The sequence below is a fragment of the Arachis stenosperma genome, chromosome 5 (assembly GCF_014773155.1).
Source record: "Arachis stenosperma cultivar V10309 chromosome 5, arast.V10309.gnm1.PFL2, whole genome shotgun sequence".
Lineage (NCBI taxonomy): Eukaryota > Viridiplantae > Streptophyta > Magnoliopsida > Fabales > Fabaceae > Arachis > Arachis stenosperma.
Genome location: NC_080381.1, coordinates 41,635,855 through 41,707,943, shown reverse-complemented (window position 1 = coordinate 41,707,943; position 72,089 = coordinate 41,635,855). Strand labels below are relative to the sequence as shown.

At 36.9% G+C, this 72,089-nt stretch overlaps 3 protein-coding genes and 1 non-coding gene across 5 annotated transcripts; all 4 read right to left on the bottom strand.

Moving 5' to 3' along the window:
- Positions 1-12,864: 12,864 nt before the first annotated feature.
- LOC130983630 (small nucleolar RNA R71) lies at positions 12,865-12,972 on the bottom strand. Its single transcript, XR_009087612.1, has one exon. It is a non-coding gene; the product is annotated as a small nucleolar RNA R71 (small nucleolar RNA).
- A 21,057-nt stretch (positions 12,973-34,029) lies between these two features.
- On the bottom strand, positions 34,030-36,612 carry LOC130980736 (uncharacterized). Its single transcript, XM_057904386.1, has 2 exons — positions 36,319-36,612; positions 34,030-34,425 (listed from the first exon to the last, which is right to left on the bottom strand). Exons 1-2 carry the CDS (start codon positions 36,610-36,612, stop codon positions 34,030-34,032), a joined length of 690 nt encoding a protein of 229 aa, XP_057760369.1.
- A 5,196-nt stretch (positions 36,613-41,808) lies between these two features.
- LOC130982207 (cysteine synthase-like) lies at positions 41,809-47,753 on the bottom strand. 2 transcript variants are annotated; one of them, XM_057906102.1, is made up of 12 exons: positions 47,519-47,753; positions 47,332-47,434; positions 47,013-47,070; positions 46,098-46,207; positions 45,777-45,834; positions 45,314-45,577; positions 44,510-44,647; positions 44,129-44,180; positions 43,798-43,877; positions 43,395-43,454; positions 43,202-43,282; positions 41,809-42,270 (listed from the first exon to the last, which is right to left on the bottom strand). In XM_057906102.1, exons 2-12 carry the CDS (start codon positions 47,430-47,432, stop codon positions 42,181-42,183), a joined length of 1,092 nt encoding a protein of 363 aa, XP_057762085.1. In that variant the 5' UTR covers positions 47,433-47,434; positions 47,519-47,753; the 3' UTR covers positions 41,809-42,180. The 2 variants fall into 2 exon arrangements, with proteins under 2 accessions (XP_057762085.1, XP_057762086.1); XM_057906103.1 differs by lacking the exons at positions 47,332-47,434; positions 47,519-47,753 and having other exon boundaries at positions 45,777-45,829.
- Positions 47,754-49,976: 2,223 nt separating this feature from the next.
- Positions 49,977-53,756, bottom strand: LOC130982208 (proteasome subunit beta type-4-like). The gene is made up of 6 exons (XM_057906104.1): positions 53,596-53,756; positions 53,364-53,440; positions 52,678-52,807; positions 52,239-52,398; positions 51,977-52,162; positions 49,977-50,372 (listed from the first exon to the last, which is right to left on the bottom strand). The coding sequence occupies exons 1-6, from the start codon at positions 53,637-53,639 to the stop codon at positions 50,259-50,261; spliced, it is 711 nt and encodes a 236-aa protein (XP_057762087.1). The 5' UTR covers positions 53,640-53,756; the 3' UTR covers positions 49,977-50,258.
- Positions 53,757-72,089: the final 18,333 nt, after the last annotated feature.

Sequence of the window (72,089 nt, the reverse complement as noted above, 5' to 3'; positions counted from 1 at the left end):
CGTCGTTTTGCCTTCATCCCTAATTCTTAAATTGATTGCGTTTCTTTCATAGAGGCCAGTGGTGAGGAGCTCAACCTGCATCAACCATGGCTATCAATGTAGCATCAGCAACCTCTAGAAGAAGCCGCAGGGGAGTAAGAGAAGAAAATTCTGCTTCAAGCTCAGACCCTTGTGTTGTGCGCGACGGAGACCTGAAGGACGATGTCGCCCCGAGATGCTTCTGTAGAGTTTATGCGATAATGTATATGTCGAGAACGATTAGCAACCCAAACAGAGTCTTCTTGGGTTGCCCATTCTATAAGGTAAGATAAGAAATCTGGGGATTTTGTTCTATTTGAATGGTTTTACATAACTTCATTATTTTGGGGATTTTGACAGGGAAACCAGCAGCATTGCAAGTTTTTTCTTTGGGTCGATGAGCATCTTGCTAGAATTGGAAGCAGTGATTGCATCATTGATAAAAGATCTCTGGTTGAGAAAGAGACGGAAGTTGTTGAAGAGGAAGAGGAATTTCATAATAGGATGGCTATTCTGGAGGAGAAGGTTACTATGCTAGAGAAGAAAAAAAACTCATTAGCTTGTTGTGTTGTTATAGTTGTATGTGCTGTTGTGGAGGAGTTGTCCACCATAATAAGTCTTCAGAAAATAGCCATCCAGATGTATCAATGGCCTACACCCACTCTTGAACCCCTGTTTGCATGCTTCTAAGCATATATAAAGCTTATCAAAAACAGGGGAAATTGAGGTATAGGAGTGACACACAACTCTGCTCTAGACCCTGGATTGCTTCTTAGTATCTCAAACAAATAATCTCTAACATTACTATACTGTTCCTTCTCATTACCCATGATTCTCTCTCTTGCCTCTCTATCTTCTCTGTAAACTATTTTTGGATGTGCAGTGAGTGAGAATTCTTCCTGAGAAAGTCAATAGCCTCACTTGTCCTCATATGAGGCTGTGTACTCATTCTCTTCTCAACCTTCAAGCTAATCCAATGTTGATCAGCCGCATTACTTCCCATGTCCCTTGCACATGTATCGTCATTTTTGTAAGTCTTCACTTGGTAGCACTACAGAGATTTGTTGTATGATAAATGAACCAGTCACGGACACTCATCATCCATGCATCCCACCCTTACTCTCTCTTTATCATTCTTAATCCACCTAAGCTCCCTACCTTCAGCAATGAATGAGTCTTTTATAACTTCCTTAAATCTCTCTATGGTGGCAAACCTAGTCCCTAACTCAAACCTCTCTTCTCCATGCTCATAATCATCATCAAACTCAGGGAATTTATGCTTGCTAGCTTCATCATCTGATGAAATAGGTGTATGTAAATTCTCAGATTCATAATCATATACCGGGTCATCAGCATCATCTTGGATCATGCTCACATAGAACCTAACATCTTGGTCCCTATTGGGTTGTGGGCTTCTGTTGGGCTACACATTAGGATCAGACCCAAGATTCTTTCTGGTCTGCTGCTCATTGGGTCTACTACTTTGTCCCATCTTCTTCCACGTCTTCTTTCTTTTAGCACCTGTCTTCTTTGTAGTTGTCTTCTTTTGAGATACAACTTTTTTCTTTCCCTTCATTACTCTCTGCCTTTTGCTACCCTTATCATCAGCACTAGTATCATCATCATCAGTGTTACTTTCATACCCGAGAGGTGGAGGTTTGTAGGGCTCATCCTCCGTACACTCGTACCCATCATCAGATGACAAACTCTGATCATCCACCAAAACCTCTCTCTCATCAGGATTGTTACTTTGCTTTCCAGCATCTTCCACAATCTCAGGTTCATCAACAGGGTGGTCAAAGTATAGGTAAAACTCGTATGTCTCTGTATTCTTCATTTTATTCTCTCGCATTTCGTTAATCCCTGCATCCCCTGTCAAAATATGCAGCGCAGATTCAATATCAGGACTCCTGGGATCATACCAATAAACTGTCTTGTATGATTGGTAAAGGAGGAATCCGCCCGAGGAGGGGCTCGCGTCTGATTAGCAAGTTGGTGAGGCAATAGCTTACCAAGGCGATGATCAGTAGCTAGTTCGAGAGGATGATCAGCCACACTGGGACTGAGACACGGCCCAGACTCCTACGGGAGGCAGCAGTGGGGAATTTTCCGCAATGGGCGAAAGCCTGACGGAGCAATGCCGTGTGGAGGTAGAAGGCCTACGGGTCGTGATACGGAGCTGGAGCTTCTAACTATGATGAATGTGCTAACTATGGTGGATACCTAGGCACCCAGAGACGAGGAAGGGCATAGTAAGCGACGAAATGCTTCGGGGAGTTGAAAATAAGCGTAGATCCAGAGATTCCTGAATAGTTCAACCTTTCGAACTGCTGCTAAATCCACGGGCAGGCAAGAGACAACCTGGCCAACTGAAACATCTTAGTAGCCAGAGGAGAAGCCTCTTGAACAATGTGATCAAGTCTCCGAAATTAACGAAGTCCAGGTCTATTTCTGGAAACTTCTCCACCTTCCCATTTTTGTAAACCAGAGAGCCATTACTTTCTCTCACAAAATTACCTCCGTGGTGGAACACAGGCACTACAAACACATCAACCATCTGAAAAAAGAAAAACAAAAAACTGTAAACATTGATCAAAAAACAAGAATCACCCCAGAAGCTTTCTTTGCCCCAACAGTAACTCAATTTCAATCGAAAACCCCCAATACTTTTTTAACAAATTCTTTCAACATGCACGATCTGTCCTTTCACAACACAGTTCATACTTGCATACGTATTTAACGTCACAATCCACTAACTAAGCTACAATACAAACTTCTTACCTTCGGTGACGAAGACCACAACTCAGAGAACAATGGAAGCCTCTTCGACAGCCATTGCACATGGCAAACGTCTCAGCCTGGGTAGTGATCTTTTTGGAGGGAGAAACAGAGTATGATGATCGTTTGTATCCTTAGGGTTGAATGTAATTCAGAAAGAGTGGTATGGGTGTAATGGGTATTATAAGGAATTTTGTAAGGGATGAAGGCAAAACGACGTAGTTTAGGGTTCAGGAACTTAATTGTCCAATTTTTGAATGAACCTTTCCACTAAGCAGTCCAGGTGTCAATCAGTTGGGCCACGTCATCCTCTGGAGAGCCACATCGGACTTCTCCGACGGGTCTGGCGGAGGTAATTCGACGGAGAGACTCAACCGTCCAAAATTTGTGAAGGTCGAAAATTTAAAAGTATTTTCAAATGCTCAGGGACGAAAATGTCTGCGGGACAAAAGGTTAAGGACCTATTTATCTTTTTCTCTAAATTAAATAAATAAATAAACATTTAAACTTCTAGTAACTAATAAGATTGAAAGATAATAATTAAAAAAAACAGAGAATAAAAAAGAGAGATAAAGAGGATGCATTATTTTTCTTAGAGAGAAGATAAAACAGATTAGAGACATAACACTATTTTATATGTCTTTTTTTATTAATTTAAATTTTAAAAAATAGTTTTATGATTGTGATTTGTGAGAGACTTACATGAGAATATGACTTTTCTGTTTTAATTAACATTTTTTAAACAGTATTTATGTTAAAATTAACTTATTTTTTTTTTTATCAAAAAGAATTTTGCAGAAGTAAGTTGATATAAACTACTTTTTTATTTTTAGCCAGAATTAATATTAAAAAAATTATTACAGACATAAATTATTTATCTCCAAAAATAGTTCTAATTAATAAATTTTAACAAAATTAACTTCACCAAAAAATTTTATTTTTTCAAAACCAGAACTAAACACACGCTAAATTAAATAAGTGGAAGTCATGCAATATTTCACATAGTACACTGATATATCCAATTATATATATGACATCTAAACTTATCACAAACATTTTTTTCTTTCAGATCACGGGATTGATTACACTTGGTAGACTTTTAATTAATTAACAATCCATACATTGAATTCACAAGTCTTCACCTCATGTAAAAATTAAATTTATTTTAGTCCTCCGATCCATTATTAAGGGTTGGAAAGCTTGGGTTACTTTAAACTATATTGTTTCTCTTAAAAAAAGTAATAGTCCATATAATTCCGCTCTTAACAAAGTCAAGTAAATTTCAAGTCAATCGATTTTATTTTCCCTTGTTGGATGACTATATATTATTTAACAATTAGATTGATTAAGGGTATAAATATTATAACAATGTATGAGATGGTATTAGGGCGGCTCCTAATAAAGCGCAATGCAAGGACCCGGGGCGCTTCCCAAATACTTATTCTAAAAATATTAAAAAATTATTAAAATTTATTATTTTTTATTATTATTTAATTATTAATATTTAAAAATATAAATTAAAATAAATTATTAAATTAAAAAATTAAATTTATAATTAAAATTAATAATAAAAAAATTAAATTTTAATATTTTTTATATTAATATTTTATTATTTTTTATCTTTTATAATTTTAATATTTAAAAATATTATATATATTAAAATTAATCACCAAATAACACAAAAAGATAAATAATTTTACGGCAGTCATTTGGAATTGAAAATTAGACATTTTTTTTATGTTTTCGAGACTTGCACTAAGGATCTAAATGTTGGCCTCAAACAGCACATGACACATTATCAACACTTTAAATGTACTCATGGGTTGGCATAGCAATTGATAAATTTTAAACAATTAATTTTTAAATTTGAAAATACGTTACCAATGACTTAAACGACGGCAATAGAATTTGACATTTTTTGTTTATTAAAATAAAATAAACTGCCGATCATTATACCAAATGTTAATTAATAAAAAATCATTTTTAATTAATATATATTATTAATGTGTGTAGCGGGACAAAAAAATTACCGATGGCGATAAAACTTGATAATTAGATTTAATAATAAAATTTTTTTAAGTTTTTAATATATTTAATTCATTGAAAATACAAAAATGTATTCTTTTAATAACTTTTAGTCACTTATTTTTTTATAGTATTATTAAAATACATTTTTAAAACATATATTAGCAAGACTCTAAAGTTATTATTAATAAAAAATTTTAAATTTAATAATAAATGTAGATTTTTTAACTTTAGCTAAAAGAATCTCGTTTGATCCTCGTTGTAAGCAGCAATAATTGCTTAACACATTGATTAGAGAAATTTAATAATTATTCATCAGTAGTTGTTCTTAATTAATCAGCTATTGTGAATGTCAACGTTGAGAAAACGAAGTTTCAATTAGGGTTGTGCACGAGCAGGGCGTATTCGGGTCTTGTTGCCTTTGATCATTCTTAAAGGAAACAAAAACACTTGGTAGTTAGCACTAACCGCTAAGTAATGGATACAAAATTAGCCAAACATGTAAAATAAACTAAGGTTAACAAGAAGTGTTGATCGAAATATATATATATATATATATATATATATATATATATATATATATATATATATATATATATATATATATATATATATATTCGATGAGAGCAAGTCGATTCGGAATGAGTTAGAGGCAATTTTTCGAGATGATGCACGCGTAAGCAGGGATTGAAAATAATGAGTGCCAATTGGATTTCGAATGATTTGTTATTCGATTAGACTTTTTCAAGAGGGGAAATCGAATTGAGCATTCGAATGGTAGATCGAACAGTCACGGTAGTAGAACGGTTAAAGACTTTTATCACGTGAGAAAATCATGGGAAACCTCTCCAATCAAATGGCGGGAGCAGTTATCAAAGAGAAAGTATTTGGAAAGTTCAAATTTGTAATTAATTGTAATTAATTATAATTAATTGCTAGTTACTAAAGGTAGACTATAAATACTAGAAAGCCTTAGGAAATCAAGGTTGAAACTTTTACTCAGAAAAAACACTCAAACACACTCACATCCCAGCGAATTCTTGAGTCTGTAATCGAGTTATTTTTCTGTAGGATTCCTTCCATCTTCTTTATTCTTTCAATTTATTTTTCTGTAAATTTTACATTTCAAGTAATTTTATTCTCTAAATATTTTCTATCTTCATTGCCCAATTTATCTTCCTGTATTTAAATTTCTATGTTGAATCCCTTTAATCCAATCGAAGGTATTTTATTGTTCTCTTTTTAAAATTCAATGCAAGTTCTTTTAATCTTCTGCACATTTAATCTTTGAAAACTTTAATCTTTATGTTCCGTTTATCAATTCACAAATTCTCTTTATTTTATTTTCAACACTTGTCTAATCGAAGAACACTTTGATGCACTTTTAGAAAACTGGTACTCGCATAGAGGAGTAGGTTTCACTCCCAGACCATTAGATATCGAACCACCATTGATTTGCTAAAAATCGACAAAACAAATTGGCACGCCCGGTGGGACAGTTTTAAATCGAAGTGTGTCAAATACTTTTTTCCAATATTGCTTGGTGTATGCGATTACGGAGTGAAAAAATCATTCACATGGCTGATGAGATATCGATTATGAATGGTGGTTCATCCACTAATGAGAGCATACCAGTATCTGTGTAACAGGCCGACGTGTCTTCACGTTCGGAGGCTGCAATTGAAACTGAGAGTATAGTCGTTACGATTATTCAAACTGGAAATGTTGGACGTAATATTCGTCCACGTGGCCCTGTGCCACCATATCAACCTCCATTGACTGCTGGTTGGCCCCCTTATGGTCTTCCTCTTGGTTATACTCCACCGGTGGGTGGTTTTGTTCTGCCTGTCCGTTTTGGGAATGCAAATGGAGTGAATAATGTTCAAAACCCACAACAACATTCTGAGTATTCTCATGATTATAATGTGGGCTCCACTTCGAATGCTGCGAATTCAATGGCAATATATCGACAACAAGTGGAGGAAAGTCACCCATGACTTAGTCAATTTGTTGACTCAGGAAATGACTACAATTCTGAATCCCATGATGGTTGATCATGAATCAAGATTCGAGTGCCTTGCTAGACAAGTCGAAAGGATTGCTCGAATCATTGATTATGACGAAGGTGAGAGGCATAATTCCAGGGGAAATAATGAAGTATTAGGAAGTGTTTTTCAAAATGAAAACAATAATTTGAATCGAGAAATCCCTTATGTTGTTCCACGAGGTCAAAATGCTGATGACTTTTTAGCCAGGCTGCGTGGTGGCGAACGTTATCAAGTCACTAGGATTGTGGAAGAAGTGTTAAATCAGGTTGGACTGAATATTGGCTTCATGAATCAACCGCATTTTGTGTCTACCTTTCCCCAAGCGGTTCAGATGGCTGAAGTGCCGAGAGGGGTAAAAAATCCAAAGATAACCACAAAATTTTCTGGTGAAGTTGGAGAATCAACTACTGAACATGTTACTCGCTATTTGGTCGAGATTGGGAATTTAGCTAATGATGAAAATTTGAAAATGAAGTTTTTTCCTTCTTCGCTATCGCTAACGAAGAATGCATTTACTAGGTTTTCGAATCTTAGACCAAATTCGATCACAACATGGAATTAGTTAGAAACTGCTTTCCATGCTCAGTTTTATCGAGGAGAGATGAATGTAATAGTTACTGATCTAGTAGCTTTGAAATGTGAAGATGGTAAAACCATCGATGATTTTTTAATACGTTTCAAAAATGCTAGAAGTAGATGCTATGTGACATTACCCGAGAGTGAGATAGTGAAAATAGCAACCATGGGGTTAGGATTCTATATGCGTAGAAAACTGCTTAATGTGCATATTCCTAATTTGGCCCATTTGGCTGAAAAAGTTTGACAAACCGAACTTATGAAAAAAGAGAAGGAAAAGTATAGAAGTGAGCAGAGGTCAAAGGGTAAACCTTTTTCTCGAAAAGAAAAGATTACTTATGTAAACATGGAGTCTTCAGAGGAGGAACTCGATTTCGAAACTGAAGTTGATTTGGCCGAACTCAAGAAAGGTCCTCCATATGTTTGCTCTTTACTGAAAAAGCTTCCTAGTAATGAAAAGTCGAATGATTCAAAATTAAAAAGTGGAAAAAAATATAGTTTTAATATTTTAAAATCTGATAAGATTTTTGATGTGTTGCTTAAAGATAAACAATTAGTTTTACCTGAGGGTAGAACTTTTCTTTCTGTGAATGATTTAAAAGGAAAGTCTTATTGTAAATTTCATCAAGCAACAAGTCATTCGACTAACAGTTGTGTCCGTTTCAGGGATTTGATTCAAGAAGCAATTATGGAAGGATGGTTGAAATTTGATGATGACAAGAAGGAGATGAAGGTTGATGTAGATCCCTTCGAAGTTGATGCCAGTTATGTTGAGCCTTGCTTGGGAGTGAACATGGTTGGCATCCTTATTGGTTGGTTCACTTTCATCAGCGCTTTCGCTTGATGATGGCAGCAGTAACTGGTAAAATATTCAGAACGAAGTTTGGTTAAGAAAATACAATTTCGAGTTTAAAGGAAGAGTTATGAATAGAAGAGTTACTCTTTGAGAGGTTCTGGTAGGAGTCCTTTTGCTCTTATGTCGTAGTGGTAGAGCAGCATCAACTTTCCTTTTGTGGGTTCTTTTTTAGGAACTCTCAGTGACAGCCATTCAAACAGTAGTTTGTTGAATTTCTTCTAAGGTACGAGTGTACCTTGAATAATAAGCAGCCCACCATTCAAAACAAGACTTAGTGATGAATGAACTACGTTCATAGATCAAGAAGGTGAAGCGATCTCTTCGTTTTTTGATTTTTTAAGAGACAAGTGTTGAAATCTTCTTGAGATAACAAAGTAATGTGATAGAATGGTTCACTGTGTCGAGGTTGTGGTGTTGGTATAGCTTGAGAAAATCCTAGTTGTCTGGCAGTTAAATGAGGAGCGTACAGGGTTATCTTGAACCTTTCTTTTCTATACTATGGTAACTCTATTGGTATCACCTGAACAGCCAACAGGTTTGCCCAAGTTCAATTTGTGAGTTCATTCTCCTCATTAGTATTTGGAAAGAGCAAACGATCAAGCCAGGCAGGGCCGCAATTGCAACGCAAAAAGGATTAAAATTGAGTTGATCGTTGTCAAAATCTTTTCAAGAATGAAAAGGGGAGAAAACAGCCCAGAATTTGTCTTCATCTGATTGGGTGTTTGGAAAATTGGGTTTGTAATTAGATAAATGAAAACCCTCAATGTGTTGTTTATCAGTACTGCCACCTTCATGTTTTGCCATAAAATTTTCAAAAATGGCATTAAGCCATAATTGAAGGAGCCAGAGTGGACCTCCTGTGTTGATTATTTTATTATCTCGGAGGTCACAAACAAATAGACCAAGCTCTTCAAAAATGTGCCCCAGAAGAAGCTTGGCCAAGTTGAGAACTTTTCCTTCATGTAAAAGAGTAGCCAGGGGAAGGAAGAGTTTCTACATTTGTACGCTTCGAGAACAAAACAAAATTGCATTTAACCAATAAAATAAGAAGGCTACATGTTCACTGTCTGTGACTTCTATACCATCTTCACCCATGTTGTGGGCAATGAACTCACTGTAAGAAGCGTTGAAGACAACACTGTACTGATGCTTAGATTGCATGTCAGGGGTACAATCTGGAGAATTTATTGGTACGCCTTCTGTGCATTCTCGAATTATTTTTCCGTCTGATGGAGAGACCTATCCTAAAGAAATTCCCTCACCTGCAAAGATAGAAAAAGGTAAAGTAGTGGCTCAGTACTCGAGAGTTGACAAACATAAGGATGTTGATGTTGATGAGGAGTATTTTGATTAAGGGGATGATGATATGATAGGGACGATCTCAATCATTCCAACTGAATTCCTTGGGGAGTGTGAGAGTAATCCAGATGAGAATTATGATCAAGAAGATGAGGGAGCTTTCTCTTTCATACGTATTGAAGATGAGCCTGGGTACTTTCCCCAGCCTACTGAAAGGCAAATGTCTCATCTGCACCCACTTCATATTATCGCCATTCTAAATGGATTTAAGATAAACAAGGTATTGATTGATGGTGGGGCAGTGATGAGCGGATAATTTATACGCTTTTTGGCATTGTTTTTAGTATGTTTTTGGTAGTTTTAGTTGAGCTTTTATTATATTTTTATTAGTTTTTAGTTAAAATTCACTTTTCTGGACTTTACTATGAGTTTGTGTTTTTTTCTGTGATTTCAGGTATTTTCTGGCTGAAATTGAGGGATCTGAGCAAAAATCTGATCCAGAGACTCAAAAGGACTGCAGATGCTGTTGGATTCTGACCTCCCTGCACTCGAAGTGGATTTTCTGGAGCTACAGAAGCCCAATTGGCGCGCTCTCAACGGCGTTGGAAAGTAGACATCCTGGGCTTTCCAGCAATATATGATAGTCCATACTTTGCCCAAGATTTGATGGCCCAAACCGGCGTTCAAGGTCACCTACAGAATTTCTAGCGTTAAACGCCGGAACTGGCACCTAAATGGGAGTTAAACGCCCAAACTGGCATAAAAGCTGGCATTTAACTCCAAGAAGAGTCTCTACACGAAAATGCTTCATAGCAACAATCTCCGTGGGATCGACCCTTACTCACGTAAGGTATTACTTGGACGACCCAGTGCACTTGCTGGTTAGTTGTGCGAAGTTGTGTAATGCCATGGAATTGAACTACCAAGTTTTTGGGGTTCATGTCCGGGGATTATGAGAGTTGTGAAAAGTATTGTTCACAATTTCGCGCACCAAGTTTTTGGCGCCGTTGCCGGGGATTGTTCAAGTTTTGAGCAAGCTTTTTGTCCGGTAACATCAGTGCCAAGATCCGGCAACAAGCACCAAGTTTTTGGCGCCATTGCCGGGAATTGTTTTGTGTATGGACAACTGACGGTTCATCTTGTTGCTTAGATTAGGTATTTTTTTTTTTCGAAATTCTTGAAGATGAATTCTAGAGTTTCATGATGATTTGTTGAAATCTGGCTGGCTGAGAAGCCATGTCTAATCTCATTGGACCGAGGTTTCAACTTATCATCACAAGAGCTTGTTGATTTTTATCAATCTTGCTTTTGGAGCAGTGATCTGCTAAGGCTTGGCTGGCCTTTGGCCATGTCTAGTGTTTTGGACCGAAGCTTTCTTTGAAAGCTTGGCTGGCTGTGAAGCCATGTCTAATTCCTGGACCGGAGTCTTAGACTAGCATTGCACTGATTCCTGGAATTCTCATTAAGAATTTTGATTTTTTTTTTCCACTTAATTTTCGAAAAACACAAAAAAATTACAAAATCATAAAAACCAAAAATATTTGATGTTTTGCTTAAGTCTAGTGTCTCATCTTAAGTTTGGTGTCAATTGCATACATTCATTCATGTGTCTTAAGGATCTTCAAGTAATTCTTGATGATTTCTTACTCTGATCTTTGAATTCTTTTGGCTTGAGTGTTTATGTGTCTCATATAGTGTTAGTAGTATACAAACTGCTAAGTTTGGTGTCTTGCATGCATTGTTATTTGATTCTTGTTGCATTTTGATTATTAAAAATCCAAAAATATTTTTAATTTGTGTCTTTTCAAGTCAATAATACAAAGAATTGAAGATTCAGAACATACTGCAGAGGAATTACACAGAAAAAGCTGAGCATTCAAAAATGCCCAGTGAAGAAGACAGACTGGCGTTTAAACGCCAGCCAGGGTACCTGGTTGGGCGTTTAACGCCCAAAGAGGTAGCATTTTGGGCGTTAAACGCCAGAATGTATACCATTCTGGGCGTTTAACGCCAGGATGGTGCTAAGGGGAAGATTTTGTTTTCTAAATCAATTTTTTTTCAAGTTTTCAAAGTTTTTCAAAATCAAATCTTTTTCAAATCATATCTTTTCAATCAAATGTTTTCAAAATCAATTTCTTTCCTTTTTCAAAGATACTTACTAACAATTAATGATTTGATTGAACATCTCAAATTTGTTGCCTTTTCTGTTGAGAAAGGTTTAATGTTTGAATCATATCTTTTCTTGTTAGGCAAGTCACTAATTTTCAAAACCAAATCTTTTAAAATTGTTTTCAAAACATATCTTTTAAAATTGTTTTCAAATCATATCTTCTCAATCACATCTCTTTAAAACTATTCATACCTTCTTAACCTCATCTTTTTCAAAATAGTTTTCAATCAAATCTTTTTGACTTCTAATTTCAAATCCTTTTTCAAAAATCACTTGATTTTTTTTTCCACTCTTATTTTCGAAAATCAATTGATGTTTTTCAAAATGTTTTCAAAATTCCTTTAATTAATTTTCGAAAATCCTCTTCCCTCTCTCTCACATCCTTCTATTTATGGAGTACTACTCCCTCTTAATGCACAATTCGAACTCTATCTAATCAAGTTCGAATTCTTCTACCTCCTTCTTCTATTTTTCTTTTCCTCTGACACTTCAAGGAATCTCCATACTGTGACATAGAGGATTCCACATTTTCTTTTTCTCTTCTCTTTCATATGAGCAGGAGCAGAGACAAAGGCATTCTTGTTGAAGCTGACCCTGAACCTGAAAGGACCTTGAAGAGAAAGCTAAGAGAAGCTAAAGCACAACTCTCTGTTGAGGGCCTGACCGAATTCTTCAAGGAAGAAGAACCCATGGCAGCCGAAAACAACAACAATGCCAACAATGCAAGGAAGGTGCTGGGTGACTTTACTGCACCTACTCCCAATTTCTATGGGAGAAGCATCTCTATCCCTGCCATTGGAGAAAACAACTTTGAGCTTAAGCCTCAGTTAGTTTCTCTAATGCAACAGAATTGCAAGTTCCATGGACTTCCAATGGAAGATCCTCATCAGTTTTTAGCTGAGTTCTTGCAAATCTGTGACACAGTCAAGACTAATGGGGTTGACCCTGAGGTCTACAGACTGATGCTATTCCCTTTTGCTGTAAGAGACAGAGCTAGAATATGGTTAGACTCACAACCTAAAGATAGCCTGGACTCTTGGGGAAAGCTAGTCAATGCCTTCTTGGCAAAGTTCTTTCCACCTTAAAAATGGAGCAAGCTTAGAGTGGAAGTCCAAACCTTCAGACAGAAGGATGGAGAATCCCTCTATGAAGCTTGGGAAAGATACAAACAATTAATCAGAAAATGTCCCTCAGACATGCTTTCTGAATGGAGCATCATAGGTATTTTCTATGATGGTCTCTCTGAACTATCCAAGATGTCTTTGGATAGCTCTGCTGGAGGATCTCTTCATCTGAAGATGACGCCTACAGAAGCTCAGGAACTAATTGAAATGGTTGCAAATAACCAATTCATGTACACTTCTGAAAGAAATCCTGTGAACAATGGGACTAGTCAGAAGAAAGGAGTTCTTGAGATTGACACTCTGAATGCCATATTGGCTCAGAACAAAATATTGACCCAACAAGTCAATTTGATTTCTCAAAGTCTGTCTGGAATGCAAAATGCACCAAGCAGTACTAAGGATGCTTCATCTGAGGAAGAAGCCTATGATTCTGAGAACCCTTCAATGGAAGAGGTGAATTACCTAGGAGAACCCTATGGAAACACCTATAATTCTTCATGGAGAAATCACCCAAATTTCTCATGGAAGAATCAAGAAAGACCTCAACAAGGTTTTAACAACAATAATGGTGGAAGAAATAGGTTTAGCAATGGCAAGCCTTTTCCATCATCTTCTCAGCAACAGACAGAGAATTCTAAGCAGAACCCCTCTGACTTAGCAACCATGGTCTCTGATCTAATTAAAACCACTCAAAGTTTCATGACTGAAACAAGGTCCTCCATTAGGAATTTGGAGGCACAAGTGGGACAGCTGAGCAAGAAAATTACTGAACTCCCTCCTAGTACTCTCCCAAGTAATACAGAAGAAAATCCAAAAGGAGAGTGCAAAGCCATAAACATGGCCGAATATGGAGAGGAAAGAGAGGAGGTGGACGCCACTGAGGAAGACCTCAATGGGCGTGCACCAATCTCCTCTGAGTTCCCCAATGAGGAACCATGGGAATCTGAGGCTCAAAATGAGACCATAGAGATTCCATTGGACTTACTTCTGCCATTCATGAGCTCTGATGAGTATTCTTCCTCTGAAGAGGATGAGTATGTCATTAAAGAGCAAGTTGCTAAATACCTTGGAGCAATCATGAAGCTAAATGACAAGTTGTTTGGAAATGAGACTTGGGAAGATGAACCTCCCTTGCTCACCAAAGAACTGGATGACTTGTCTAGGCAGAAATTACCTCAAAAGAGACAAGATCCTGGGAAGTTTTCTATACCTTGTACCATAGGCACCATGACCTTCAAGAAGGCCTTGTGTGACTTAGGGTCAAGTGTAAACCTCATGCCTCTCTCTGTAATGGAGAAGTTAGGGATCTTTGAGGTACAAGCTGCAAGAATCTCACTAGAGATGGCAGACAACTCAAGAAAACAAGCTTATGGACTTGTAGAGAATGTTTTGGTAAAAGTTGAAGACCATTACATCCCTACTGATTTCATAGTCCTAGAGACTGGGAAGTGCATGGATGAATCCATCATCCTTGGCAGACCCTTCCTAGCCACAGCAAAGGCTGTGATTGATGTTGATAGAGGTGAACTGATCATTCAAGTGAATGAAAAATCCTTGGTGTTTAAGGCTCAAGGATATCCCTCTGTCACCATGGAGAGGAAGCTTGAAGAGCTTCTCTCAAATCAGAGACAAACAGAGCCACCACAGTCAAACTCTAAGTTTGGTGTTGGGAGGCCACAACCAAACTCTAAGTTTGGTGTTGAACCCCCATATTCAAACTCTAAGTTTGGTGTTGGGAGGTTCCCACATTGCTCTGAGTATCTGTGAGGCTCCATGAGAGTCCTCTGTCAAGCTACTGACATTAAAGAAGCGCTTGTTGGGAGGTAACCCAATGTTTTATAATTAACTATTTCCTTTTTGTTATTTTATCTTTTTTTGTAGGTTGATGATCATAAGAAGTCACAAAATCCATTGAAAAAGCAAAAACAAAATGAAAAACAGGAAGAAAAATAGCACACCCTGGAGGAAGATGTTGCTGGCGTTCAAACGCCAGTAAGCCTAGCAGTTGGGCGTTTAACGCCCAGTCTGGCACCATTCTGGGCGTTTAACGCCAGAAAGGGGCACCAGACTGGCGTTAAACGCCAGGAAAGGGCAAGAACCTGGCGTTAAACGCCAGGAATGGGCACCAGCCCGGCGTTTAACGCCAGAAATAGCTCAAAACGTGATTTTGAGCAACATTTGGTGCAGGGATGACTTTTCCTTGACACCACAGGATCTGTGGACCCCACAGGACCCTCACAAAACCCCACCAACCTCACCCTTCAAATTCAAACCACTTTCCCTCCCAAACCCACCCATAATGGCCGAACACCATCTCCCCTCTTTCCTATAAATACCCTTTTTCACTCCTTCATTTTCACACAACCTAAACACCACTTTTCCCCTTCTTTGGCCGAATACAAAGCCATCCCCTTCTCCCTCATTTCTTCTTCTTCTACTCTCTTCTTTCTTCTTTTGCTCGAGGATGAGCAAACCTTTTAAGTTTGGTGTGGTAAAAGCGTTGCTTTTTCGTTTTCCATAACCATTTATGGCATCCAAGGCCGGAGAAACCTCTAGAAAGAGGAAAGGGAAGGCAAAAGCTTCCACCTCCGAGTCATGGGAGATGGATAGATTCATCTCAAGGGTGCATCAAGACCACTTCTATGAAGTTGTGGCCTTGAAGAAGGTGATCCCCGAGGTCCCCTTTTCACTCAAAAAGGGGGAATATCCGGAGATCCGCCATGAGATCCGAAGAAGAGGTTGGGAAGTACTCACCAACCCCATTCAACAAGTCGGAATCTTGATGGTTCAAGAGTTCTATGCCAATGCATGGATCACCAAGAACCATGATCAAAGTGTGAACCCGGATCCAAAGAATTATCTTACTATGGTTCGGGGGAATTACTTGGATTTTAGTCCGGAAAGTGTAAGGTTGGCATTCAATTTGCCCATGATGCAAGGAGATGAACATCCTTACACTAGAAGGGTCAACTTTGATCAAAGGTTGGACCAAGTCCTCACAGTCATATGTGAAGAGGGCGCACAATGGAAGAGAGATTCAAGAGGCAAGCCGGTTCAATTGAGAAGGCATGACCTCAAACCCGTGGCTAGAGGATGGTTGGAGTTCATCTAACGCTCAATCATTCCCACTAGCAACCGGTCCGAAGTTACTTTAGACCGGGCCATCATGATTCATAGCATCATGATTGGAGAAGAAGTGGAAGTTCATGAGGTTATAGCCCAAGAACTCTATAAAGTGGCGGACAAGTCTTCCACCTTGGCAAGGCTAGCCTTTCCTCATCTCATTTGTCACCGCTGTTATTCAGTTGGAGTTGACATAGAAGGAGATACCCCTATTGATGAGGACAAGCCCATCACCAAGAAAAGGATGGAGCACACAAGAGACCCCTCTCATCATGAGATCCCTGAGATACCTCAAGGGATGCACTTTCCTCCACAAGACTATTGGGAGCAACTAAACACCTCCCTAGGAGAATTGAGTTCCAACATGGGACAACTAAGGGTGGAGCATCAAGAACACTCCATCATCCTCCATGAAATTAGAGAAGATCAAAGAATCATGAGGGAGGAGCAACAAAGACAAGGAAGAGACATTGAGGAGCTCAAGCACTCCATAGGATCTTCAAGAGGAAGAAAGAGCCGCCATCACTAAGGTGGACCCGTTCTTTGATTTCCTTGTTCTTTATTCTTCTGTTTTTCGAATTTTATGCTTATGTTTATCTATGTTTGTGTCTTATGATCATTAGTGTCTTTAGTGTCTATGCCTTAAAGTTATGAATGTCCTATGAATCCATCACCTTTCTTGAATAAAAACGTGCTTAAATTGAAAAGAAAAAGAATTGCATGAATTCTGAATTTTATAATAGTTTAATTATTTTGATGTGGTGGCAATACTCTTGTTCTCTGAATGTATGCTTGAACAGTGCATATGTCTTTTGAATTTGTGGTTCATGAATGTTGGCTCTTGAAAGAATGATGAAAAAGGAGACATGTTACTGAGGATCTGAAAAATCATAAAAAAATGATTCTTGAAGCAAGAAAAAGCAGTGAATACAAAAAAAAAAAAAAGAGAGAGAGAAAAGGAAAGCGAAAAAAAAAAGAGAAAAAAAATCGAAAAAAAAGAAAGAGAAAAAGAAAGAGAAAAAGAAAGAATAAAGTTGTGATCCAAGGCAAAAAGAGTGTGCTTAAGAACCCTGGACACCTCTAATTGGGGACTTTAGCAAAGCTGAGTCACAATCTGAAAAGGTTCACCCAATTATGTGTCTGTGGCATGTATGTATCCGGTGGTAATACTGGAAGACAGAGTGCTTTGGGCCACGGCCAAGACTCATAAAGTAGCTGTGTTCAAGAATCATCATACTTCACTAGGAGAATCAATAACACTATTTGGATTCTGAGTTCCTAAAGAAGCCAATCATTCTGGATTCCAAAGGATAGAGTGAGATGCCAAAACTATTCAGAGGCAAAAAGCTAAAAGCCCCGCTCATCTAATTAATACTGATCTTCATAGATGTTTTTGGAATTCATTGCATATTCTCTTCTTTTTATCTTATTTGATTTTCAGTTGCTTGAGGACAAGCAACAATTTAAGTTTGGTGTTGTGATGAGCGGATAATTTATACGCTTTTTGGCATTGTTTTTAGTATGTTTTTGGTAGTTTTAGTTGAGCTTTTATTATATTTTTATTAGTTTTTAGTTAAAATTCACTTTTCTGGACTTTACTATGAGTTTGTGTGTTTTTCTGTGATTTCAGGTATTTTCTGGCTGAAATTGAGGGATCTGAGCAAAAATCTGATCCAGAGACTCAAAAGGACTGCTGATGCTGTTGGATTCTGACCTCCCTGCACTCGAAGTGGATTTTCTGGAGCTACAGAAGCCCAATTGGCGCGCTCTCAACGGCGTTGAAAAGTAGACATCCTGGGCTTTCCAGCAATATATGATAGTCCATACTTTGCCCAAGATTTGATGGCCCAAACCGGCGTTCAAAGTCACCTACAGAATTTCTAGCGTTAAACGCCGGAACTGGCACCTAAATGGGAGTTAAACGCCCAAACTGGCATAAAAGCTGGCGTTTAACTCCAAGAAGAGTCTCTACACGAAAATGCTTCATAGCAACAATCTCCGTGGGATCGACCCTTACTCACGTAAGGTATTACTTGGACGACCCAGTGCACTTGCTGGTTAGTTGTGCGAAGTTGTGTAATGCCATGGAATTGAACTACCAAGTTTTTGGGGTTCATGACCGGGGATTATGAGAGTTGTGAAAAGTATTGTTCACAATTTCGCGCACCAGGCAGCGATTAGTCTTCTGCCTGAAAGGATGCAGGGAAAAGTAGGAAAGCATCCTGATGATCTGGTCCCTACAAACATTGCTGTGACTGATTTTAGTGGGACTTCTACGCCAGCGAAAGGGTTGGTCACCCTGACTGTAAAGGTGGGATCATCAGAAAGACATTTAGTGTTTGTGGTAGTGCCATCGAAGGCAAGTTACAATACCTTGTTGGGGGCGAGATTGGATCTACGGTGTGGGAGCCGTAACTTCTACTGTGCGTCAGAGCGTACTTCTGTGGACTAAGGAGAGTAAACCTGAAATCATCAAAGCATATTTGATTCTATATGTTGAACAGATGCATGTCGATTTCAGGATATATAATCGTAGGTTAAAGCCCTTAAATGTTGATCGATCACTGAATCCTTATAATTGTGAAGGGTGCTATTTCACTTCGGAAGGCCTTTCGGTGAAGTTGCATTGTCCAAACTTGGGCTTTGAACCGACTGGTTGGGACTGTCTTTCTAGAAGACTTTGAAGACTACACTATGGACCAGGTTGAGGAAGTTTCCGATTACCTGGTAACATTGTATAATTATTTAAATAATTTTCAGTTTTTAGAAAATAAAGATGATTCTTTTGGTAAAGTTGAATCAGATAGGATTAGTAAACTTATTAATTGTAATATGTTCAATTCGACACCTACAGTCGAATTTAGTTATGATTTCTCTATTTCTTGTAATGAAACTAATGATTTGAGCCGGACTGCCAATTTAATAGCAGAGGCTCATTGTGTGGAAAATAAAAGTAATGATGATTTAGTCAAAGATCAAGTTTCTTCTATTTCTGATGATTCTATTGATTTTACTTTTGATTGCATCTATGATTTAGAACCATTGGGATTCAAAAAATGTTCAATCAAAGAGGATGATTACTATAAAGGGTTTGAATCTCAAGATCCCTTAGAAGAAATTAATCTAGGATCTCTTGATGATGTTCGAATTACATATATTTGTAAAGATCTTATTGATCCTTTTCGAACTGAACTCTTCAATCTTTTACATGAGTTTAAAGATTGTTTTGCTTGGGACTATCATGAGATGCCTGGTCTCGATCGTTCATTAGTGGAACATCGATTAGCATTGAAACCCAATGCTCGACTTGTGAAACAGACTCCAAGACATTTTGCTCCTGAAATTAATCTGAAAATTAAAGAAGAGATAGAACGCCTGGTCAAAGCTAAATTTATTCGAACTGCACGTTATGTTGAGTGGGTATCGAATATTGTCCCTGTTATGAAGAAGAATGAAAAGTTAAGAGTATGCATCAATTTTTGAGATTTGAATAATGCAACTCCAAAAGATGAATATTTTATGCCTATTGCGGATATGTTAATCGATTCTGCAGCGGGAAATGAAATTCTCAGTTTCATAGATGGTTATTCTGGATATAACTAGATTTTCATTGCAGAAGATGACGTGGCTAAAACTGCCTTTCGTTGTCCTGGGGTATTAGGAACATATGAATGGGTCGTTATGTCTTTTGGTTTAAAGAATGCTGGAGCGACATATCAGCGGGCAATGAATGCTATTTTCCATGAATTTATTGGGAAATTCATGGAGGTGTATATCGATGATGTGATGGTCAAATCGAATTCCGTGAGTTAAGATATTGATCATTTAAGTAGAGCATTCCTTACTATGAGGAAGAAATGATTAAAAATGAATCCTTTGAAATGTGCATCTGGAGTATCGGCAAGAAATTTTTTGGGTTTTGTTGTTCATAAAAATGGGATAGCTATCGATAAAAATAAAGTGGATGCGATATTAGCATTGTCTGCACCCAAATCAAAGAAGGAAGTACAATCATTTTTGGGTAAAGTAAATTATCTTCGAAGGTTCATTTCAAATCTTTCAGATCGAACTAGAGTGTTTGCACTGCTAGTGAAACTGAAAAATGGTTCAAAATTCGAATGGACCATGAAACATCAGTTGGCTTTCGATTCGATCAAAACATATTTATCTAAAGCCCCAATTATGGCAAATGTTCGTCCATCTGAACCTTTAAAATTGTATATTGCAAAATCTGAAAATACTATAGGGTGTATGTTAGCCCAAGATGATGAAAATGGGCATGAACGGGCAATTTACTACCTTGGTCGAGTTCTAACTGATATCGAAACAAGGTGGTCCCCGATCGAAAAATTGTGTTTATCCTTCTATCATGCTTCTATGAAGTTAAAGTGTTACATGGTGGCTAAATCGGTGAAATTTATAACGCAAACTGATCTTATTAAATATATGCTAAGTTTCCTAATGTTAAGAGGACGTTTGGGGAAATGGATGATGACATTAACAGAGTTTGATTTACAATATGTTCCAGCAAAGGCTGTGAAAGGATAGGTCGTTGCAGATTTTCTTGTGAATAATTTGAAAGATCTGAATGGCCAGGGGGCAAATATAATCGAGGTAAAAATCGATTATTGGAAGTTATATTTGATGGGTCAAAACATAAAGATGGTGCAGGAGTTGGGATTTTAATTGTTTCACCAGAAGGAACCTTGTCAAATTTTTTATTTGAAATAAAATATCCATGTTCGAATAATGAGGCAGAGTATGAAGCATTAATTTTGGGCCTTGAAATTTTGATTAATAAAGGGGTCTTGGAAGTTCAAATATTAGGGGATTCCCAGTTGGTTTTGAAGCAGTTATCTAAAGAATTTAAATGTAACAATGAGAGATTACAGAAGTATTTGACAACTGCTTGGGAGTTGTTAACTTCTTTTCGAAAAGTATCTTTGGTTCATATTCTAAGAATTTAGAACGAAATGGCTAATGAATTAGCCCAAATTGCTTCGAAGTATAAAATCGACTAAGGAACTCTTGAGTCTTTAATAGGTATTCATCAGATTTTAGTACCTGCAAGTGAAAGGGAAGTTTTGTGTGATGATGAATGGGAGGATACTGATTGGAGGAAGCCTATTATTCAATACTTGAAAGAGCCTAATATTCCAGTTGATAGAAAGATAAAATTGCGAGCAATGAATTTTGTTTTAATGGTTGATGAATTATATAAAAAGGTATTGATGGGAGTTTATCGAGATGCTTTGGTCAGAGTGATAAAAATATTTCTTTAGGTGAAGTTCACAATGGAATATGTGGTGCTCATCAGGTTGAAAAGAAAATGAGATGGGTGCTATATTGCAATCATATATATTGGCCAACTGTGATTAAAGATTGTATTGATTATGCAAAAGCGTGTCTGAAATGCCAAAAACATGGTTTGATTCAACAAATTCCAGCATCCGAATTACATTCGATAATAAAGCCATGGCCATTTAGAGGTTGCACTTTAGATTTAATTGGATTAATTCATCCTCCTTCATCCAAACAACACAAGTTTATCCTAGTAGCAATTGATTATTTTACAAAATGAGTTGAGGCGATTCCCTTGATAGAAGTAAGTCAGGGTGAGTTAGATTTTATTGAGGAACATATTATTCATCGATTTGGAATTTCTCAAACGTTAAGTACTGATCAAAGAACAATGTTTACTGGTCAGCGGGTTAAAAGTTTTGCAGCTTCGAGAAATATTAATATGGTTACTTCAACTCCCTATTATGCACAGGCTAATGGGCAGGTAGAAGCAGCAAATAAAATTTTAATAAGTTTGATTAAAAAGCATATCGGAAATAGGCCTCGAACATGGAAAGAAACTTTAAGCGAAGTGTTATGGGCCTATCGGAATTCACCAAGGAGTTCGACAGGTACTTCGCCATTTAAGTTAGTGTATGGTCATGATGCAATACTACCATTAAAAATTAACTTGAATACTTTAACAGTATCAAGACAGCATGATTCGCCAGTTGATGATTATTGGAATGCAATGTTTGATGAGTTGAATGAATTAGACTCAGAACAAATTTCAGCACTTGATAATATGATTCGACAAAAAGAAAGTAATGCTCGAAGTTATAATCGTCGAATCAAGGAAAAGTTTTTTAATGTAGGTGAATTAGTTTTGAAAGTTATTTTGCCAATGGAAAAGAAATCGAGATTTCTTGGTAAGTGGTTCCATACTTGGGAAGGCCCATTCCAAGTAATGAGAACATATTCTGGAAATGCTTACCAGACTAAAGATATTGAATCAGAAAGAGTAATTAATTCGGTTAATGAAAAATATTTGAAGCAATACTATTGTTGGCAAAAGTAGAAATTTAACATGCATATGTCTAGAAAAGATGGAAGTTATTACAAAAATAAAATTAGAAATGAAAAAGGAATTCAGGGTGTCATTAGTTTTGCCAAATCGGAGCGCAGCTTTGCCCTTTTGTTTTCCAGAATTGAAAGTACTTCAATTTGTTTGAACTTGTCAGCTTGGATTTTCTCAAGTTGTTTGTCATATTCTCTCCTCTTGGTATCAATTGAGACAAGTTCCTGAATAAGGTAATGTTGTTCTTGTTGGGCTACAGCCAGAGGTTTGGCTATGGTGGCTCGATTTTGGCGTATGGTGGCAAGCTGTTCCTGAATCTGAGTTAGTTCTGCTTCGAGTCTTACTTCTTCTTGATCATGAAAAGCTTGAACAAAAATAGCGTGAGAAATTCTCAGATCAAATTCCTCACGAGAGGCTTGGATTAGGTGAGCAGTTGCAAGACAATTTTCTATATTAGATTTGGCTGTGGCTTCTTCATTTTTAGTTTCTGAGAGTTGAAACTGAGACGCAACGCTCTCATTGAGAAGTTGTTTGAATTCTTGAATTGAAGCAGAATGTGGTGTGTTAGTTGGGAGTTCAACAGAAGAATTCAAAAGATCATCCAAGAGTTTATTGAGAATTGGATCATTAACCCATGAGGTAGGTGGATGATCCAAGAGTTTGATGAGTGATCGAAGTTGTTCCCGAGTGTCAGGATCTAGTTCGAATGAAGGCCTTGATATAGCAGGTCTTGAGATTGCTGGTACAGGCACAAGAACTTTATTTTCTTGGATAACTTTATTTAAAACAGAGATTAAGTCATCTAAGGTAGCACTGGTAGGAGTGGTAGGAGCACTCGATGATCCGGGTCTTGGTCCAGGAGGAGTCTGAAGATCAACTCGGAGTGAAAGCATAGGTTGTTTGGGAGGAGTTTCTAAGACCCTGGATCGAGAGGAATCTAAGTTGGTGGTGTCAGCAACTTTAGAAACAGAATCGGAGTCTGGAAACGCTTGGTTTTCTGCAGAGAATACAGCTTGATTGTATGGTGAAATTGACTTAAGTATTTGTGTTTCTTTTGGAGAATGTTGCAAGAGATTTGCTATTGGGTCAACCACCTGTGTTGTATGGAGAATAGGTGGAAAAGCAGCTGGAATTTACTGAATGGGTCCGGTAAAATGAATTGAATCATGTGACGTGGAGTGTTCTGGATCATTTTGTTGTTGCAGATTTGGTTGATCAAGAGCCCCAGTGGATAAAATTGAGCGTGCAACATTGGTAGGCAAGTATAAAGATATACAGTTATGAGTTTAAAATTTACTTTAAATCAAGTATGATGTGTGTAGAGATAATTGTGTTACCTGAGGAAGTCTGGATCTTGGTACTAGCTGAGAGCAAGGGTCAGAGTCAGCTGCGTCTTCTGATTGGGAGGAGACAGCAAGGTCATCCTTATTGGTTGTTTCACTTTCATCAGCGCTTTCGCTTGATGATGGCAGTAGTTACTGGTAAAATATTTAGAACTAAGTTTGGTTAAGAAAATACAATTTCGAGTTTAAAGGAAGAGTTATGAATAGAAGAGTTACTCTTCGAGAGGTTCTGGTAGGAGTCCTTCTACTCTTATGTGGTTGTGGTCGAGCAGCATCAGCTTTCTTTTTGTGGGTTCTTTTTGGGGAACTCTCAGTGACAGACGTTCGAACAGCAGTTTGTTGAATTTCTTCTAAGGTACGAGTGTACCTTGAATAATAAGCAGTCCACCATTCGAAACAAGACTTAGTGCATTCATAGATCAAGAAATTTAAGCGGTCTCTTCGTTTTTGATTTTTTAAGAGACAAGTGTTGAAATCTTCTTGAGATAACAAAGTAATGTGACAGAATGGTTCAGTGTGTCGAGGTTGTGGTATTGGGATAGCTGGAGAAAATCCCAGTTGTCTGGCAGTTAAGTGAGGAGCGTACAGGTTTATCTTGAACCTTTCTTTTCTATACTATGGTAACCCTATTGGTATCACCTGAACAGTGAACAGGTTTGCCCAAGTTCGATTTGCGAGTTCATTCTCCTCATTAGTATTTGGAAAGAGCAAACGATCAAGTCAGGCAGGGCCACAATTGTGACACAAAAAAGGAGTAAGATTGAGTTGATCATTGTCAAAATCTTTGCAAGAATGAAAAAGGGAGAAAACAGCCCAGAATTTGTCTTCATCTGATTGGGTGTTTGAAAAATTGGGTTTATAATTAGATAAAAGAAAACCCTCGATGTCTTGTTTATCAGTACTGCCACCTTCAGGTTTTGTCATAAAATTTTCAAAAATGGCATTAAGCCATAATTGAAGGAGCCAGAGTGGACCTCCCGTGTTGATTATTTTAATATATTGGCGGTCACAAACAAATAGACCAAGCTCTTCAAAAATGTGCCCCAGAAGAAGCTTGGCCAAGTTGAGAACTTTTTCTTCATGTAAAAGAGTAGCCAGGGGAAGGAAGAGCTTCGACATTTGTTCGCTTCGAGAACAAAATAAAATTGCATTTAACCAATAAAACAAGAAGGCTACATGTTCACTGTCTGTGACTTTTGTACCATCTTCACCTATGTTGTGGCAATGAATTCACTGTAAGAAGCGTTGAAGACAATATTGTACTGATGCTTAGATTACATGTCAGAGGTACAATCTGAAGAATTTATTGTGAGTCCTGTAATGGCAGCTACATCGAAGAGAGACATTCCGATTATTCCGCAAGGAAGGCGGAAGTTGTTGGTTGTCCTATTCCAGAAACAAGTCACTGCCCCAATCATCCAAGGGTATGTGGTGAGTGAAAAATGATAAAGCCTTAGTAGTTCTTCTATTCCTAGGGCTCCCTAGATAGCACCATTTGTGGGTTCGAGGCGTTGGTACCAAGTTGTGAAATCGAACCCTCCAGGATTGATTTTTGGATTATTTCGCAAGGGTTTTTGGTTGATGAAATGAGAGATGTTAAAAGCTTGGTTTATCAATAAATCTTCCCTTTCAGCATTAGGGAAGAAAGAAAGTTTTTTGTTGGCCCTCTCAAGAGTTTCACTGGGTCCAAGGAAGCAGTGTGTATCTGCACCGATTGTGAAGGGGATTAGGATTCTGGGGTCATTGACTTGCAAATGGGGATCATCAATGATTTCATCATTGACTTGATTAAGAATACGAAGGGATGGCGGAGATGGCGGTGCTATTACATGACCTTTACCCTTATCTTGACTAGTGGCATGAGAAGAGGAACCAGCCATTGTTAAACACTGGAAGAAAGGGTTGAAAGTTTAAGGATTTTTCTGGAAAGGTTCTTTGATGTCAGAAGAGTTCAAGGGATAATGAGTTGCAAAAGATTTTTAACAAAGGTGGGAATGATGAATTTAAAGTACTATTGTGAACAGTTACTATGAAAGGGATATGAATAGAGGTAACTTAGTGAAGAAGATAAAGTGGTAGAAAGAGAATGCGCATGTTTCGGAAAACGTGTCGAGTGGGTCAGTATTAATGGGGAGCTTAAATGGTAATTATTATTGGTTTGAGAACTGTCATTTTCAGTTTTAGATTAAGCGTTTTATCTTCTAAATGACGTTATCGAAGGCAAATACATTAATCCAAGGGGGCAATATGTTGATCGAAATATATATATATATATATATATATTATTCGATGAGAGCAAGTCGATTTGGAATGAGTCAGAGGCAATTTCTCGAGACGATGCACGCGTAAGTAGGGATTGAGAATAATGAGTGCCAGTTGGATTTCGAATGATTTGTTATTCGATTAGACTTTCTCGAGAGGGGAAATCGAATTGAGCATTCGAATGGTAGATCGAACAGTCACGGTAGTGGAACGGTTAAGGGCTTTTATCACATGAGGAAATCATGGGAATTGAAACGTCTCCAATCAAATGGCAGGAGGAGTTATCAAGGGGAAAGTATTTGGAAAGTTTAAATTTGTAATTAATTGTAATTAATTATAATTAATTGCTAGTTACTAAAGGTAGACTATAAATACTAGGAACCCTTAGAAAATCAGGATTGGAACTTTTACTCAGAAAAAACACTCAAGCACACTCACATCCCATCGAATTCCTGAGTGTGCAATCGAGTTATTTTTCTATAGGGTTCCTTCCATCTTCTTTATTCTTTCAATTTATTTTCCTGTAAATTTTACATTTCAAGTAATTTTATTCTATAAATGTTTTCTATCTTCATTGCCCAATTTATCTTTCTGTATTTAAATTTCTATGTTGAATCCCTTTGATCCAATTGAAGGCATTTTATTGTTCTCTTTTTAAAATTCAATGCAAGTTCTTTTAATCTTCTGCACAATTAATCTTTGAAAACTTTAATCTTTATGTTCTGTTTATCAATTCACAAATTCTCTTTATTTTATTTTTAACACTTGTCTATTCGAAGAACACTTTGATGCACTTTCAGAAAACTGGTACTCGCACAGAGGAGTAGGTTTCGCTCCCAGTCCATTAGATATCGAACCACCATCGATTTGCTAACAATTGACAAAACAAATTGGCACGTCCAGTGGGAGAATCGAAGTCTGGAACCGCTTGGTTTTCAGTAGAGAATGCAGCTTGATTGTTTGGTGATATTGACTCAAGTATATGTGTTTCTTCGGGAGAATGTTGCAAGGAATTTGCTGTTGGGTCAACCACTGTGTTGTATGCAGAATAGGTGGAAAAGCAGCTGGAATTGACTGAATGGGTTCGGTAAATTAAATTGAATCATGTGATCTGGAGTGTTCTGGATCACTTTGTTGTTGCAGAATTGGTTGATCAAGAGCCTCAATGGATGAAATTGAGTGGGCAACATTGATAGGCTAGTATAAAGGTATACAATTATGAGTTTAAAATTTATTTTAAATCAAGTACAATGTAGGTAGAGATAATTGTGTTACCTGAGAAAGTCTGGATCTTGGTACTAGCTGAGAGCTAGGGTTAGAGTCGGCTGCGTCTTCCCATTGGGAGGAGACAACAAGGGCATACTTATCGGTTGGTTCACTTTCATTAGCGCTTTCGCTTGATGATGGCAGCAGTAACTGGTAAAATATTCATAACCAAGTTTGGTTAAGAGAATATAATTTCGAGTTTAACGGAAGAGTTATGAATAGAAGAGTTACTCTTCGAGAGGTTTTGGTAGGAGTCCTTCTGCTCTTATGTGGTGGTGGTCGAGCAGCATCAGCTTTCCTTTTGTGGGTTCTTCTTGGGTAACTTTCAGTGACAGCCATTCAAACAGCAGTTTGTTGAATTTCTTCTAAGGTACGAATGTACCTTAAATAATAAGCAGCCCACCATTCGAAACAAGACTTAGTGATGAATGAACTACGTTCATAGATAAAAAATTGAAATGGTCTCTTCATTTTTGATTTTTTAAGAGACAAGTGTTGAAATCAACTTGAGATAACAGAGTAATGTGACAGAATGGTTCATTGTGTCGAGGTTGTGGTGTTGGAATAGCTTGAGAAAATTCCAGTTGTCTGGCAGTTAAGTGAGGAGCGTACAGGGTTATCTTGAACTTTTCTTTTCTATTCTGTGGTAACCCTATTGGTATCACCTGAACAGCCAACAGGTTTGCCCAATTTTGATTTATGAGTTCATTCTCCTCATTAGTATTTGGAAAGAGCAAATGATCAAGCCAGGCAGGGCCATAATTGCGACACAAAAAAAGGAGTAAAATTGAGTTGATCGTTGTCAAAATCTTTGCAAGAATGAAAAAGGGAGAAAACAGCCCAGAATTTGTCTTCATCTGATTGGGTGTTTGAAAAATTGGATTTGTAATTAGATAAATGAAAACCCTCGATGTGTTGTTTATCAGTACTGCCACCTTCAGGTTTTGTCATAAAATTTTTAAAAATGGCATTAAGCCATAATTGAAGGAACCAGAGTGGATCTCCCGTGTTGATTATTTTATTATCTCGAAGGTCACAGACAAATAGACCAAGCTCTTCAAAAATGTGTCCCAAAAGAAGCTTGGCCAAGTTGAGAACTTTTTCTTCATGTAAAAAAGCAGCCAGGGGAAGGAAGAGCTTCGACTTCGAGAACAGAACAAAGTTGCATTTAACCAATAAAACAAAAAGGCTACATGTTCACTGTCTCTGACTTCTGTACTATCTTCACCCATGTTGTGGGCAATGAACTCACTGTAAGAAGCGTTGAAGACAACATTGTACTGATGCTTAGATTGCATATCAGGGGTACAATATGGAGAATTTATTAGGAGTCCTGTAATGACAGCTACATCGAGTGGAGACATTCCGATCATTCTACAAGGAAGGTGGAAGTTGTTGGCTTTCCTATTCCAGAAACAAGTCACCGCCCCAATCATCCAAGGGTATGTGGTGAGTGAAAAATGAGAAAGCCTTAGTAGTTCTTGTATTCCTTGGGCTTCCCAGATAGCACCCTTTGTGGGTTCAAGGCGTTGGTACCAAGTTGTGAAATCGAACCCTCGAGGATTTATTGTTGGATTATTTTGCAAGGGTTTTTGGTTGATGAAATGAGAGATGTTAAAAGCTTGGTTTATGAAAAAATCTTCCCCTTCAGCATTAGGAAAAAAATAAAGTTTTTTGTTGGCCCTCTCAAGAGTTTCAATGGGTCCAAGGAAGCAGTGTGTATTTGCACCAATTGTGAAGGGGATTAGGATTCTAGTGTCATTGACTTGCAAATGGGGATCGTCAATGATTTCATCATTGACTTGATTAAGAATGCGAAGGGCTGGCGGAGATGGCGGTGCTATTACATGACCTTTACACTTATCTTGAGAAGTGGCATGAGAAGAGGAACCAACCATTGTTAAACACTGGAAGAAAGGGTTGAAAGTTTAAGGATTTTTGTGGAAAGGTTCTTTGATGTAAGAAGAGTTCAAGGGATAATGAGTTGCGAAAGATTTTTAAAAAAGGTGGGAATGATGAATTTAAAGTACTACTGTGAACAATTACTATGAAAGGGATACGAATAGAGGTAACTTAGTGAAGAAGATGAAGTGGTAGAAAGAGAATGCGCATGTTTCAAGAAATGTGTCGAGTGAGTCAGTATTAATGGGGAGCTTAAATGGTAATTTTTATTAGTTTGAGAACTGACATTTTTAGTTTTGTATTAAGTGTTTTATCTTCTAAATGATGTTATCGAAGGCAAACACATTAATCCAAGGGGCAATTTGTTGATTAAAATATATATATATATATTATTCGATGAGAGCAAGTCGATTCGGAATGAGTCAGAGACAATTTCTTGAGACGATGCACGCGGAAGCAAGGATTGAGAATAATGAGTGCCAGTTGGATTTCGAATGATTTGTTATTCGATTAGACCTTCTCGAGAGGGGAAATCGAATTGAGCATTCAAATCGTAGATCAAACAGTCACAGTAGTGGAAGGTTAAAGGCTTTAATCACGTGAGGAAATCATGGGAAACGTCTCCAATCAAATGGCGGCAGTAGTTATCAAGGAGAAAGTATTTGGAAAGTTCAAATTTGTAATTAATTGTAATTAATTAGAATTAATTGCTAGTTACTAAAGGTACACTATAAATACTAGGAAGCCTTAGGAAATCAGGGTTGGAACTTTTACTCAGAAAAAATACTCAAGCACACTCACATCCCAGCGAATTCCTGAGTCTACAATCAAGTTATTTTTTTGTAGGGTTCCTTCCATCTTCTTTATTCTTTCAATTTATTTTCCAGTAAATTTTACATTTCAAGTAATTTTATTCTCCAAATGTTTTCTATCTTCATTGCCCAATTTATCTTCCTGTATTTAAATTTCTATGTTGAATCCCTTTGATCCAATCGAAGGCATTTTATTATTCTCTTTTTAAAATTCAATGCAAGTTCTTTTAATCTTCTGCACATTTAATCTTTGAAAACTTTAATCTTTATGTTCCGTTTATCAATTCACAAATTCTCTTTGTTTTATTTTCAACACTTGTCTAATCGAAGAACACTTTGATGCACTTTTAGAAAACTGGTACTTGCACAGAGGAGTAGGTTTCACTCCCAGACCATTAGATATCGAACCACCATCGATTTGCAAAATCCACACATCTAGTCTATACACCAGCCCAATCACTAGCCCAAGCCTTGGTCTAAACCCCAGGCTTTTAAAGTCTCTGCCAACTCCCACAAGCCAAAAACATCAACCATAAGGTCAACGATACAAACACAACAAGACTTGGAAGGCTATGTTAAGCTAACCCCAGTTTGAAGATGATAGTGACTCTCATGACTCATGTAACACCCTATCAACCTAACCCTTACCTCTAATCGCAAAGCGAAGGATAACAAAGTGCCACAACAGTTCTAAAGATTATACAATAATATATATATATATATATATATATATATAAGAAAATAGTAATACGAGAAGTCCGATAAAGAAGTAAAGTTCAAAACAGATATACAAAAGTGCGAAGCATTCACACGATAACTAAAAGCACAAAAGGATAAGGTACAACTTGATAAAGATACAAAAGATTACAAAGTATATAGATATATAGGTATATATGATATTCAAAAGAATACTAGCCACAGCCTGCAGAGTTTAGGCCGACTAGTTATATACAGATGATACAGAGTGTTTGGAAAGTTACACAACAACATATGTCTCTCAAATAGCCTCTAAGGGAACAAAGATACAAAAGTGAGAGTATATCTATAACAAAGTAATCTAAAATACAAAAGAAAGTAAAATATCCTCTGATCTATCACTATCTCGCAACTCACCGTGGTGGGTTACGACCTGTATCCGAAAAATAACAACAACATATGGTATGAGAACCGGAGGTTCTCAGTATGATAACAGTGCCCAATATATAAGATATGTGGTTCTAGAATGCCAAAGCAACCTTAGAATTTAACATCAAGCATAAGATTCAAGCTTAGAAACATTTAAGTAAAAACCAAAAAGGGTTATCCCACAGCCTTCGCCAACCTAACCTCCATGCGATCCCATCGCCACCACCTACCGAGCCTCCTCAATCCAAGTAGAAAGCACAAGTATATACAAACAAGTAAAACACAGGTAGTTGACATGTATAGCAAGTAATTCAGGAATCAAGTAAGCATGTTATACTTTAGGCATTGAAATACAAGTAAACAAAGTAAGCAAACACATACAAAATGCACATGATGAATGCCTATCCTATTGGCGGTGATATCACTTGTCGGTTCAACTGCCAACCTAACACATCCCCTTGGAATGTTGCTTTTCTGTCACGTATATAAATATGGCCCCTGGGATATAGTGCTCTAGCACATTCTTACGAGATATAGTGCCCAAGCACACTCTTGTTGCCAGAAAAGATGCGAGTAGAATACTCAGCCTTAGACCTCACATCTCAATGTAAGAAGGATTAACCATTATCCGTACGCCGGCATCGTGCCCTCGACAAGCGGGATTAACCATCATCCTTGCCAGCGCATAGCCACTCAACAGTCTCAGCATAAAATAGTATACAACAATAGTTCTCAGTGATCACCTTCAGTACTCAACAAATTCATCATTCAACTCCGAGTTTCAAACTTGCCTTAAACATCATCAGTTCTCAAGTCCCCAAGTTCATCATCAATGTAGTACTCCGTCACAATTTCCAACTAGTTCATCCTCAATACTTCAGAAACCTAAGTCTCTATCTTCTAAACTCCCAATAGAAATTCACCAATTTAAATCACTAAATCATCCTTACTAGTCTTAGAGTCTAATTACTAGCTAAAAATCTCAAATAGCAGTAGAAGAAGTTTAGAAAGCTAGAAAATCCTTAAAAATGGAGAAAAAAAGTTTTTCAGCGAAACAGGGTCTCGCATACGCAAGCCCTTGTCCTGCGTACGCAAGGCAGCAAAAACGAGTAGTCGCATATGCGAGCTGTGTTCGCGTACGCATGCCATTAAGTTGTGTACGCAAGGGTTAAAAATTGAGCTTCCGAGTATGCATGCAGTACCTGCGTATGCGAGGGCAGTTGGCAGTGACCAATGCTCGCGTCGCGTGCACAGGTTTGCGTATGCATTTCTTACCAGACTTAGAAATTTTTCAAAAGTTGCAAAATTCAGGTTTTTCATACCAAACTTCAAACGCGTATAACATTTTCGTTTTAAAACATTTTCCAGCCGTTCTTCAAACGTCTTAAAGTTCTCGAACACAACTTTTATTTAAAATAAGTTTCATCTAAAATGGGGATCCGGAGGCCAAGTTATGCCTCACCAAAGTTCGTCAAAAATAAGATTTTACAAAAATAAGCAAACTTCTCAAACTTCCAAAACTCTAAAATGAAAACCATTTCAAACATGCCCAAAACAATCCAATTATCCATAAAAGAACTCTCCAACCAATTCTCAATCATACAACTATCAAAACCCTTCAACCTCACAATTTTACTTAGATTCCTATCAACAACATCATCACTACTAATCAATTCCATTCAAAATCCTTATTTCTCAATTCAATCATCATTAAAATCCAATATCACCAACAGTTGTGTATCAACATCAACCATAATAATCCATATTCACTATCATCATCAGCATTCGTCATCAAACACCAACAACACCATCATAATTCATCAAATCAACACAATCATCAATAGTCATCATGCATCATCAACAATTCAAACTTATCCTGCGGTCCACTAGCCTAAGTTTCACGAAACATTACATACTACATAGAGAAAACTAAAATCATACTCTGGCCGATTTTTAATATGCACTAAACACCAAATTCGAATTCAACCAGCTTTCAATCACCAACACCACTTCCAAAAGTCACCAAATATCAAGCTATACATACCAATATCATCACCATCAATACCTAGAATTCACAATATACCAAACAACAAGAATTTTTGAGAAACCTTACCTTATCAATAGAAATTAGAGATAAAACCCAATAATTCCTCACTAATGGTCGGCACCTAAACAACCAAATCACAAATTTTCACTCAAAAACCAAACCCAAATTTTCAGATTCACTTAGGACGAAAAAAAGGAGTATAAAACACGAAATCTTTCCAGAAAAACTTCATTAAAACTGACAGACTCAGCGAGAGTTTCACGTGGCCGCAGATGGCATTCGAATCGGAGCATCGTAGCTCGAGTTATGAGCGATTTAAGATGGATGTGAATAGTGTTTTCTCCTTCACCTCTCTTCTCACTTCAGCTGCATGTTCTTAAGTTATTTGGTGAAATGAGGCTGAGTTAGCTTCATTTAAGGTATTATATATGTTGCGCTTTGGCCCAACTTGGGTCCGGTCCAACTCGTTAGCGTTTTTGGCCCGTTTGACCCACTTTAGGCCAAACCTTTGGAATTAGCACCCGGTTTTCAACTTTAGTTACTTTTCTAAGTTTTTCTACCATTTTTATTACTCTCACACAATATCGGATAGACTTAAGCCGATACTACTGACTAATTTATCCATACGCATTTTTACGCAATTTTTCGCAGAAAATTACATTTTTCTACTCGAAAAAATTCATTGAATCCAAATCTCACCTCTAAATTTTTTAATTAACATTCTAAATTTTTGAACCTATTCCAGGAAATTAATTCATTTTTATTTTACATTAATTAATTGGTTAATTATTTTTGGTTCTTACATTCTCCCCACCAAATTAGAAATTTTGTCCCCAAAATTTAGTAATTACCTGAGAATAACTCCAGATAATTCTTTCGCATTTCTAACTCTAACTCCTAAGTGTGCTCTTCCATTCCAGCTCTATTCCAAGCTACCTTTACCAGCAGAACTTCCTTTCCACGTAGCTTCTTCACACTAGTATCATCGATCCGCACTGGTGTGACTTGAAAAGTCAGATTCTCCTTCAATTTGACCAAGTCAGGCTCTAACACATGACCTGTATCCAATGTGTACGTCCAAAGTTGTGACACATGGAATACGTCATGCAAGTTAGATAAATGCGGCGGCAAAGCTACTTGATATGCCACCGGCCCGACTCGCCTCAACACTTCAAAAGGTCCAATAAACTTCGGATTCAACTTCTTCGTTTTGATCGCCCTTTCGATCCCAGTTCTTGGAGTAACCCTTAGAAATACGTGTTCACCCACTTCAAATTCCAACGGTTTCCTTCTCTGACCCACATAACACTTCTGTCAGCTCTGTGCAGTTAGGATTCTAGCTCGAATTTGTTTGATTTTCTCAATAGTCTCAGCTATCAAATACGGCCCCAACACACTGGTCTCACTGGTTTCATACCAACACAGTGGAGACTGGCACTTCCGTTCTCATATGGAGTCATTCCAATGCTTGCATGAAAGCTGTAGTTGTATGCAAACTCCACCAATGGCAAGTAATGGTCTCAACTTTCCGGTTGATCCAACACACACGCCCTTAGCATATCTTCCAATGTCTGAATAGTCCTTTCTGACTATCCATCAGTTTGTAGATGATACGTCATGCTGAGACATAGTCTCGTACCAAAAGCTCTTTGAAAAGCTCCCTAAAACCTTAACGTGAATCGAGGATCTCGATCTGAAACTATCGTCTATGGAACACCATGCAACCTTACAACCTCTTTGATGTACAGCCTCGCTAATTCCTCCAATGAATAATTCACTCGGATAGGCAGAAAGTGAGCGAACTTGGTTAAGTAATCCACGATCATCCAAACCGCATTAAATCTCGACCTAGTCCTTGGCAACCCAGTTACAAAGTCCATTGCAATTTCTTCCTATTTTTACTGAGGAATCTCATGTGGCTGTAACATTCTCGACGGTCTCTGATGCTCTATCATCACCTTTTGACACGTCAGACACTTAGACACAAGTGTAGCTAAATCACTCTTCATCCCAGGCCACCAAAGCATTTTTGCAAATCATGATACATCTTCGTACTTCCTGGATGAATAGAGAATCAACTGTTATGAGCTTTCGACAACAACTCTTATCTTAAACTACCAACATCCGGTACACAAATCCACCCCTTGTATCTCCATAACCCTTCACCGTCTGTAGTGAATTCTCCGTGCCTTTCTTTACTAATAGGTTGAAACATCTTTTAAAGTTCTTGTTCGTCTTGCTAAGCCCTTTGAATTTTTGACTTGAACGTACTTGAAATGCATAATTGATTCAAACAAGCTTTCTCCTCAACTTCACCAAGATCCAACTTAAGCTCTGCAAACTTATCTACCAACTCTTCTTATTTAATTCGCATCCACGCAATGTTTAATAACTTCTGGCTCAAGGCATCCACTACAACGTTAGCCTTACCAGGGTGTTAACTTAGCTCAAAATCGTAATCCTTCAGTAGCTCCATCCACCTCCTCTGACGCATATTGAGCTCTTTCTGATCAAAGACGTACTTGAGACTCTTCTGATCAGAAAAGACTCTAAACCTCACTCCATATAAGTAGTGCCTCTAAATTTTCAACGCAAACACAACCGTCACCAATTTCAAGTCATGAGTTTGGTAATTCACCTCATGTGGTCTTAGCTGACGTGAAGCGTAAGCCACCACGTTCCGGTATTGTATTAAAACACAACCCAAACCTTTCAGCAAGGCGTTGCAGTAAACCTCAAATGGTTTGTGTGGTTTAGGTAAAATCAAAACTGACGCTGAAGTCAACTTCTCCTTCAGAGTCTAAAAACTTTCCTCACACTCTGACGTCCATACAAAAGGTGTATCTTTTCTGGTTAACTTAGTCATCGGTAGAGCGATTTGTGAAAATTCGTGAATGAACCTTCGGTAATATCCGGCTAACCCCAAGAAACTCCTAACCTCAGTCACTGACATCGGTCTTTCCCACTATATTACCGCCTCAACCTTTAATAGATCCACTGCTACCCCCTCCTTTATTCACCATGTGACCTAAAAACTTCACCTCCTCCTTCTAGAATTCTCACTTTAACAACTTAGTATACAATTTACACTCCTTTAGGATTTGCAACACAATCCTCAGGTTTTCTTCATGCTCTCTCACCGTCTTTGATTAAATCAGGATGTCATCTAAGAATACCACCACAAACTTGTCCAAAAAGGGGACGAAATACTCTGTTCATGTAATCCATGAACACAGCAGGTGCATTCGTCAACCCAAAGCACATCACCACATATTCATAGTGACCATAACGTGTTCTAAATGGAGTCTTTGGAATATCATCCTCTTTCACCCTTATCAGATGGTAACTGGATCCTAAATCAATCTTCGAGAATACTCCAGCTCCTTGCAATTGATCCATTAAGTTATTGATCCTAGGCAACAAATACTTGTTCTTCACAGTCACTTTGTTTAACTGTCGGTAGTCCACATAAAGTTGCATTCCTTCATTTTTCTTCTTCACCAATAAAATTGGTGCTCCCCACAGAGATACACTCAGTCGAATGAACCTCTTGTTCAGAAGCTCTTCCAACTAAGTTTTAAGTTTAGCCAGCTCTATCAGAGCCATCCTGTACGGTGCAATTAAAACTGGTCTGGCTCCTAGCACTAAGTCTATCGCAAATTCAACTTTCCTCTGAGGTGAAAATTCGGGAATATCTTCGAAAAACACTTCAGGAAACTCCCGAACTACCAGAATTCGATCTAACTTCTATTCATCCCAACGCATTCCCAGCCAAGGGTATGTAACCCTGACACTCTTTCCTACTACAGTTCACTATCACAGAGGTTAGGTAATAACCCTCAGCTATAACTGCTCCTCCTTCTCCTTCTGACATAAAGCGAATCGACCGCTTAAAATAATCCAACAATACTCGATTCTTTGACAACCAATCAAATCTCAAAATCATCTCCAACCTAATCATTAGCAAACAGATTAAATCATGAATAAAGATTCTATCATCAATCTTGAAAGGTATTTGCCTACAACCTGATCTAGTCACAACTGTCTGATACAGGGTATGCACATGCAAATCAAAAGCTAATTCTAACATTCTCAACCCTAGTTCCTTAGTCTTGTTAAATGCAATAACTGAATGTGAAGCTCCAGTATCATACAATGCAATCAACTCTTTTTTGCCAAATAAACATTTACCTCTCACCAGAGGATCCGACTTCGCAGCATCATTGGTGTTCACAGCAAACACCCGACCTTGTTGTTAGTTCTGACCTGCATTTGGATTTCTCCCACGAGGGAAATCCTTCGTAATCTGCCCAGGCAATCCACAAATAAAACACCCACCTAAACCCAGCTTGCACGAGTCATAAGGGTGAAAATATCCACAACGGTCACAAATTAAATCTGGAGAAGTTTTGTTTTGTTTACCTCTTTATCTCGCCTGGTGATACTGATCATAGTTGTTTCCCCTAAAATTCCCTCAACCTTGAGGGTGTTGAGGTACGTGTCCACTCCTCTTGAAGTTCGGACCTCTGGGCTGAAAGTATTTGCCTCGGCCTTTATTGTTGTTTCCTCCTCTAGTGTCACTTGCTAGTGCCACCTTCTTTGCATAGTCTTCAACCACTCAGGCCTTGTTCACTAACTCAGAGAACACCCGAATCTCTAAAGGAGCCACAATAGTCATGATGTTTTCCCTCAAACTTCCTTGGTACTTTATGTACTTCCAATTCTCATAGGATTTTGGGGCACCCTAACACACCCTAGAGAATCTACAAAGTTCTTCAAACTTGCTCGTATACTCTGCTACAGATAATGAGCCTTGCTTCAGCTGCATAAGCTCCAACACCTTAGCTTCTCTTACTGATTCAGGAAAATACTTCTTGCAAAATGCCGTCTGAAACACGTCCCAAGGAATGTCTGCGTTCGGAAGTCGTAGCAATTGGCACTCTCCTTTCCACCACTGTTGTGCTTTTCCCATTAGTTGATAGGCCAAAAAATCTACGAATTGGTTATCTGGGACATGCTGAGTCTGTAATGCACGCTCCACAGCTCGAAACCAGTTATCTGCCTCAGTAGCATTTGTCGTTCCTCTAAAAGTTGACGGGTGAACATTGAGAAATGAAGCCACAGTCATCTGAGCACCTAGATCATTCCCAGCTCCTCCACCATTTCCATTTCTATTTCCATTTCTGATTGGTTGCCCCAGCCTCTCCACAGCTTTCACCATCGCAGCAATATTTTCTTACATGGTATTTGCTAGATTGGTCATCGTCGCCATGAACTTAGCATGGTTATTGGCCGATTGGTCATTGTCATTGTCTCTCCGTGTACATGACTGACCTCGTTTGTGAGTTACCATTCAGGGTCCTGTCCACACCAAATAATTGATATCAAGTTGATCAGTTTCAATATCTCAAGCCTGGGGTTTCAATTATCCCAGAAAAGCACTCAACAACAAGCATGCTATGCATATTAAGCAGATAATCTAAATAGCATGAAAGAAAAATGAACTAGAGTATGCAATAAAGCACAATCGGTCTATCCCTCAGGCTTACAAGGACGAACCGCTCTGATACCACCAAATGTAACACCCTATCACCCTAAGCCTTATCTCTAGTCGTAAAGCGAAAGATAAAAAAATGCCACAACAGTTCTAAAGCTTATACAATAATATATATCGAAGAAAATAGTAATACGAGAATCCCGATAAAGAAATAAAACTCAAAACAGAGATACAAAAGCGCGAAGCGTTCACACGATTACTAAAAGTGCAAAAGGGTAAGGTACAACATGATAAAGATATAAAAGATTACAAAGTATATAGATATATAGGTATATATGATAGTCAAAAGAGTACAAGCCACAGCCCGTGGAGTTTAGGCCGACTAGTTTCATACAGACAATACAAAATGTTTGAAAAGTTACACATCAACATATGTCTCTCAAATAGCCTATAAGGAAACAAAGATAAAAAAGTGAGAGCATATCTATAACAAAGTAATCCAAAATACAAAAGAGAGCAAAAGATCCCCCGCTCTGTCACCATCCCGCAACTCACCGAGGTGGTTTACGACTTGCATCTGAAAAATAACAACATATGATATGAGAACCGGAGGTTCTTAGTATGATAACAGTATCCAATATATAAGATATAAGGTTCCAGGACACCAAAGGCAATCCTAGAACTTCATATCAAGCATAAGATTTAAGCTTAGAAACATTTAAGTAAAAACTAAAAAGGGTTATCTAAATCCTAAGGATTTTCTAACTAATAGTTCACCGCTGTCCCACAGCCTTCGCCAGCCTAACCTCAATGCGATCCCATTGCCACCTCCTACCAAGCCTACTCAATTCCAGTAGAAATTAGAAGTATATACAAACAAGTAAAATACAGGTAGTTGACGTGTATAACAAGTAATTCAGGAATCAAGTAAGCATGTTATACATTTAGGCATTGGAATGCAAGTAAACAAAGCAAGCAAACACATAAAAAATGCACATGATGAATGCCTGTGCTATTGGCAGTAATATCACTTGTCGATTCAACTGCCAACCCGACACATCTCCTCGGGATGTTGCCTTTCGGTCATGTATATAAATATGGCCCCTGGGATATAGTGCCCTAGCACAGTCTTCAGTTTAGATACGTGAAGGCTCAATATTAAATAAATATAGTATGAAATTAAAGAAGTAGAAGTAGGTAATGCTTGGACTTTTAGTGCGATCATGAGGTGCTAAAAGTTAGAGTGTTACATTGTGCACTACATAGAAAAAATTCTAAAAAGAAATGAAAGGGTGTGAAGTTTACTAACAAAGAACTGCTAAGTGTATTTATTCATTCATCGAATAGTTTTCTAGATTTAAAAAATAATATATTGCAGAAGCCCAAGCAGGTGAAAAAGTTATTTTACAATATCTCAATTGTCATTATGTCAGTTGGTGTGAAGTATCATATGTTTGTGATAGTGTCCAAAAAGGATCTATAGATTCTATTTCATTGTCAGAGAAGATTTCGAGAGGTGCGAACACACGAGTTGTATGCGAAGTTGGAGGATGTTGTCCACAATTCTAGAACATTAATTCCAAATCCTCAATCAACTGTGTTGGGAGGAACTTCCAATTCGAGACCTGTGATTGCACCAGCCTGTCCGTTGGTTGCATCTCTATCTTTTCCATATCCATGACTGAAGTAGCTGAAGTGGTCCAGGTTAGTGACATTTATGTTGGCAACCCGACAAATGGATATTTACAACCATGCCAATGTAGCTGAACCCAGCTATAATTGCCCAACTTGTCAAGCTTCGCCACATACGACAACCACCGAAGGTGAACTAGGTTCCCATTCTTGTCATCGAACAACTGAGTGAATAATAGCATCAAAATATAATCCCGAGCGTATATACGCACTGTGTCCTCACTAGCATCAGTTAGGAGCACCCTGAACCTCTCATAGAACCATGTGAAGTAAATCATCATCTGGTTGACTATATTCAGCAACGGTAGCTCACCGAATAGCTCTTCGAACTACTCCCACGCTGACTTTCCATCAGGAATGAACTATTCGAAGTTAGTGAGGCACCCACTAACAGCCTCTCCATCAACAGGCAATTCCAATTGATACACTACGTCTTGTAGACTGATGGAGCGCTCTCCGAATTGCATATGGAAGGTGTACATCTTAGAATGTCACCTCTCAATAAATGCGCTCACCATAGGCTCATACACCTAGAACCAATGGTTGTTCAACTTAGCAAAGTAATACAAACCAGCAGACGCCAAGTAAGGTATGATCCGGTTATGTAGAGACATATTCTGTTGCCTCTTAACAGTATAAATACACCTAGTCAACTGCATCAAACAAAAAATTGCACTAATATAAGGTGATAGAAAAAGATAAAAGACTAATATATAACATTTATACAAATGCCCTAATCAGATTTGAGTAATATAGACGCTTATAAAGAATAATCTATCTAATCTTTCACTACAGCTAAAAATTGCACTAATATAAGGTGATAAAATATATATATATATATATATATATATATATATATATATATATATATATATAAACATATAACAAACTATCGCTAATATGAGGATGGTGCTCATGTGATTCTCTCTCAAAATCTCTCAACCACAAATATCACACCTCATTCTAATGAATAATCCATGATTGACCATTGTAGTTTTACAACATTATAAAGTATAAACTGCGATAGCTAACAACAGATTCACTTTGCTGGTTTTTTTTAATAATCCGGGACTGCCAATAACGATTATGCGTGAATTTTGCTCCACGTAAACCTCAGCTGGCAATGGTGGTTTATGGGCATTAGTGGGTTGACTATAACCTACGATAGGGTATCACAGTTTATGGTTTAGTGAGATTGGCACGCAATCTGCAACAGGGTATAATGGTTTACATAGATTAAGGTTAGAACCAAAATGTAAGCTCCTTCAGAATATTGCAATCGTATAAATTTGCTATCCAATTATAGGTGTTTTGCCCTAATTTTAATCATAAATGTAAATTAACTAGATACTAAAAAAAAAAAAACTAGAACAATTAGGTAAAGTCATGTTTGTTCCTATCGTGCCTCGAAGATTCACGGATGACCAAAAGGAATTCTTCTGATTTTACTTCTAATTCTGTTGACTCTTCAGATTAAAGGCTGTGCGGAAAGAAATTCTTATGACATATTAAAGTCTAGTTCATAAAAAAATAGCCAAATGGGGAATTCATCAATACTCAAAAATACCATATGCTTACACAACACAAAAAAAGGAGTGTGAAAGCACGAGTTCCATCACAGAAGTTACACTTAACACTTCTATTAGATTACCCCAAAAAAATTACTGTAGTAAGACGAAGAAAACAACATCGTTTTCTTTCTTCCTTTGTATTATTTTTTCTTTTAAAAACTGATATCATATCAACTTCAGTTGAGCAACTTATGCCACACATAACAACACTATGGTTTAGTTTTGGTTAAAATTCTGGGAGCAGCGGAACACATGGTTGCAGTGTCTTTTGGTTTGAATTTTCTGATCCTACTCAAATGTCATTTGTTCAGCTTCGTTCCTAATATGTTCAAACAATGGCGAAGATAAATAACGCTCTCCAAAACTGGGAAACACCACCTGCATGGCAACATGAGTAAGTGGCAGGGTTTAGCAAAACAGATTCATAGGTAGAAGTAGAACAATTTCACAACTGGAAACATTAATAAAGGGGAAAACTATGAGGTTTTTTTTTTTGGTGACTGGAAAACTATGAGGTTTGTTTCCGACAATTATCCACAAAGATACTAGATATAAATATGTTTAGGTAATGAAACAAATATAAGAATAAACAAAATTTGCCTAATTTTTTGTGAACAATGGAGATGAAAGACAAAAGTACTTGTATATGTATTACTTTGTCGGAGACACATATCAAACAAAATACAAGAGAAATGCTAGGGGGTTAATACTTTTTATCAATATTCGCTAACAATTTGGGCCAACACTTCATTTTTATACTATTAGATTTAGAGTATAGGGTTTAGAATTTAGTACAAAAATACCTTTGTTGCCCAAGGATTGATAAAAAATGATCAATTTTGTTGATCATGTAATATTTTGCTCGACAAATAAAGCCTAATAGTCATGACCATCACGAATCTATCAACACAATCAGCAGGTAAGAAAAAGTTATTTGAACAAAGAATATTCAGCATACTCCATGTCAAAACCTGCTCTGCTTCTATTGGATCTTGGTGTGGCCACCCAACTCTAACACACAATGACACAAACCCTTTTTTATTCACCATTGGAGCTTTTTTGTGTTGAGTGGTGACCAACATTGTGATGTTCAAATGACACCACTCACCAGCAAATACCTGCCCTTCTAATAAGGGTATGTTTGATTAATTAGGAGGTTAAAAATTTCATGAAACTTTTGGTGTGAAATTTTGCACTTGGAATTTTTCTATGAAAACTTCCACCCTAGAGAATTTTAAGAAGATGATGTAATAGTCAATTAGTTATCTCATAGTTCAACAAACTCATTGATTGAAGATTACAAACTTACAGCAATGAGCTTCCCTGCATTCTCAGGTCTCTTCCCCACTTTTATTGCAGCTGCAGCTGCAGCACCTGATGAAATTCCCATCTAGAAAAGCAAAAGTGATAACATAATCAGCATGAAAAAAAAATCAATCTGAATATATACATAAAAAGAAAGAAAAAACTTAAAAAGGAGTCACGAATGATCATTTCCGTACCAGCAAACCTTCTTTCAAGGCAAGTTGCCTGGCAGTCTCTATAGCTTCTTCACTTGATATCTGCAGCACATAATATTAATAACATGTTTTTGGAATATCGTTGCTCTTTTCCATATTAACATGTCTCGAGAATCAAATTCAGATTAAGATTCTTCAGTATCATGGCAGACTTATCATTCATTACAAAAATAATAGGCCACTAGTACTGCACTTGGTTATGTGTGTGTAATGGTCAGTTTTGATCATACCCAAAAGATGACTACTTCCATGAGGACGTCTTCATATAAAGATAGTATTGCAAACTGTTAAATGACTTGACATATTTGACTGAACTATTAGGTTCGCAATACCATCTTCACACTAATTCAAATTTGAATGGGAATATGTTAGTTTTAAGATATACCTGAATAACTTCATCTAGGAGATTAATATCCAGTACGCCAGGAATGATGCCATTACCAATCCCTTGTATTTGGTGAATACCTTTGACATACCAACAAAAATACAAAACAGTTAGTAAACACAACTCAAATTGTTGCTAAGATCTTACTAAACTTAAAGAACATATTCTTTTTCTCCCAAAGAGTTTGTTATGCCATCATTGAAAAATTCATTCTTACAAGCCCTTCTACTCCTTTCCTTAGTCATTGAGGATAACGAGGAACAAAACTTGTGCACTAAAAACACTTTAAGAGAAAGAAAGCACGTATGAATGTGGATAATGATAAAATCACCTGGCTCTCCTCCACTTAGGACTGCACTTTCAACTGGTTCTATACCATACACCTGCCAAACAAAAAAAATGGGCAACAGGAACCTTGAAGTTAGCTTCAATATTGGAAAAACTTAGGCTGCGTTTGGTTTTTGTTTTTATTTTATGTGTTCATTTTTAGTATTTTTTATTTTTTATATTGTGTAAAAAAAAAAAAGAAAAATCAGTCAAAACAATAGAATTCTGTTTTTTTTTTAAATAAAAATTTAAAAATAGAAAATATTAAAAATAAAAATAAAAGATGAAAACACAAATTAAATCTATCCTTATAAAGAGTTTATTTTGGTTTATACTTTAGAATTTATAGAAGAAAATCAAACCAAATAGGCCGCGAGAGGTGAACCTTGATATTGGGGTTTTTCTCCTTAAGGAACCTGCCAGCACCGGTAATTGTGCCCCCAGTTCCTATCCCTGCAACCAAAGCATCAACTTTCCCTCCACAGTCTCTCCATATCTCAGGCCCAGTTGTCTCATAGTGAACCTATTCAAGGATGATAATTGTTCATGACAATGTAAGTAACTCTCATTTATGTAAAAATGGGGAATGAATTTTCTTAATTGGACTAAAATTGATGTTTTACATTCTTATGGGGTTTGATTTAGTGCAGGACGATAAAATTTAAAAGAGGTTGAAATTGGAATTTCCAATTTGATTAAATTAAAATTTAAATGTTTTTTAATGCTTCGATCAGTCTCTCTGATTTTTTTTAAAAGAAATATTTATTATTAAGAAGACAAGATCAAACCATATAATTTCAAAGCAATTAATTAAAAAAAAAAAATAAAACATACAAATCATTTGCCTCATCCCATGTTCTTGTGAAACTCCGCAACAGCCAATATCGTTCATTTTCTCCTCTCAACCTCATAAGCAAAAAAAATTGCCAATAATAGATCTATAAAATTTAGATATCGGAGGTGCAAAGAAGACATAACGTCATAAATTAATATTTGTGTTACCTAGTTACCCTGGACTCAAATTTACTAACAACAGGGACAAATATACTTTCTAGTTTGAAACATAACCCCATATAGGCACACAATTGAATGAACATAGTATTCCATCAACTTTGTTGAAGTCCAAATATTGTGAGTGAATGAATATGCAAAGTGGTCACAGTTGTTTGGTAAGAAGACAACAAGGTACCTTGGGATTTGCAGGATTATCAATCTGGCGAAGCATGATACTCCCAGGAATCTTGGATATAATCTCTTCAGCCTTCTGAATAACTGCAATGGTTCCTTTGTCAGGGTCAGTGAGATACACCTCTGCTCCAAAAGCTCCAAGTACTATTTTTCTCTCAAGGCTCACTGAAGCAGGCATGGCAACTATTACTCTATAACCCTTCAATGCTCCTATGAATGCCAACCCAATGCCGGTGTTACCACTCGTTGCCTCAACAAGAACACTCTTTTTACAACAAAATAATAAGAACTTCTTAAGAGCCCCTCTCAATATTTTATCATTATGGACAGTAAAAATATGCAGAACATGTATGAATATGACGCACAGATACTTCACTTTTACTGGTATTTAATTTGTATGTCCAAATAAAATTCATGTTTAGAAATTGCAAAGCTCTATTTTGATATCTAGAAATTTTACTAACCTTTCCAGGTGTGATGAGACCTTTTTCTTCAGCATCTTTGATCATGCTAAATGCTAACCTGAGTGGGAAAAGAAACTATAATTACAAAAGAAAAATACTAGAGAGCCAGCACAATTTATTGTTTTTAGCTAGCAGTTAGCCAACAATATTAAAAAGTGTTAGCTAAAAGTATGGTGTTAGACGGTTGGGTTAAGGATATTAGACTGCTGACCAAAAATGCTAGTCATTATCAATTAATTGCCGGCCTTGAAATTTTCTCATGACCAAAATAAAATAAATACAAATATGAAGTTAAAGTTGTAAAATGAAGGAATGTCATGCCTATCTTTGACACTGGAGCAGGGTTGCATGGACTCTAACTTAGCAGCAATACGGGCTACGCACCCCTCTGCTATTTTGTTCAGGTATACCATTGGAGTATTACCTATTAACTGCACAAGCAAACCGGAAGCAAATATTAGTAATTTATTTTGATTTAGCTAATATATATTTTTAAATTTATCAACTGAACGAGTTTTTACAAAAATTATACAAAATTTAAATTTACAATGTATTTATTATATATTTATTAAACTAAAAAATTTAAAACTTTACTGACAATAATTTTAATATGTATCTTAACAACAAAATTGTTAACTAACTATTTCTTTTAATCTCAAGATAAAAATAAATATGGAAAATCACGGAGTCAAGGTTGTTGTTCAATTTTTCCTATCATGATATGCATGCAAGTTGACCGTAGATAATTAAGGAGCCTTTAGCACTTTATTGCATACAATAAAAGCTACTTCTAAGTGAATATTAAAATCAGTCACTAAAATTAATTATTAATATAAAATATATATTAAAAATAAATTAAATTATAATATATTTATATACAAATATATGATGACTAATATGGTAATTAATTTTTAATGTACATATAGTATTTTATACAATAATTCTTTCTTTGAATGTTTTGTCAATTTTTTTTTGGAATTTCATTTTATTATACAGTACTAAGATTAAGATAATACCCTAAACATGTTCCAAAATGTTTACACTAGTAATGTTACATACGAAGAATTATGTATTAGATATATTGCCAAAATTTGACACCATTCAAATAGATATGGTTAAAGAATTCAAGGTAAAAACCACTCATGCACTTAAAAGAGCACATTTTTATTTATTTATTGTGGTAAAAGTTTTGACAGCACAATTTTGACTCTGATAGATTGGCGTAGTTTTCCTTACTTCAGTTACATCATTCTTGATTGCACACTCTACCTCCATCTCACCAACTTCAGAGGGCCTACGAGCGAAATAAAGTGCACCAAGTAAGCAAATATAGTTGAAGATGTAAATAAATAAATCATGCTATATCATCCAATAAATCAATTATTAATATAAATACATATTAAAAATAAATTAAATAATACAATAATACATATATTTATACATAAATATATAATAATTAATTTAATAGTTGGTTTTTGACATGCACATAGTATTTTTTATTAACAAATGTGTATATGACTTGACTTTTATACAAACAACAATTAACAACAATCACCTAGTCAAAGTCTTCAAGTAAAGGGAAGCTTGTTCATGATTGTTGAATTCCTCCTCTCGGGATGTAAACAGAGAAGAGGAAGCGGCGTGACCAATCATCATATCTCAAAATAGAAACATACAAGACACAATCTAATGAGGACTTTAATTTGAAGTTTAACTGAAGTGTGAACCAAATAAATACTCACAGCGTGAAGCAGTGGCCTAATGATTGGGACCAAAACCAATTGTAATTTAATTGAGTTGCTAGTGGGACGATTGAGTTTTCCATTAATAGAATATGTTATCTTTTCAAATGACTGAAATCAGAATGGGCCCTCCTTGTTGTCTTGGCACGGCCATGGGTAGCTTTAGATAAGGAGATACCAAAGCATGTACAACGAGTGGCTACAAAAAGACACTGCCCACTAGAACTAGTGGAAGTTATTTTTTTATAATAAACTTTTATAGCAAATAACAACCTTTATTGGCCATACGTTAACTGTTAACTTGTCATGTGTGTAACAACAGAACAAAAACACAAAAACAATTAGCAAATTAACAAGTTCAGAATAACAGTTAAAATTTACCAGAAGAACACTAATGCAAGTGGAATCATCATGCTAATATGTTTTCTGCAAAGATGCTATTTGTGCAGCTAAAATTTCCTAATTACTAAGATCCAATTATTCTAATTTCACATGCAATCAACTTACTAAGTTTCTAAAAGCTAGAAATTATAAAACCTATATGGTTAAAGCATTTCATCAAACATATTTAGTGCGGTAAAATTAAAACGAAACAAGAGAATTCAAAGCTTAATATCAATGTGATAGAGAAGAGAACATAACTATTGTAACTTTAATTCAGGCTATGAAAAAATCCAAACCACTACCAAATCAAATAGTTACTTATTGTAATGGAAATCAGAAGTTGCAGAGTTTGAAGCAGAGTATTGGTGTTGTGCGAGTGTATTGTATGGTGGCGGGTTTAGGGAACTCATGGCGGCGACAAAAGAGAGCCATTCGACGGCTAAGTGGAGCGCGCGGGTTGGTTGCAGAGTTTGAAGCAGAGCAACGTGGCTTCCAGACGAACGCGAATGCGAACTCGAACGGTGAACGGCGAGTGAACGCGAACGATGAACGCCGAGCGAACATGAACGGCGAAGAACGCGAATGAAGACGACAGCTGAACGAAAACCCGAACATGAACGGCACACAAACGGCGACGGAAGCGCGGCTGAGCAGACAAAGACGACGGACGCCGAGCTCGAGGAAGCAGCCGCGATCGGTGCCAGCGAACAGGGGTTGAAGACTTGGAGCACGAGGGAAGCTAGATAGACGGACGGATGGCAAACTTTGAGTGCGACGGACGGCGGCAGTATGCCACTCCTTGCGGCGGTGGTTTAGGCTTACAGTGCTTGGGTTTTTTGGCTGGGTTTGTGTGATTTCTTTCTGAATGAAAGAAAAGAAAGGGAGAAAGCGAGAAAGAAACGAAGGAGCTTCCGTTTTTGTGTAAACCGGGCGGGTTCTGGTTCCGTCCGACCGGCCGGTTCCTGGCCGGTTTAACGGTTTTTCACCGGTTTTTTTAAGATGTGAATTAAGCTAGTTCCTCCTCTCTGCCAGTTGCAAAGTTAACGATGTTAATGAATAACTGATGTAAAACATAATGTCAAATGCATCTTTAGTCATTGAAAATTTTTCTGTCGACCTCCTTGCCGCAAGGATGGATAGGACAGTTGTTGGTTCCTTCTTGCACAGTCTCCATTGTAGGCCACCTCTTTTCTCCCTCTTGTAGCTTAGGTTTTACGTAAACTAACAACTCCATTAGTCCGAAGTCTAGCTTTTCACTATCATCGTTTCGTTTCAAAATGTTTTCTTTCACTTTGTGTGAAGAGTAACTATTAATTATTGCCAAACCCAAGCAAGGTTCTTAGTTACTCACAAATTGTTGCTCGTCAACAGTCACCAACAACGTTAGTGATTTCATCACGCAAAGTAAAAGACAAGAATTTGAAATGTCTTGTGTAGATTCTATCATAGAAGAGTGAAAAGCTAGACTTTAGCCTAACATGGTTGTTTCTAACTCGAAACTAACTAGCCATGGAAATGGATGTGGTCACCGCCAAATGCTAGAGGGAAATACCAGCAATAGTGGGAGAAAGACATAGGTATTTGTGTAAAAAATAAAAAAATTTCTTCTTTCCTATTTAGTTGTTTAGTGGTTTTTTTTCCCCCGAAAATGAGAGATCGGGGATTTTGTAACATCTAAAATAGATAGTACTTTCAGTAACAGACAGAGCGTGGCTCAAGAACCTATTACCGAAAAAAAGTGTGGTTCAATAACACGCTAACTCTCTATTAAGTATGTGTATAAAGACCATTTCGTAAAATTAAATCTCAAGATTAAAAGATGATTTCTGTTAGTGTATGCTTCCAAAGTGTTTCATAGAGTTTCTCATTTTTTAACATTCATTGAGTTTCCCATTTTTAAACATCCAACACAATTTTATCTGGTTGTCCAACCAAAAATCAAGAAGCACACTTTGATCCACAAATCATTTTCTTTTGTGTTTTCAAATTCTGTCCTAATTATTCCAACCAGATTGAAAGGAGATATTGTTGCCATTGAACTAGCAAGAACCAAAAACGGTAGGAGATGAAAATATGTAGAAAGAAAATTGGTCCCCAAATCTTAAGATAATCCATATTAATTCATTTCAAAGACATGCAATGGGCTGATACTATAATGAAAGAATTCTGATAACTGAAAGAAATTCTACTGTGAAATTGAAGTCAACTCAAACAACCATTTGAAGCTAACGCGATCTATGAGCATATCAATTTTCAAAGGCTGATCCGTTTCTTATCCATTTTAACATAATGAAGAGATCTCCCAGAAAACCATTTCATGTCCAACTAATATAATTTGTTCATTTCACATTTCAAGCTACCATGAACCTTCAGCACCGACAGTTGGATTCTTGAAGGCAGAGAATTCCCAATAAGTCTTCAATGAGAATGGTGGGAAGAGGGTAGCACCTTCTTCAGTAATTTTGGATATCTGCAAATTTGACATTACATATGATAAGAATCGTCACACAATAAATAAACCTTTTGTAATTGAAAAAAGAATTTATATACAAAATAAAATCCAAAAATCAATGAAAAAAGAAGTTATTCAGTTCAGATTTAGGCACTGTAAGAACCACAGTTCACAACCCTGATGGAAAATCATATAACATTCCTAACTTGGAGTAAATAAAAATTTGTATAAATAATTTCTCTAATAAAGACTTGAAAACATAAAAATAAGCACTCTGATGTAAAAGAAAATGAAATTTTCACATTTTGATCACAAACAAGTTGTTATATTCAACTTATTCAACTTTTAAACATTACGACTCAATGCTATGATAACTTATGAACAATAATATGTTAGGTGTCGTTCTCTTCCAGAAGATCAGGCAATTACCAAAAAAAAAAAAAAAAAAACTTTTGGTCCTCTTACGTGGTTTCTTAATTGGGTAATGACTAATGAGCTAGTAAACCTATAATACCAGTTAATTTAAAATTTTGATTTAGTTGCTCAAGATGAAGGAAACTCAAAACACAACCCAATATTTTATATCAGATAGTCATTTTTCCTGTCACAATAGGGTTCCAAGTTAAACTTTCATTTCTTATATTGTGAATCTCTGTATGCCAAGCTAATTTGAGCAGAGAGGACATAAATTATTTTATGCATGCAAAGAAAGAAACCTTGGTCATTACTCCTGATTTCCAAGTAAGTTCACATACTTATATTGTTACGTTAACATCTAGAAACCTACTAACTTCTTTGGGATGAGTCGAGATTAGACTACAAGTATCCAAACCTAGGAAGACAAGGTGCATGTAGAGATAAGAGGCCTAGAGATCATGGTTGTTATTGATAGCAGCTCAAAGCTACTAACCGAACTTTCATAACAAGCACTAGACCAGAACCCTATACTTGTCAATAGATTAACCATGTGATTACAGTGCAAACTTGTTTAGAGTGACTATCATGTGAAAGCTTAAAGTGATAAGAGCCATATAAATGGTTACATCTCAAACATGCTTCCTTACACAACAGCCTCTTTAGGGCTTGAAATGTAATTGTGCATATGCTTTTTTATTTCTTTTTTGTAGTTTGTCTTTATGATGAATTTCTTCCTTTTGGATATAACAAGGATCAAACTCGAGACCTTTTGATCATGGAGGCTCTAATACCATGTTTAGGGAGTGATTATCATGTGAAAGCTTAAAGTGATGGGAAGAGGCACATTAATAGTTATATCTCTAACATAACTGAAAAAGGGAATATGGATTATGAAATACTAAGCATAGTGAGCTGCAGAAAATGATCATTCCATTCCAAACACCTACTTGCAAATTCCACACATAACTCCCTATCTATATTATGATGCCTGCTTTACTATTCACAGAAAGAATCCAGTCATAAGCCAAAATAAACAGAATTGGGCACTGTATTAAAATGATGAGTTTGAAATAGAGAAGACAAAAAACCAATAGGAACGTATTCTAGGAAATGGGTGCAGCAGCACCTAGTCCTTGGTCGGGAAGATGTATGGCATATTTTCATAATTTTTTAGCACAGGCAAGAAGAGGAAAAAAAGCACACACCTGAATCTTGTTGACAGCAGACCTATCACGATATAAGAGCACACGCATGCACTTCTCCAATAGCTTGACTCCCTCTTCAAAGGTTAAATTTTCATGCCATTCATCACGTAGAATTGGCCTTGCAAGATGATTCCCAAGTCCTGTGGCTACATGATTATCTTCAAAATTAATGCCAATCATGTTGACCTGGATAAGATTCACAAAAAGGAATAAGCATGCGGGTAACTCACACTGATAAAAATAAAGATAAACCATTTCGTACCATGCCAAGGTACTTCTGCCCATTTTTCACACCACCCAGTACAAGTGCATTCCACAATGGGTTGAACTTGTTACGTCTATTATACATCACACGAGTTAAATAGTTATGCACTTCCTTAGGTCCCAGGGAGTTTCCGTCATCCCACATGTTGTCATAAAGGCTGCAGTGGTAAAAGGCCAAAATCAACTATTACATGGGAAAATTAAAACATGTAACATAGAAAAGACTGGGAGGAGAAAATACAGATATACTCTTTAACTCAATGTTTGTAACACAATATAGAATATAAACACCATAAACATCAAAGATAAGCATCTAAGATTATTTTACCTAAACAGATCCTTTTCTGCTTCATTTTGAAATAGCAAATGCTCATTTATGCAACAAAATATGCGCTTATTTAAGTAACGATATAAATACATAAATACAAAGTGCTTACATAAGCTCGTCAAGGTAGCGTAGAATCTCCTGAAAGTCACTTATTTCCCCACTAGCACCAAGAAGAGAATGTTTCCCAATAGGCTTCAAACGATCAATACTTTTGTACCGTAAGGTAGAGCCATAGGAACCTATTAATGTATTGATAATTGAAATGAGATGCAGACTGAGGCCGATACTAACATAAAACAACACATTCCCAACATAGAACATATCACAAATACCAAACTAGAACATTGAAAAAAATCATCACATATCATTGTTCCAGCAAAAGAACCTTTTCAAAAAGCACTGTGAATGCCCGTGGAAATCAGATTCAGATGCCACTGATACAGCATTTTTTGGGTGCTGAGTATAAAGATAAACAACATACATATAACCACAATATCTACGAATAGGTTGCACCAAATAATCACCACTAAGTCACTAACTACCAGACAAAAGTTCAATAGCCAACAACAAAATGCACATCTTTATTTCAACAAGCACGTTTTTTTATTTATTTTGTTTTTTTTTCAAGGGAAACGAAAAGAAGAAACTTTTACTTGACCATAATATTATCATAAAATTTTTCAGCTGAAAAAAATATAATAGTTAACTGAAAACAAAATCAAATACACTCACCCCGATTTCTAACAATAACCCCCTACCACAAAAAATCAAGTTAAATATTTGACAGAATCTTACCTCCCATGTCAGCAGCCATAAGAATCCCATTTTTGTATTTGAGAGCAACCACAGAGGATCCAGTTACATAGGGATACCTAACAAGCTCAATCAAAATTTCAGGGTCCACAATAATCCATCAATTTTGTGCGCGAAAGCAAACGGGCACAGATACATTGAAACGAAAAATCGATTTGGTGCATTGAAATTTGGAGAAAAAAGAATGAAGATTGATGGAGCAGAGAGAACTTACAGAGTTCGCTGTGTATCAGAGACTGAGTCCGAGTTAGAGGCCATCGTAGTGAGCAAGAAAACAATTCCAAGCAAGAGAGAAAGGTGAAGAGTGAAGCATGCAAGGGTCTTGCCAGGGGGAGCAAACAACGGCGTCGTTTATACAGTTTATTTTTCGTTTCTTTATGTTGAAGAAACAGATTTTGGATTTTATATAAGATTTTTTTTAAATTGCTAAAAATTTTAACATTTGTTTAAATAGATTAATAAATTAATTATTAGACCAAATTAAATTAATTAAATTTTATATAAAATTTAACTTTAATATATATTTAGATTCGGTATAATTAGATGATTTTTAAAATATTAAATTTAAAAATTAATAATTTTAATATTTTTTCTGACTTAATAATTGTAATATAATCACAAAAAATTAATTATCAAGATAAATTCTTTTATTTATATATAAAAAATCTAAAGCAAGCCTTGTAAGTTGTAACAAAATTTTCATAGAATAATTTTTTTTAGCTATTTTTTAGTTGATAGTTTTTTACCATTTTCTTTTTATAAAATGATGTCCGCTTAAATTTTTATTATAAAGTAAAGTAATTTGGTTAGAATATTTAATAAATGTGTTATTTACCAATGGGATACGTAGTTGATAGTTTTTAAAAAAACGTAGCGTATTGATAAACTATAATTTTATAGTTTATTTTGTATTGAATTTGGTGGATTTATGAACTTTTATCACATTTATTTAATAAAATAGTATAGTTTTATGAATTTCTCCTAATTGTATTTTATGATTGAAAACATGTTTTTTAGACTTTTAATTAGTTAAATTTAATCCACTTTGATTCCACTCGATACCTTGATATATTTGTTAGTGATTTCAGGTTTAAGAAGTAAGGATTATATCAAAGAAGTGAAGAAAAAACATGCAAAGTGAAGAATTCATGAAAAAATGTGGATTTGGTGAAGTCATGGCGACGCGTACGCGTGACCCACACGTACGCGTGATAAGCAACACGTAGCCAACTTAATAAAACACACTGGAGGCGATTTCTACAGCTGCCAAAGCCCAATTCAACTCATTTTTGAAGTTATTAGAGACTAAATTCAAGATGGGACAACGGGAGAGCAACTAGGAGTAGAACAGAAACATGCTTTAGGTTATATTTTAGAGAGAAAAGCTCTCTCTTCTCTCTAGAATTAGGGTAGAATTAGGTTAGATTTCTCTTAAGTTTAGCCTTTAATTCTTGCCTTAATTTAGTCTTCCTTTTAATTTGTTGTTGCTGCATCTTTGTTCTTTCAATTCTTGTTAATTTCTTATTTTAGTCACTTTTATGTTTATGAACCTTTGTTGATTTTGATTTCCATTTAATGCAATTAGATATTTTATGTTTCTTATTGTTTGATTGAATTGTTATTGTTATTTTCTTGCATTGGGTAGTTTAGATTTTATTATTTCTTGTACTTTTATCATGCTTTCATTTTATGCCTTCCAAGTGTTTGATAAAATGCTTGGTTGGATTTTAGAGTAGATTTTTGTACTCTTGGCTTGGGTTGATAACTTGGGTAACCTTGAGTTACTAATGTCCAAGTGATTGATAATTTGTGTTTTGACTCTAGTCTTTCACTAAATTAATTAGTGAGTTAGCTAAGACTTATGGATTAGGATTAATTAAGCCCATTTGACTTTCCTCTAACATTGGGGATGACAAAGTGGGAGTGATCCTTGTAATTATCATATTGTGGTTATTAACAAGGATAGTGAACCTTAACCATCAACCCTTGCTAAGACCTTTTTACCATTTGAGTTTCCTTTATTTTCTTGCAATTTATTTCCTTGATCATCAATTGAAAATATTTTTTCATAATCAATAATATGCACACTTTCCTGCAATTCCTAGGGAGAACGACCCGAGATTAATACTCCCGATTATTTTGATTTGTATTGTGACAACCTTTTAAACTTTGATTGAGGATTAATTGTTGGTTTGGACTATGCTTGCAACGAAATTCCTTTGAGAAATTCTAGACCGTCATTTATCTTCCATCAAGTTTTTGGCGCCGTTGCCGGGGAATTGCAATGTGTGCTTGTTATTGGTTATTGTTCATTATGTTAATAGTGTGAATATGCTTGATTTTTGGTTTGATTGTTAGTTTTTGCTAGTTTTAAGAGTTTATTCTCATTAGTTCTTATTAGTATTTGGTTTTATTTTCTATTCCTACTTTGAATTCTTATCCTTTTGGCTATGAGTGTGGTTACAACTATGTTGTAGGAAATGAGAACTACAATGAAGGATTGCATCAAGGATGGGACAGTCAAAGGTGGGAAGAGCCATATGCTTATTATCAATCCTCTTGGTAACAACCTCCTCCAATGTACTATGAGCAAGAACCATTCCATGATGCATACCAATTTAATGGATATGGTGGACCTACTTGTGATTATCAATCACAACCACCATATACCTATGAACTTCCTCATCAACATTGTTTTCAACCACCATACTCACAAGCCTCATCTTACCAAACACCTCCATATGATCCTAACTCATATCCACCATACCAAGAACTATGTGAGCCATATGAACCATACATAAAAGCCACCATAATTCCAACATCAATACTCCCAAGAACCACCACTTTAATATACACCATCTCCATATCCTTACCAAGATGAACCACCTTCTTATTATGAATCCTTTTATCCACCTCAAACATTAATGAATGACATTCTCATTTCATGCCTCCAAGAGCCAAAGGAGATTTATATCACTATCCAAGGGGTAGTAACTACTTTAGTCGCCCTAATCTTAGACACTCAAAGTCCTCTCATGGTTACATGTGGAGAATCTAATGAAGAACGGAGCATGAGAGATAGATTAGAAACTCCAGTGGAAAATGAGGAATGTGACTTTGTATTAGAACAATTGGAGAAAGCTGCAATTGTTGAAGAGGAAGAAGTGGTTGAAGATTTAGGAGATGTCAAACCTCCATGGGAATCTAGAGTTGTAGAGCATTCCCCAAGAAGCTTGAAATTGATGTTAAGGAGGGTAGTGCACAACCTCCAAGGCATGTTCCCTATAAAGAATTGGAAGGAATGGAACAAGAAGCAAGTTTCCTTGGTGATGATGATCATGAATCAAGTCCTCATAATAATGAATTTGCATCCGCAATTGAACTCCTTGAGTTTGAGGAGTCTTATCAAAATGAATTTGAGAATGATGTGGAGGTAGATTTCTCTCAACCTTGATTTATGATTTGAGTGATGGAGAAGAGTTGGAGGAATTTGGTGAGGAAAAGATTGGAACTGAAAAATCTTGTCAATAGGTGGAAGTCCTTCGAAGATGATGGACGGGAGTGGAATTCTCTTTGTCAAGATCATTGGAGACTTCTTTACCTAAGTCACCATCTATTCCTTCATTTGAGTGGGTAAAACTTATTTCTCTTAGCTTTATTATCCCACTTGAATTTGGTTTGCTTGAAATGGATGGTCAACTTAGGGCGCTTTGTGGAATGAAGCGTAAGAGAAGGATGTTTAGTGGTTGGCATTGTAAATCTAGGCTCATTATGGTTGAGACTTCAAGGATTAGATACAAAGGTTGGATTAGTGCTCAAGTGGATGGGTCTAAGAGAAGAGTTTGGTATTTAATTGAGAATTCGGATTGCTTACCACCCGAGTGAAATAATGATGATCAACTTGAAGACGGGTGTAAAAACAAGATTTGGGATCCCAATATACATCATGTGGATCAACTTTGGGAGCTCATAGCTTGTGGAGAACTCCATGAACGCTTGGTGCAATTGAATTGGTATCTTGGCTCATTTTGGAGATCCAAGCATTGTTGGCGATTCAAGGATGAATTTAAACACAAGCCACCATGACAAGGAGCTCACCAAATATCCAACTCAAGGACTTTAAATAAAAGTGCTAGGTGGGAGACACCCCACCATGGTAACCTCTTTCTATTTTCTTGTAGATATAATCAATGAATGAATTGAGTTGCCATTGTTAGGTAATTTCTTGCTTTGATATCACTCTTGTATATATTGCCTCTTCTGTTAGTTTGTTTGGTTATATCTATGCCTTAGGTTGTAGGTTAGTTGTTTTGAAGTTAATCTTTGTTTGAATTGCAAGTTTTGTTTGAATTGCCTAGTATAGTATTTGAAAAGTTTTTCAAAAAGAGTTAGAGATTTTATTAAATTTGAATTTTGGTTGGTTTGGAGTTGTATATAGTGTTGGGAGAGTTTTAATTTCTATTTTTCTGCTTAAAAAAAGAGCATGTCGGCATACGCGTGACCCCCGAATATCAACCATGCGTAAATAATGCTGGAACCATGCGACAGCATGGCCTAGACAGTGGGTTGTGCCAGGACCATGCTGGTGGGGTGCGAGGCGCATGACCTCCCCCATATATACGCGTCACCCTGTGAATCTTGATCTTGAATTTTTTATGCGAGGACTGTGCAATCGCACGGTCCAAACAATGAGTGATGCGCGTATGGTACGAGCACTACACATCCAGCGCAATTTCCTCCCACGCGTACGCGTCACCCCATCTTTTCTCCTCTCACGCTTATGCGTCTCCCACGCGTACGCGTGGGTTTGAATTCACTAACCCCTGACGCGAGGAGCCCTAGCTCATTCATGTGAACCATTCTTCTCCCTCCAACGTCTCTCTGTTTCATTTTCACTTCCACCATTAAAGCACCACTGCCGAGCCATCGTCTTCTGCGAGCCTAAACCACCGCCGACCACCATCCCTGCCCCTCTCTTTTCTTTATTTCTTTCCCATTTCTTCCCTTCTCTTCTCTATCTCCTCTTCTCTCACGTCACTCCATAACCACCTCACCACTGCGGCATCTCTGTAGCCACTGGCATCCTCTCAGTCCAGCAACCACCTTCTTTCTTCCCAATCCCCTCTTTTCTTCTTCTCCATTTTACTTACCTTCCCTTTCTCTGTTTCCGAACCGAAGCCACCATCCCCTGCTCCCCGTTCTGTTTCCCTCCGCCGCTCTAATCTCGTGCAGCCACCTCTGGGCCGGCCTGGTGCTGCATTCCACCCCTTTCTATTCCTCTGTCCAGCTTCCTTCCTGTTTCTGCTTCCTTTCCCAGATTCCAAATTTCTCCTGTTTTAATTTACTGTTACCTTAATTTAATTAGTTTGTTTAATTTTTGTTAGTCAAATTAGTTGAAAAATGCATGTTAGTTGATTCTAGGTGGTTAGGTAGTTAATTAATTTTGTAGTGGATTTAGGACCGGTTTTTTGTTGTTGATGCTGTCTGGAATGGCTGTTTCTTGCCTGTTTTGTTAAGTATCCTAAACCCTAAACCCAAAGCACTAAACCCTAAACCGTAAACCTCAAACCCTAAACCCTAAACCCCAAACCCTAAACCCTAAACACTAACCCACAAACACCAAATCCTAAACCCTAAACCCTAAACCATAAACAATAAACTCTAAACACTAAATCCTAAACCATAAACCAAAAACCCTAAACCCTAAACCATAAAACCTAAACCCTAAACTCTAAATCTAAACCCAAAACCCAAAACCCTAAACCCTAAACCGAAAATCCTAAACCCTAAACTCAAAACCCTAAACCCTAAACCATAAACCATAAACACTAAACCCTAAACCGTAAGTCATAAAACCTAGACCCAAAACCCTAAACCCTAAACATAAAATCCTAAACCGTGAACCATAAATCATAAATCCAAAATCATAAACCCTAAACCATAAACTCTAAACCATAAACCATAAACACTAGACCCTAACCAATAAAACCTAAACCCTAAACCCTAAACCCTAAACCATAAACCTTAAAGCCTAAATAATATTCCCCAACCCACAAACACTAAACCCTAAAACACAAATCATAAACCCTAAACCCTAACCCATAAACCCTAAACCCTAAAGCCTAAACCATAAAACATAAACCCTAGACCCAAAACCCTAAACCCTAAACCCCAATCCCTAAATCCGAAATCATAAACCCCAAACCCTAAACTGTAATCCCTAAACCTTAAACCCTAAACCATAAATCCTAAACCATAAACGCTAAACCCTAAACCCTACATTAAAAACCCTATGGCATAAACCCTAAACCACACAACATAAAACCTAAACCCTAAACACCAAACCCTAAAACCTAAACAATAAAACCTAAACCATAAACCCTAAACCTTAAACCCCAAACCGTAAACCTTAAACCCTAAACAACAAACCCTAAACCCTAAACCCCATCCCACAAACACCAAACCCTAAAACTCAAACCCTAAACCCCAACCAGTAAACCCTAAACCCTAAAGCCTAAACCATAAACCCTAAACCCTAAATACAAACCCTAAACCCAACCCTATATCCTAACCCATAAAGACCAAACCCAAAACCCTAAATCATAAACCCTAAACTCTAAACCATAAACCCAAAACCCAGAACCCAAAACCCAAAACACCAAACCATAACCCACAAAAACCAAACCCTAAACACTAAACCATAAACCCTAAACCCTACATCCTAAACACTAAAACCTAAACCCAAAACCCTAAACCTTACACCATAAACCCTAAACCCTAAACCCCAAATCCCCAAACCTAAACCCTAACCTACAAACACCAAAACCTAAACACTAAACCATAAACCCTAAACCCTAAACCCTAAACTATAAACCCTAAACCATAAACCATAAACCCAAAACCCGAAACGTTAAACCCTGAACCATAAACCCTAAACCCAAATCCCTGCACCCTAAATCTTAAACTCTAAACCATAAACCCTAAACCCAAAATCCTAAACCCTAAACCATAAATCCTAAACCATAAACCCTAAACCCTAAACCATGAAACCTAAACCTTAAACCCTAAACCACAAACCATAAACCATAAACCATAAACAATAAACCCGAAATCCTAAACCCTAAATCCTAAATCTGAAACCCCAAATCCTAAACCCTAAATACCACCCCACAAACACAAAATCCTAAAACTTAAACCCTGCCTAAACCGTAAATCCTAAACCCTAAACCCTAAACCCCAACCTACAAACACCAAACCATAAACCCCAAACCAGAAACACTAAACCTTAAACCACAAAACCTAAACCCAAAACCCAAAACCCTAAACCTAAAACCCTAAAGCTTGAACCCAAAATCATAAACCCTAAGCCATAAACCCTAAAACATAAACCATAAAGCCTAAAACCCTAACCCTAAACCATAAAACATAAACCCTAAACCCTAAACCATAAAACCTAATCCCTATACACTCAACCCGAAATTACAAACCCTATACCATAAACCCAAAAACCCTAAACCCTAAACCTTAAACCCAAAACCCAAAACCCTAAAACCTAAACCCTAAACCCTAATCCCTAAACCATAAACCATAAACACTAAACCCCTAACCCTAAACCATAAACCATAAACCCTACACCCTAAACCATAAAACCTAAACCCTATACCCTAAACCCGAAATTACAAACACTATACCATAAACCCAAAAACCCTAAACCCTAAACCTTAAACCCAAAACCCAAAATCCTAAACACCACCCCACAAACAAAAAACCCTAAAACACAAACCCTTAACACTAGACCACAAACCCTAAACCATAACCCTAAGGCCTAAACCCTAAATCCCAAACCATAAATCTTAAACCCTAAACCCTAAACATTAAACATTAAACCCTAAAACAGAAACACAAAACCATAAACCCTAAACATTAAACCCCTTACATTACACCATAATCCCTAAGGACTAAACCCAAAACCACATAACATAAAACCTAAACCCTAAACCTTAAACAATAAACCCTTGACCATAAACCATAAAACTTTAACCATAAACCTTAAACCCCAAACCCTAAAACCTAAACAATAAAACCAAAACCCAAAATCCTAAACTCTAAACCCCAAACCCCAAGCCATAAACCCTAAACGCTAAACCACAAACCAAAAATCCTAAACCATAAACACCAAACCCTAAAACACAAATCCTAAACCCTAAACCCTAACCCATAAACCCTAAACCCTAAATCGTAAACCATAAACCTTAAACCCTAAACCATAAACCCAAAACCCTAAACCCTAAACATTAAACCGTAAACTGTAAACCGTAAACCCTAAACCATAAACCCCAAACCCTAAACCCAAAACCCTAAATCCTAAACCTTAAACCATAAACCATAAACCCTAAACCCTAAACCATAAAACCTAAACCCTAAACCCTAAACCACAAACACTAAACCATAAACCCTAAACACTAAACCCTAAACCCGAAACCCGAAACCCTAAACCCTAAACACCACACCACAAATACAAAACCCTAAAATACAAACCCTAAACCTTAAACCCTAAACCAAAAACCTAAAACCATACACCCTAAGGCCTAAACACTAAACCCCAAACCATAAACACTAAACCCTAAACCATAAACCATAAACACTAAACCCTAAATCATAAACCCTAAACCTTAAACCCTAATCCATAAAACCTAACCCCTAAACCCTTAACCCAGAACCCTAAATCATAAACCCAAAATCATAAACCATAAACCATAAACACTAAACTATAAACCACAAACACTGAACCCTAAACCATAAAACCTAAACCCTAAACACTAAAGCCTAAACCCAAAACCATAAACACTAATCCTTAAACCATAAACACTAAACCTTAAACCCTAAACCCTAAACCCCAAAGCCAAACCCTAAACACTATACACTAAACCAGAAATCATAAACCCTAAACCATAAACCTTAAAGCCTAAACCCTATTCCCCAACCCACAAACACCAAACACTAAAACACAAACCATAAACACTAAACCTCGACCCATAAACCCTAAACCATAAAGCCTAAACCATAAACCATAAACCCTAGACCCTAAACCCCAATCCCTAAACCCGAAACCATAAACCCCAAACCCTAAACCTTAATCCCTAAACCTTAAACCTTAAACCATAAACCCTAAACCACAAACGCTAAACCCTAAACCCTACACCAAAAACCCTAAGGCAAAACCCTAAACCACGCAACATAAACCCTAAATCCTAAACCCCAAACCCTAAACCTTAAACCCCAAACCGTAAACCCTAAACAACAAACCCTAAACCCTAAACCCCATCCCACAAAAACCAAACCCTAAACCCCAACCCGTAAACCCTAAACCCTAAATCCTAAAGCCTAAAGCCTAAACCCTAAATACAAACCCTAAACCACAACCCTATACCCTAACAAATAAACACCAAACCCTAAACCCTATACCGTAAACCCTAAACCACAAACCCAAAACCACAAACCCTAAGGCCTAAACCATAATCCCCAAACCATAAACCCTAAACCATAAACCATAAGCGCTAAACCCTAAACCCTAAACCAAAAATCCAAAACCCTAAGCCATAAAACCTAAACCCTAAACCCTAAACCTAAAACTTTAAACCCTGACCCCTAAATCATAAACCCAAAATCATAAACCATAAACCATAAACCCTAAACCCTAAACCATAAAACCTAAACCCTAAACCCTAATCCTTAAACCATAAACATTAAACCCTAAACCCTAAACGCCAAATCCAAACCCTAAACCCTAAACATTAAACAACAAACCATAAACACTAAACCACAAACCTTAAACCCTAAACCCTATACCCCAACCCAAAAACACCAAACCATAAAACACAAACCCTAAACCGTAAACCCCAACCCATAAACCCTAAACCCTAAAGCCTAAACCAAAAAACATAAACCTTAGATCCTAAACCCTAAACCCCAATCCATAAACCCCAAACCAAAAACCCCAAACACTAAACCTTAAACCCTAAACCCTAAACCTTAAACCCTAAACCCTTAACCCTATACCATAAACACTAAACCATAAACCCTAAACCCTAAACCCTAAACCCTACACCATAAACCCTAAGGCATAAACCCTAAACCACACAACATAAACTCCAAACCCTAAACCAAAAACCCTATAACCGAAACAATAAAACCTAAACCCTAAACCTTAAACCTTAAACCCCAAACCCCAAAACAAAAACCCCAAACCCTAAACAACAAACTACAAACACTAAACCCTAAACCCTAATCCCTAAACCCTAAACCCTAAACCAACAAACAAACACCAAACCCTAAAACACAAACCCTAAACCCCAACCTCTAAACCTTAAACCCTAAACCCTAAATCCTAAACCCTAAACCCTAAACACAAACCCTAAGCCCCATCCCACAAACCCTAAATCCTAACCCATAAACACCAATCCTAAATCCTAAACCATAAACCCTAAACCCTTAACCATAAATCCAAAACCCAAAAGCCTAAATCCTAAACCATAACCCACAAACACCAAACCCTAAACACTATACCCTATACCTTAAACCCTAAACCATAAACCATAAACACTAAACCCTAAACCATAAATACGAAACCATAAACAATAGACCCAAAATGCTAAACCCTAAACCCTAAACCATAAACTATAAGACCTAAACTCTAAACCCAAAACCCTAAATACTAAGCCATAAACCATAAACCATAAAACCTAAACCCTAAACCGTAAAACCTAAATCCAAAACCCAAAACCCTAAACTCTAAACCATAAACCCTAAACCTTAAACCCAAAACCTTAAAGCCTAAACCCTAAACCATAAACCATAAACCATAAAACCTAAACCAAAAACCCTAAACCACAAACCCTAAACCATATACCATAAACCCTAAACCCGAAAACCCCAAACCCTAGACCCTAAACACCACCCCACAAACACAAAACCCTAAAACAAAAACCCTAAATCGTAAACCACAAACCCTAAACCATAAACCCTAAGTTTTAAACCCTAAACCCCAACCCACAAACACCAAACCCTAAACCCTAAACCCTAAACACTAAATCCTAAACCCAAAACCCAAAATCATAAACCCTAAACCCAAAACTCAAAACCCTAAACCCTAACCCATAAACCCTAAACCCTAAACCCCAAACCATAAACCCAAAACCCTAATGACTAAACCTTAAACCATAAACACTAAACCTTAAACCATAAACCAACCATAAAACATAAATTATAAACCCTAAATCCTAAACCCAAAACCAAAAACCCTAAACCCTAAACCGCAAACCTAACTCCATAAACCCTAAACCATAAACCCTAAACCCTAAACCATAAATCCTAAATGCTACATCCTAAACACTAAAACCTAAACCCTAAACCCTTAACCCTAAACTTTGTAACCTAACCCTAAACCCTAAACCCCAAACCTAAACCCTAACCTACAAACACCAAACCATAAACCCTAAACCCTAAACCCAAAACCCATAATCTTAAACCCTGAACCATAAACCCTAAACCCAAATCCATGAACCCTAAATCTTAAACCCTAAACCATAAATCTTAAACCCAAAACCCTAAACCCTAAACCATAAACCATAAACCCTAAACCCTAAACCATGTAACCTAAACTATAAACCCTAAACCACAAACTATAAACCATAAACCATAAAACCTAAACCCTAAACCCTAAACCTTAAACTCTAAATCTGAAACCCCAAATCATAAACCCTAAACACCACGCCATAATCACAAAACCCTAAAACACAAACCCTAAACCTTAAATCCTAAACCCTAAACCCCAACCCAAAAACACCAAACACTAAACCCCAAACCATAAACACTAAACACTAAACCCTAAACCATAAAACCTAAACACAAAACCCTAAACCCTGAACCTAAAACCCTAAACCCTGAACAATAAATCATAAACCCAAAACTATAAACACTAAACCCTAATCCCTAAACCATAAACCATAAAGCCTAAACCTTAAACCCAAAACCCTAAATCCTAATCCTTAAACCATAAACCCTAAACCCTAAACCCCTAACCCTAAACCATAAATAAACCCTACACGTAAACCATAAAACCTAAACCCTAAACCAAAATTACAAACCCTATAGCATAAACCCACAAACCCTAAACCTAAACCTTAAACCCAAAACCCAAAAACCTAAACACCACCCCACAAACACAAAACCCTAAAACACAAACCCTTAACACTAGACCGCAAACTATAAACCATAACCCTAAGGCCTAAACCCTAAACCCCAAACCATAAACCTTAAACCCTAAACTCTAAACATTAAATCCTAAACCGTAAAACATAAACACTAACCATAAACCCAAAACACTAAACCCTTACCTTACACCAATCCTAAGCCTAAGCCCTAAACCACATAACATAAAACCTAAACCCTAAATCCTAAACAATAAACCTTTGACCATAAACCATTAACCTTTAACCCTAAACCTTAAACCCCAAACCCTAAAACCTAAACCATAAAACCAAAGCCCTAAACCCTAACCCCAAACCCAAACCCTAAACCCAAAATGCTAAACCACAAACAAAAAACCCTAAACCAACCCCATAAACACCAAACCCTAAAACTAAACCCTAAATCCTACCCATAACACTAAACCCTAAACCCTAAACCCTAACCATAACCATAACCATAAACCTTAAACCTTAAACCATAAACAAAACCCTAAACCCTAAACAAACCATAAACCGTAACCCTTAACCTAAAGCATAACCCTAAACCCTAAACCCAAATCATAAATCCTAAACCATAAAACCATAAACCCTAAACCCTAAATCCTAAACCAATTAAACCCTAAATCTAAACCACAAACCCATACCATAAACCTAAACACAAACCCTAAAACCCTAAACCTAAACCCTAAACCACACCCCCAAACACAAAACCCTAAAATAAAAACGTAAACCAAACCCTAACCGAAAACCCTACCCTAACCTAAAACCTAACCCCAACCATAAACCCTAAACCCTAAACCATAACCGTAAACAATAACCTAAACCATAACCTAAACCCTAACCTAATCCATACAACCTAAACACTAAACCAAACCCTAAACCAAAACCCTAAACCTAAAACATAACCCAAAATCATAAAATGACCTAAACCCTAACCATAACCATAAACCCTAAACCCTAAAACCATAAAATCAAACCCAAACACTAACCTAAATCCAAAAAACCCTAAACCTAATAAACCTAACACTAAACCTAATCCTAAATCCCTAAACCCAAACAAACCATAACTAAACCACAAAAAACCTAAACCATAAACCTAAAAACCTATACCCAACCACAAATAAACCCTAAAATAAATAAACCCTAAACCCTAACCATAAACCCTCCCTAACTAAACCATAAACATAAACCCTAAACCTTAAACCTAAAACCCATAAACCCCAAACCCTAAACCCTATACACTAAACCCTAACATAACCGCTAAACCTAAACCATAAACCTAAACCATAAACCACAAACTAACCCTAAACCTAAGATCCTAAACCGTATACCTCAAACCCTAATCCTAAACCCCATAAACCCTAAACCCTACCCACAACACCAAACCCTAACCCTAAACCATAACCATAAACCCTAATCCCTAAAACCATAAACCCCAAATCATAAACCAAAAACCCTAAACCCTAAACCATAAACCTATATCCTAAACTCTAAACCAAACCCAAAACCCAAAACCTACCTTAAACCGAAAATTATAAACCCTAAACCTAACCCTAAATCGAAACCATACACCATAACCCTAGAACCCTAAACCGTAAGCCATAAACCTAACCCAAAACCCAAAATCCTAAACCTAAAATCCTAAACCTGACCAATAAATAATTAAACCATAAATCATAAACCCAAACTAAACCTAAACCATAAACTCTAACCAAACCATAAACACTAACCCTAAACAATAAAACCTAAACCCTAAACACTAAACACTAAACCCAAAATCCTAAACCATAAACACTAAACCCTAAACCATAAACCCAAACCCCAACCCAAACCCTAAACTATACACTAAACCACAAACCATAAACCCTAAACCATAAACCTTAAAGCCTAAACACTATTCCCCAATCCACAAACACCAATCCCTAAAACACAAATCATAAACCCTAAACCCCAACCTATAAACCCTAAACCCAAAAGCCTAAACCATAAAACATAAACCCTAGACCCTAACCCTAAACCCTGAACCCCAATCCCTAAACCCGAAACCATAAACCCCAAACACTAATCTGTAATCCCTAAACCTTAAACCCTAAACCATAAACCCTAAACCATAAACGCTAAACCCTAAACCCTACACCAAAAACCCTATGGCATAAACCCTAAACCACACAACATAAAACCTAAACCCTAAACCCTAAACCCTAAAACCTAAACAATAAAACCTAAACCTTAAACCCTAAACCTTAAACCTCAACCCGTAAACCTTAAACCCTAAACAACAAACCCTAAACCCTAAACCCCATCCCACAAACACCAAACCCTAAACCACAAACCCTAAGCACCCACCCGTAAATCCTAAACCCTAAAGCCTAATGCTTAAACCCTAAACCCTAAAGCCGAAAGCTTAAACCCTAAACCCTAAATAGAAACCCTAAATCCAACCATATATCCTAACCCATAAAGACCAAACCCTAAACCCTAAATCATAAACCCTAAACTCAAAACCATATACCCAAAACCCAAAACCCAAAACACTAAACCCTAACCCACAAACACCAACCCCTAAACCCTAAACCATAAACCCTAAACCCTACATCCTAAACACTAAAACCTAAACACTAAACCCAAAACCCTAAACGTTACACTATAAACCCTAAACCCCAAACCTAAACCCTAACCTACAAACACCAAACCTTAAAACCTAAACCCTAAACCCTAAACTATAAACCCTAAACCCTAAACCCTAAACCCAAAACCTGAAACCTTAAACCCTGAACCATAAACCCTAAACCCAAATCCCTAAACCCTAAATCTTAAACCATAAACCATAAACCTTAAACCCAAAACTCAAAACCCTAAACCCTAAACCCTAAACCCTAAACCCTAAAACCCTAAACCCTAAACCCTAAACCCAGAAACCCTAAACCTTAAACCCAAAACCCAAAATCCTAAACACCACCCCACAAACAAAAAACCCTAAAACACAAACCCTTAACACTAGACCGCAAACCCTAAACCATAAACCCCAAACCATAAACCAAAATCCCTAAACCCTAAACCATAAAACCTATATCCTAAACTCTAAACCAAAACCTAAAACCCAAAACACTAAACCCAAAACCGAAAATCCTAAACCCTAAACCCAAAAGCCTAAACCCTAAATCATAAACCATAAACCCTAAACCCTAAACCGTAAGCCATAAAACCTAGACCCAAAACCCAAAACCCTAAACCTAAAATCCTAAACCGTGAACCATAAATCATAAACCCAAAATCATAAACCCTAAACCATAAACTCTAAACCATAAACCATAAATACTAGACCCTAAACAATAAAACCTAAACCCTAAACACTAAACACTAAACCCAAAATCCTAAACCATAAACACTAAACCCTAAACCATAAACCCTAAACCCCAAACCCAAACCCTAAACACTATACACTAAACCACAAACCATAAACCCTAAACCATAAACCTTAAAGCCTAAACACTATTCCCCAATCCACAAACACCAAACCCTAAAACACAAATCATAAACCCTAAACCCAAACCCATAAACCCTAAACCCTAAAGCCTAAACCATAAAACATAAACCCTAGACCCTAACCCTAAACCCTAAACCCCAATCCCTAAACCCAAAACCATAAACCCCAAACACTAAACTGTAATCCCTAAACTTTAAACCATAAACCATAAACCCTAAACGATAAACGCTAAACCCTAAACCCTACACCAAAAACCCTATGGCATAAACCCTAAACCACACAACATAAAACCTAAACCCTAAACCCTAAACCCTAAAACCAAAACAATAAAACATAAACCTTAAACCCTAAACTTTAAACCTCAACCCGTAAACCCTAAACCCTAAACAACAAACCCTAAATCCTAAATCCCATCCCACAAACACCAAACCATAAACCACAAACCCTAAACACCCACCCATAAATCCTAAACCCTAAAGCCTAAAGCTTAAACCCTAAACCCTAAAGCCGAAAGCTTAAACCCTAAACCCTAAATACAAACCCTAAACCCAACCATATATCCTAACCCATAAAGACCAAAACCTAAACCCTAAATCATAAACCCTAAACTCAAAACCATAAACCCAAAACCCAAAACCCAAAACACTAAAACCTAACCCACAAACACCAACCCCTAAACCCTAAACCATAAACCCTAAATCCTACATCCTAAACACTAAAACCTAAACCCTAAACCCAAAACCCTAAACGTTACACTATAAAACCTAAACCCTAAACCCCAAACCCCAAACCTAAACCCTAACCTACAAACACCAAACCTTAAAACCTAAACCCTAAATCCTAAATCATAAACCCTAAACTCTAAACCCTAAATCCTAAACCCTAAACCCAAAACCTGAAACCTTAAACCCTGAACCATAAACCCTAAACCCAAATCCCTAAACCCTAAATCTTAAACCATAAACCATAAACCCTAAACCCAAAACTCAAAACCCTAAACCCTAAACCCTAAACCCTAAACCCTAAATCCTAAACCCTAAACCCTAAACCAAGAAACCCTAAACCTTAAACCCAAAACCCAACACCTTAAACACCACACCACTAACAAAAAACCCTAAAACACAAACCCTTACCACTAGACCACAAAACCTAAACCATAACCCTAAGGCCTAAACCCTAAACCTCAAACCATAAACCTTAAACCCTAAACCCTAAACATTAAACCCTAAACCTTAAAACAGAAACACAAAACCATAAACCCTAAACACTAAACCCCTTACCTTACACCATAATCCCTAAGGCCTAAACCCAAAACCAGATAACATAAAACCTAAACCCTAAACCCTTAACAATAAACCCTAAACCCTAAACCATAAACCCTAAGTGCTACATCCTAGACACTAAAACCTAAACCCTAAACTAAAAACCCTAAACCTTACACCCTAACCCTAAACCTTAAACCCCAAACCCCAAACCTAAACCCTAACCTAAAAACACCAAACCATAAACCCTAAACCCTAAAAACTAAACCATAATCCATAAACCCTAAACCATAAACCCTAAATCATAATCCATTAACCCTAAACCCTAAACTAAAAAACCTAAACCCAAACCCTAAACCCTAAACCCAAAACCTGCAACCTTAAACCCTGAACCATAAACCCTAAAACCAAATCCCTAAACCCTAAATCTTAAACCCTAAACAATAAACCCTAAACACAAAACCCTAAACCCTAAACCATAAACCATAAACCCTAAACCCTAAACCACAAACCATAAACCATAAACCCTAAACCCTAAACACTAAACCCTAAACCCTAAATTTGAAACCCCAAATCCTAAACCCTAAACACCACACCACAAACACAAAACCCTAAAACACAAACCTTAAACCCTAAATCCTAAACCCTAAACCCCAACCCACAAACACTAAATCCTAAACCGCAAACTATAAACACTAAACCCTAAACCCTAAACCCTAAACCATAAAACACTAAACCTTAAACCCCAAACCATAAACACTAAACCCTAAACCATAAAACCTAAACATAAATCCCTAAACCTTGAACCTAAAACCATAAACCCTGAACCCTAAATCATAAACCCAAAACCGTAAACACTAAACCCAAAACCCTAAACCATAAACCATAAAGCCTAAACCTTAAACCCAAAATCCTAAATCCTAATCCTTAAACCATAAACCCTAAACCCTAAACCCCTAACCCTAAACCATAAACCATAAACCCTACACCGTAAACCATAAAACCTAAACCCTAAACCCAAAATTACAAACCCTATAGCATAAACCCACAAACCCTAAACCCTAAACCTTAAACCCAAAACCCAAAAACCTAAACACCACCCCACAAACTCAAAACCCTAAAACACAAACCCTTAACACTAGACCGCAAACCCTTAACCATAACCCTAAGGCCTAAACCCTAAACCCCAAACCCCAAACCATAAACCTTAAACCCTAAACTCTAAATATTAAACCTTAAACCCTAAAACATAAACACTAAACCATAAACCCTAAACACTAAACCCCTTACCTTACACCATAATCCCTCAGGCCTAAACCCTAAACCACATAACATAAAACCTAAACCCTAAACCCTAAACATTAAACCTTTGACCATGAACCATTAACCTTTAACCATAAACCTTAAACGCCAAACCCTAAAACCTAAACAATAAAACCCCAAACCCTAAACCCTAAACCCCAAACCCCAAACCCTAAACCCAAAATGCTAAACCACAAACATAAAACCCTAAACTCCAACCCATAAACACCAAACCCTAAAACACAAATCCTAAACCCTAAATCCTAACTCATAAGCACTAAACCCTAAACACTAAACCCTAAACCATAAACCATAAACCTTAAACCCTAAACAATAAACCCAAAATCCTAAACCCTAAACATTAAACCATAAACCATACACTTTAACCCTAAAGCATAAACCCTAAACC

What these genes read in the sequence shown, in the direction of transcription:
- LOC130980736 (XM_057904386.1), bottom strand. Translation starts at nt 36,612, where the DNA reads ATGCAACTTTATGTGGACTACCGACAGTTAAACAAAGTGACTGTGAAG. An exon ending in TTCGTCCCCTTTTTGGACAA is followed by an intron (nt 34,426 to 36,318) that starts GTTTGTGGTGGT and finishes TATGTGGGTCAG; the next exon opens with AGAAGGAAACCGTTGGAATT.
- LOC130982207 (XM_057906102.1), bottom strand. Translation starts at nt 47,432, where the DNA reads ATGATGATTGGTCACGCCGCTTCCTCTTCTCTGTTTACATCCCGAGAG. An exon ending in ATAATCCTGCAAATCCCAAG is followed by an intron (nt 44,648 to 45,313) that starts GTACCTTGTTGT and finishes ATCCTTGAATAG; the next exon opens with GTTCACTATGAGACAACTGG. An exon ending in AGAAAAACCCCAATATCAAG is followed by an intron (nt 44,181 to 44,509) that starts GTTCACCTCTCG and finishes TTTGTTTGGCAG; the next exon opens with GTGTATGGTATAGAACCAGT.
- LOC130982208 (XM_057906104.1), bottom strand. Translation starts at nt 53,639, where the DNA reads ATGGCCTCTAACTCGGACTCAGTCTCTGATACACAGCGAACTCT. An exon ending in TATGGCTGCTGACATGGGAG is followed by an intron (nt 52,808 to 53,363) that starts GTAAGATTCTGT and finishes ATACATTAATAG; the next exon opens with GTTCCTATGGCTCTACCTTA. An exon ending in CTGCTGTCAACAAGATTCAG is followed by an intron (nt 50,373 to 51,976) that starts GTGTGTGCTTTT and finishes TCAAATTTGCAG; the next exon opens with ATATCCAAAATTACTGAAGA.